This window comes from Ornithorhynchus anatinus, chromosome X5 (genome assembly GCF_004115215.2).
Source record: "Ornithorhynchus anatinus isolate Pmale09 chromosome X5, mOrnAna1.pri.v4, whole genome shotgun sequence".
NCBI lineage: Eukaryota > Metazoa > Chordata > Mammalia > Monotremata > Ornithorhynchidae > Ornithorhynchus > Ornithorhynchus anatinus.
In genome coordinates this window covers 24,071,054-24,134,049 of record NC_041753.1, presented here as the reverse complement: position 1 = coordinate 24,134,049, position 62,996 = coordinate 24,071,054, and the positions used below count along the sequence as shown (strand labels likewise).

Below are 62,996 nucleotides of genomic sequence, written 5' to 3'. Positions count from 1 at the left end.
GGGACAGCGGGCACCCCGCCGGATGAAAAACTCAGGCTCCTCACAAGGACCCTAACCCCCGCGCGGGCCAGGGAAGGTTAGGGGAGAAATGAGGAATGGCGAGAGCGGGAAAAGGGGCTGGTGCGGAGGGGCTGGGATATCTCCCCCCTCATCCTCCGTGCCGCCGGGCTTATGTTCTCCCGGGCTCTTCGTCCGTCCGGTTCTCTGCGTGCAGGGCTCGTCAGGTAGTGGCGATGGATGGGCCGATTGACTGGGACGAGGGAGGGACGGGGGAGAGGAGGGGTGGAGCGATCCTCTCTCTCGGGTTTAGCGGGGGGGGGGGGTTGGGGATGAGGAGTGGCGGGAGCTTTATTGAAGGCACAACTCCTCCATGAGGCCTTCCCCGACTAAGCCCTCCTCTCCTCTTCTTCCGCTCCCTTCTGCGTCGCCCTTGCACTCGCACCCGTTATCCACCCCTCCCTCAGCCCCGGAGCACTTAGGTAGTTTGTCCGTCTTGATCAGCGGCTGTCTCCCTCTCTAGACTCTAAGCTCGCTGCGGCCAGGGGACGTGTCTACCGACTCTGTTGTGTTGTACACTCCTAGGTGCTCCGTAGAGTGCGCGCTAAGCACTCGGTAAATACGATCCACTGACTGAGGGAGTAAAGGGGGTACGGGGTGAGCCGGGAGTCAGGCACAGGAGCGACCTCTGGGCCTGCGTACCTCAGCTCAGCCGTTACAGTGGTGTGAGGAAACTGGGGGCGTGGGTCCGCTTGTCTGCCCCGTGACCTGGGGCAAGTCACTCCACTTCTCTGGGTCTCGGGTCCTTCATCTGTAAAATGGAGATCGAGTCTGTGAGCCCCACGTGGGACAGGAGCCGTGTCCAACCTGACTAGCTTGCACCTACCCCAGCGCTTAGTACAGCCCCTGGCCCGTAGCGAGCGCTTAGCGAATACCCTAAAAAGAAAACCAGTGAGGTCCGGAGGCGAGGCACGGACCGTGACAAGCTGTCTGCCGACACGCTCGAGGTAACCCCTGTCTGGGCGTGGGGGAAGACTGTGGGATGACTCGGTTCCCGGACTGTACAGGGGATGGGATGGAGAAGCAGATGTGGTGGAAGGAGGGGGTGCTGAGGAATCCAGCCAGACTTCGAATCGAGACACCCGCCACCGAGAGTCGGGTGGAAATCGCCGGGGACGGGACCCTCGGTTGGGGAAATTGAGGGTCCCGGGGGTCTGGAGAAGAAGGGCGTCTAGAGGGAGTCGGGGAGACGGAACGAGAGGGAGCGAGGAGGAAGGGTGAGCGGAGCAGAGATGTGTGGGGGACGGGGAAGGGGCACAGACGTTCCTGGGGCCGGGGGGGGGGGCGGCGGAGGTTGGGGGGAATAGGGTACACCTGGCAAGGGGTTACAAGGGTCACGCAGGGGCCGGGAATAGAAGGGCAGGGGAGGAGACTGGGAGGGAGAACAAGAGATGGGGATTGGGAAAGAGGGAGGCAGCCAGATGGTGAGACAGAAAGAGTGAGCATGGGAGGGGACGGAGGGAGTGGGGAGGGAAGAACGAGGCATGGGAGAAACAAAAGGCAACAGACAAAGAGAAGTGAGCGAGGACGGAGAATGATAAGGGAAAGACGCAGACACAGGGAGAGAGAGAGAGAGAGAGAGAGATGGTTAGGGCAGAGAGCAAAGAGCTGAGACCCGAGACAGGAAGTCATTTCTCCACACGCAGCAGCAATGGGTCGGTCCAGGACAGAGGTGCCCCTTGCGGGTGAACGGTGGGTGGAAGGGGGATGTCGGAGGAATCGATCTAGGGTGAGGGATGCGGCCGGGGCGGCGGCGGAGGAGGAGAAAGACTTGGGGAGCCCCAGTGCGTGGGTCTGGGGACACGGAAGGACCTGGGTTCTAATCCTGGCCCCGCCATGTATCTGCTGTGTGACCCTGGGTAAGTCATTTCACTTCCTCTCTACCTCGGTTCCCTCATCTGTGAAATGGGAATTAGGACCGTGAGCCCCACGTGGGACGTGGATCGGCTCCAACCTGATTAGCTTGTCTCTACCCCCGTGCTTAGTACGGTGCCTGGCACATAGTAAGTGCTTAAATACCACAAGAAGAGTCAGAGGACGGAGATGGAAGTGGGTGGAGGAGGAGGAGGAGGAGGGGGAAGAGGGCAGGAGGAGAAGGCCAGGAGGAAACTTCTGGAGTTGCTAAAAGGTGACCCTACGTGGGGCAGGTCCCTCTCCCAGATCTTTCCAACCTCCCCCTCCTCCCGAGGCTGCAGCTGGGGAAATGTCAGCCCTCAGCAGGAGGGGAGAGAGAGCTCCAGGGGAGCCTCCTTTGTCTCCTCTCCGCCTGCCCTGCCTAGCTTCCCCGCCCCCAACTTCCTGTCCATCTCCCAACTCTCTCAACTCCCATCTCACTCCTGCTTCTCCCCGCTCGTCCATCCCTCCTCCCCCCCCCCCCCCCCCCCCGCACACATCTGGAGCCTCTGAAATGTCATGGCTCAGCAGGAGGGGGGTGTCGCTGGGAGAGACCTGCAGCTTTCTCATCCCTTTTCACCTGCCCCCTCCCGCCCTCCCTCCCCGCCTTATTACCTCCCTCCCTTCTTTATCCCCTTGCCGCCTCCGTTCTCCACCATCCGTCGTCGTCCCCCCCCCCCCCCCCCCCCGCCGCAAGACTTCTTGATGCCATTTTCCTCTCCCGCCTCCCCTTTGCTACTTTTCCAAAGTCCCAGCCCCAAATGTCAGGCCCCGGCAGGAGGGGACTGACAACTAAGAACTCTCTGGTAGCCCTCCTTCAGTCCAAGCTGCACCTTCCACCCCTCTGGGTCTTTTCTTTCCGTCTGGGGGGAGGTGGGGGGGGGGGAGGAAGAGAGCCACAGGGCTGGGAAGCAGCTCGAGGGAGGAGGGAGACCTGAGGAACGGCGTGAGTGTCCCAGGGGAGAGTTTGTGGGGAGCACGGTGATGGCCAGGCCCCTGCACCTCATATTCATTCGTATTTATTGAGCGCTTTCTGTGGGCAGAGCACTGTACTAAGCGGATTTGCACCCTTTATTCATCCGTCTCCCAGCCCCGCAGCACTTACGGACATAGCCGCGGATCCGTAGCGTATACATTTATATTAATGTCCGTCTCCTCCTCTAGGCTGTAAGCTCCTTGCGGGCAGGGAACGTGTCTACTAACTGTTGTGCTGGACTCTCCCGAGTGCTTAGTGCAGTGCTCTGCATACAGCGCTCAATAAATATGATCGATTGACTGGGGAGACTCCTTCCACCCGCTTGAGAGGGTGTGAACAGGGGCGGGGGGCGTTGGGGCAGAGGAGGGTGGAGAAGCAACTTGGGCCAGTGGATAGATCACGGGCCTGGAGGTCAAGAGGTCCTGAGTTCTAGTCCCTGCTTCCCCACTTGTCTGCTCTGTGTCCTTGGGCAAGTCTAAGTGAGGCTTCTCTGTGCCTCAGTTACCTCATCTTTATAAAGGGGATTAAGAGTGTGAGCTCCATGTGGGACATGGACTGTGTCCAACCTCATTAGCTTGTACCTATCCCAGGACTGAGTACAGTTCCTGGCACACAGTAAGCGCTTAACAGATACCATATATATCTTTTTTAAAAAGTCCAAGGGTGGGAAAGGAGTAGAGATCTTGTTGCCGAGGACACTCTGGGAAGCGAGGGGAGTGTGTATCAAAGGACGGGGGTATCGGGACTGAGATGGAAGTGCCTGGTGACTGGTCGGGGGAGGAAGGGGGAGCTTTGAGTAGAGGGTGCTTTGGAGGGAGGGAATGAGGAAATGGAGAATGGGGAAAAGAGGATGTAGGGTGATTGAGGAGAATGGAAGCCAGGGGAAGGGAGATTGCTGGTGGGAGACGATGGGAAATTAAGGGGCAGGCAATCGGGGGGGGGGGGGGAGGGAGAGAGTGTGTGTGTGTGTGTATATGCGTGTCTGTCTGAGCTTCTTGTGGGCAGGGACCATGTCTACCAACTCTGTTCTATTGTACTCTCCCAGGCGCTAAGGACAGGGCTCTGCCCACGGGAAGCACTTAATAAATACCAGTGATTGATGGAAGGGAAGAGAATTGGAGATGCAGAGGGAAGGCCTGAGATTAGGGGAGGGCTGTGTAGGGGAGAAGGGAGGGGTCAGGCATCTTTTGGAGAGAGAAGTATGGGGAGAAGATTTCTGGGGTAGGGGACTGAAGGGGATGGACAGACAGACAGGGGAAGGAGCATCTAGGTGGGAAGGACCGTGTGTCCGGGACAAAGGATGGGGTGTAGGGAAAGCATGTCTTGGGGGGAAGAAAGAGCGTGGGGTTCCGGGGAGGGGAAGGCGACGTCAGGGAATTGGGTGGGTGGGGGGGGCAGCACTCACTCTGCGCCCCCGTTGCCCTCCCCTGCTCAGTGCGACCCAGGCCAGGCCACCAAGTACCTGTACGAACTGCTCTACAACGACCCCATCAAGATCATCCTGCTCCCCGGCTGCAGCTCCGTGTCCACCCTGGTGGCCGAGGCGGCCAGGATGTGGAACCTCATTGTGGTGAGCAGGGGGAGGGGAGATGGTGGAGGGAACCAGGATCCGGAGGGGATGGCAGCTCCATGGCCGTCCTACTGGGGTCGGCGAACAGGAAGACGAGAAGATGGCGACTGGGGAGAAGAGGACAGGAGGCGTGGTGGGGAGGCCGGAGCTCTTGAGCGTTCGCTCCTCGGGGACGGGCTGGGCTCGGCTAGGATCGGGGTCCCTCCCGCCCCTTCTTGGTGTCGAAGCAACCTGGGGAGCCGAAATTGTTCGGGGGGTGGGAATGGAGGCCGGGCCTGAAACAACTTCAGGTGGAGTTTCGAGCTTTCCCACAGTGAGGAGGGTGGGAGGGAGGCCCTGGGGTGGGCAGGTGAGGGATCCTCAGAGAAATGACTAAGAAACTCCCCCCCCCCCCCCCAAGAGGCCCCGCAACCTCGCTGCACCCTCAGTCTTCCCGCCAATCTGCCTAGGGCAGCGGAGGAATTGCTCTGAGGCAGGGGGAAGAATGGGATGACCTCACGTGGTCTGGTGCCTGGGACTAATTGCCCTTATTTCCCTTCCCTCTTCCAACTCCATCTCCTTTCCTCTCCTCGTCCTCATCCGCCCCTCCTCCTCTTCCTCCTCTTCGTCCTCCTCAGCTGTCCTACGGCTCCAGCTCTCCGGCCCTGTCTAACCGCCAGCGTTTCCCCACCTTCTTCCGCACACACCCGTCGGCCACGCTGCACAACCCCACCCGGGTGAAACTCTTCGACAAGTGGGGCTGGAAAAAGATAGCCACCATCCAGCAGACCACTGAGGTCTTCACCTCTGTAAGGAGGGAGGCCCCGTGGCACCCCAGCCCCGGCCCCTGGCGTGGATGGGGAGGGCGGCACGGGGAGCGGGAGGGTGGAGAGCGGGCCGTGGGGCGGGAGGCATCTCGAGCCTGTGATGGGATCCGGGGCCTGCCCCGGAGGGCTCTAAAACACAGGAGGAGCCACGTGGCCTAGTGGATAAAGCCCGGGGCTGAGAGTCAGAAGGACCTGGGTTCTAATCTTGGCTCCGCCAAGTGTCTGTTGTTTGACCTTCACTTCTCTGGGACCAAGTTCACTCATCTGTAAAATGGGGATGAACACCGTCAGCCCCGTGTGGGACATGGACCGTGTCCAACCTGATTAACCCGTACCCCTCCCGGCGTTCATTACGGTACTTCATTATGAAGGAGATGGGTTTGGTGGGGTCCTGCCTGGAGGCTGGGGAGTGGGTGAGGTGACTTCTTGAGGTCATTTCAAGCCCAAAGGAACGTTGGTCCAATTTTGTCGAAGGAGAAGGGAAAGAGAGAGCGTGGAAGCAGAGAGGGGGGGAGAGATCCAAGCCTCCCTCCCCAACTTCCACGCACGCAGGTAGACAGACACATACACACCTACACAGAGGCAGCTAGACACAAATGATAGTGAAAGAGAGAGAGGGGTGCTGACAGAGTCTGGGGGTGGGGAAAGTGAGACAGAAATGCACAGCCCACACCTGACACAGAGAGATGGGGTGGGGGGGTGGGGGGGAAGAGAGAGAGAGAGGGAGGCGGAGGGAGAGGGAGTAATCTCCAGAGACCCCACGCCAATCCAAAGCTGTGAATCTCTTCTCTTGGGTCTGCCTGGATTCCCTCCCCGCCCCCCACCCTTTCTCCCTGATCCCCCTCCCCCACTGCCCATTTCCTCTCCTCCCAGACGCTGGACGACCTGGAGGAGCGAGTCAAGGAGGCCGGGATCGAAATCACCTTCCGGCAAAGCTTCTTCTCGGACCCAACTGTCCCCGTGAAGAACCTGAAGGTGAGGTGGCTGACCCCGAGGCATCCGAGAGGGGTCACGGCGGCAGGCGGCGGGCCGGGGGTGCTTTCCACTAGGCTTCTCTGCCTCCTGCCGGGGTCCGGCGGGGTGGGGGTGGGGGGTGGGCCTGGAAGTGGGGCGAGGAGCGAGGGACAGGCTCTGGGCTTCTGGGAGGGCAGGCTAAGGGAGGTGGAGAGGTGAGGGTCAGACCTCCTGGGTCCCTTGGGAGGTGGAGCTGGAGGTGGGACGGGCGCAAGGAACGCTGTCAGGAGGAGAGTGAAGGCCTAGAGATGGGGTTTTCAGGGGGAAGGATGGTTGGGACCGAGGGGTGTGAAGGGAGCTCCGGAAGCGGGATGCCTGGGTCCCGGCCCCGGCGGAGCCGGAGTTGTGGGGGTGGAAAGTCTCCCAGCTGAGGGACCGGCTCGCAGTGGCCCGGCCTTTTATTTTTCTCCTCAGCGCCAGGATGCCCGCATCATCGTGGGACTCTTCTATGAGACAGAAGCCCGGAAGGTTTTCTGTGAGGTGGGGGCAGGGACCTCGGTGGGGGGGGCGGGCCGAGGGCACGGCTGGCCAAGGAGGCCGGGTGGTGAGCATGATGATTACGGTATTCGCTAAGCCCTCATTAGGTGTCAGACACTGCAGTAGGTGAGAAGCAGTGTGGCCTAGTGGATAGAGCACGGACTTGGGATCAATCGGTCAATCGTATCTATTGAGCACTTAGTGTCCGCAGAGCACCGTACTAAAGCACTTGGGAGCGTGCGGTGCAACGGAGTCGGTAGACACGTCCTCTGCCCGTAATGAGCTCTGAGTCTGGAGGGGGCCACAGACATTAATATAAATAAATGAATTATGGATATGTACGTAAGTGCTGCGGGGCTGAGGGTGAGGTGAATAAAAGGCGCAGATTGAAGCGCAAAGGCGACGCAAAGGGGAGCGGGAGAAGATGAAATGAGGGCTTAGTCGGGGGAGGGCTCTTGGAGGAGATGCGCTTCTCATGAGGCTTTTGAAGTGGAGAAAGTAATTTTCTGTCGGCTATGAAGAGGGAAGGCATTCCAGGCCAGAGGCAGGATGTGGGCGAGGGGTCAGCGGTGAGGTAGACGAGATCGACGTAGTCAGAAGGACCTGGATTCTAATCTCGGCTCTGCCGCTGCTCTGCTGTGTGACCTCGGACAAGTCACTTCACTTCTCTGTGCCTCATCTGTCCGTTGGAGATTAAGACTGTGACCCCCGTGCGGGACATGGACTGTGTCCAACCTGATTAGCCGGTATCTAATCGGTGCCGAGTACAGGGCCTGGTACACGATAAGTGCTTAACAAATTCCATAAAGAAAGCACAGTTCTAAGCACCAGGGTAGGTATAATTTAATCAGGTTAGGCACAGTCCTTGTCCCCCAGGGAGAATAGGTATTTAATTCCTATTTTTCAGTAGAGGAAACTGAGCCCCAGAGAAGTTAAATGACTTGCCCAAGGTCACACAGCAGGCAAGGGGCAGAGCCAGCATTAGAAACACGCGTCCTCTGACTCCCAGGCCCGGACTCTTCCCGTTAGACCACGCCTCCGGTCCCCTCTTCACCCAGCGGCCTTCCCTGTCACGGCGGGGAGTCGCCACTTGGTTCTGCCTGGGTCCGATCACGTGAAATGCGGCCCGAGGTTGGGGTCCGGGGTCACCCTCTGCCGTTCTCCTCCGACCCGCCTCGGTCTCCCAGTCCATCTCCCCCAACCTGCCGCTCAGGGGCCAAGGTGGAGGGGGAGGCCCTCTGCGGCTTTTGTCGGGGAGCTGGCCCAGGAGCAGGGTGAATCGAGGAGGGATTTGCCAACCCTCACGCCAGCTCTCTTCAGCCCGCTGCTTCAGGGGCCCAGGGTTCACAGCCCTCCCCTGGCCCTCTCCCTCGTGCTTCTTGGCTTCTCCGGGAAGTTGAGTAGTCCTCGGGAGTGAACCGGGATGAAGGGCGGACGGGAAGTCTGGGAACTATCTGAGGTGGCGTCAAAGGGCAGGAAATGGAAAGCCAGAGAGCACCGGGCCCCCGGGAGCCCTAGGAAGATCGATCCTGGGTGACCTTGGGGTTTCGGTCTGGGACCGGGCCAGGGCTTCTTGGGAGGGTCAAGTGTTTAGTACAGTGCTCTGTACACAATAAGCGCTCAGTGAATACCGCCGAGGATGAGGGTCCCCAGCTGATGGCAGTAGCCCGAGGGAGTCCAAAGCAGCCTGGCTTCCCCCCTGGCTCGAGGCCCCTGCGGGGATGGGCCATTTGCAGGGCTCTCTCCTCCACTCCCCAAGGGTCACGGTTCCATGGTGCGTGGGTGTGTGTCTGCGTGTGACCCCGTAGTCATCTGAGTCCATCTGGAGTCTGCAGCCAATGGGAGTGGACCCTTCTGGGAGCCCCGGAGGGAGCAGGTCCCAAACCCCACCCAGTGTGGGGTAACACGGAATCGGACCGGCCTCGGGATAGCAGGGAGAGACGTGGGCGAGCCGCCAGCCGTCCGGCTCCCCACTTCCAGCCCCCGGTTGGGCCCTGGGGGCTGACCTCCTGCCTCTCCTCCCCCCCCTCCCGGCCCCCGCCAGGTGTACAAGGAGCGTCTCTTTGGCAAGAAGTACGTGTGGTTCCTCATCGGCTGGTACGCCGACAACTGGTTCAAGACCAAGGACCCGGCCATCAACTGCACCGTGGAGGAGATGACGGAGGCCGTGGAGGGCCACGTCACCACCGAGATCGTCATGCTCAACCCCGAGAACACGCGCAGCATCTCCAACATGGTGAGCGGGAAACGGGGCGGCGTGGGGCCCGAGAAAGGGCGACGCTCCAGGGGCCGTCCCGAGGACCCCTGAGCGGTCCGGTTGCCCTGGGCGGCCCTGGGTTGCCCGGGTACCCAAGGGCTTGGACGGAGAGAGAGGTTAGACCGAAGGAAGGACTTCTCTGGCCGGGCCCCAGGGAGTGAGAGGGTCTGCGTCGTCGTCTTCCCTGGTGATCTCTCGGGTTATCGATCGGTTGATGGTATCTCCGGAGCGCGTACTGTGAGCAGAGCACTGTACTAAGCGCTTGGGAGAGTACAGTATAGACACGTGCCCCGTCCACAGTGAGCTAACAGTCTGGAGACGAACTTGCAGTCTAGAGATGAGCTCAAAGCCTAGAGGCAAGCTCGCGCTCTAGAGACGGGCTTACGGAGCTTACAGTTCGGGAGCGACCTTCAAGCGTCTGAGCAGAGCAGAGGCGGGGGGAGGGATAAGATGAACCCTGGAGGGACCCTGCCAGGGTTCGGGGTGACCTAGGGGCCTGGAGGGGATTGGTGTCGCACCCACTGACTTCTATGGGCCTCAGTTAGCCCATCTGTAAAATGGAGGTTAAGACCGTGAGCCCTGTGTGGGACAGGGACTGGGTCCAACCTGATTAGCTTGTAGCTACCCCAGTACTTAGTTCAGTGCCTGACACCTAGTAAGCACTTAACAAACTGACTCTCCTCTCCCTCTCTCCCTACGCCCCGGGGCCCTGGCCTGCCTTGGATCCCTCCTTCCGCCTCCCCCACCTGCTTGGGACTCCTCCCCTGCCCCAACGCCCCCCCCCCCCCCCCCCCCCCCCGCCGTTTCCCACCTCAGACGTCACAGGAATTTGTTGAGAAGCTGACCCGGAGGCTGGGCAAGAACCCCGAGGAGACCGGCGGCTTCCAGGAGGCCCCGCTCGCCTACGACGCCATCTGGGCCCTGGCGCTGGCCCTGAACAAGACTTCGGGAGGGGGCGGGGGCCGCTGGGGCGGTGGGGTGCGGCTCGAGGACTTCAACTACAACAACCAGACCATCACGGATCAGATCTACAGGGCGATGAACTCCTCCTCCTTCGAGGGCGTCTCCGTGAGTCACCACCCCTCTCGGCCCCGGCCTCTCCCCCACTCCGCCCCCACGCACACTCACCCCCTCTCTGGCCACTGACCACCAGGGCACTCTGAAGGGTGGTTTGGGTCTTCTCGGATTCCTTGGATCGAGATGGGCCCGGTCCGGCCCAGGGCCCTCCTGCCGGTCCCCGGTCACTCGCTGCTGCCCTGCACCTCTGGGCCTAGTCTCGGTCTCCCTGGTACGAGGCCTCGGGGAAGGGGAGGTGGTTCTGGCCCCTCTTTGCGGTGGGGACGTTGTTCATTCCGGGTGGGGATGGGACAGGGGAGCTCAAACTGGCCAGACCCTCCCGGTCCTCAGGGAGGGTCCCAAATTGGCCCGGCTGCCGGGGGTGCTTGGGATCGGGGGCGGGGGCGGTCCGCAAGCCTGGTTTGTCTCCCTGAGGCTGCTGCCGGTAGGAGCCGGCCCCGGGTGGGGCGGCCCAACCCGGCTCCAGGATGCTCCCTGGCAACCATTCTGGCTGGGGACCGCAGGCAGAAAAACGGTTAAGCAATGGCCAGCCAACTCAGCTTGCTGCTGCTTTTTTTTTTTTATTATGGTTTTTGGCTAAGTGCATACTATGTGCCGGGCACTCTACTGAGCGCCGGGATAGATGCAAGCTAATCGGGTAGGACCCGGTCCATGTCCCACATCTTAATCCCCATTTTACATTTGAAGTAACTGAGGCCCAAAGAAGTTAGGTGACTTGCTCAAGGTCACACAGGAGGCAAGTGGCGGAGCTGGGATTAGAACCCAGGTCCTTTTGTCTCCCAGGCCCGGGATTTATCCACTAGGCCATGCTGCTTCTCTGCCCCCCCCCCCCCCGAGGGGCCCTCCTTCTGGAGCCTTCCACCCTGCCACCCGGAATCTCGGTCAGCCTGGCACGTCTTCTTCCAGGCGTGTGACCTGGTGGATGAAGCACGGGCCAAGGGGACAGAAGGACTCGGGTTCTAATCCCGGCCACGCCGCTTGTCTGCTGTGTAACCTTAAGCAAGTCAGTTCACTTCTCTGGGCCTCAGTTACCTCATCTGAAAATGGGGATTAGGAGTGTGAGCCCCATGTGGGACATGGACTGTGTCCAACCTGATTAGCTTGTATCTAACCCAGCGCTTAGAACAATTTCTGGCACAAAATAAGCGGTTAACAAATGCCATTTAAAAAAAAAAAAAAAAAGAGGCGTGCTCTCCGGCCTGTGACATTCTTATCACCCTTTATCTTCCCTCGCTCCCGGACCTGCCCCCCAATCCCAACACTGCCCCCGGCTCCCTGCCTCCCTCTGCCCGGGAGATTAACGTTCAGCAGCTACCCTTCCCTTCCTCCCTCTGTCCCTCCCTTTCCCACAGGAAGAGTTCCAGGGAAGCCCAACTCGGAGGGAATGGAGGGGGGAGGAGATGCCATTTCCTGTGGCGGCACTGCCCAATCTCCCCTACGCCCGCCACCTCACGTCTCTCGGCTGTGGGCCCGTGTTCGTTTTCCTAGATGATTTAGGGTCCGATGGACCAGGGTGTGGCTTCCCCAAGCCCCTTGGCTCTCTTGCCCCCGGGGGGGGGGGAGGGGGTGGCATTTCACCATTTTTCAGTCTCTTCCCTGAGGAGGGGGCACGGGGCCTTACGGGCCTGCTCGGATCCACCCTCGGGCCCGGCGGAAGTGTGACGTTGGGGTCCGTCCGTGGGTTTCATGGATCGTTCAGAGTTTAGGGGCCAGCTTCTCCGGGTCTCCTTGGATTGGATATTTTTCTGACTGCAATCCGGTTCTGTTTATCCCCGACCCTCGCCCGCCTCCCAATCCCCCTTCCCTATCCTGCCCGCCCGCGTCCCCGGCCTGTCTCCGTCTCTGTCCTCAGGGCCACGTGGTGTTCGATGCCAGCGGCTCCCGGATGGCCTGGACTCTCATTGAACAGCTGCAGGGTGAGGGAGAGAGAGAGGTTGGGGTGGGCGGGAGCGGCTCACGGACCAGGGCTCGTCTGGGGGCACCGGACTCCGGGAGAAATCACCTCGGCATGGCTGAGCCCCATGCTGCCTCAGTTCTCCCCTTCCCCATTCAGCCCCCCTCCACTCTGCCTCGGTATTTACGCATCTCCCCAAAGGTGCTGTAGTAAGCGATAACTTGATTTTCTAGCGCTCTTCTTTTCCAAAATGCATTCACCCCGATTCGTCTTCACAACGTCCCTGGGAGGGAGAAGTAGGTATCATCACCCCCATTTTCCAGATGCGGAAACAGGAACAGGGCAAGTGAGAAATGGCTGCAAATGACAGTGAGAAGGATGTAGGTTACATCTAGGGAAGAACTACCTGGAAGGGAGGGTTTAGAGAAGCTGGAGAGGGGGACGGGAAGGGTATGAAATCTCTGGAGGAGAGTTGGACTTCTCTGGGGACAGGAGGGTTAGGTGGATTTTTTTTTTTTTTTTTTTTAATGGTATTTGTCAAGGGCTTACTACGGGCTTACTGTGGGAAGCAGCGTGGCTCAGGGGAAAGAGCCCGGGCTTGGGAGTCGGAGGTCATGGGTTCTAATCCCGGCTCTGACGCTTGTCAGCTCTGTGACTTTGGGCAAGTCACTTAACTTCTCTGTGCCGCAGTTACCTCATCTGGAAAATGGGGATTAAAACTGTGAGCCCCACGTGGGACAGCCTGATCACCTTGTATACCCCCCCCCCCAGTGCTTAGTACAGTAACTATTGTTATTATTATTATTATGTGCCAGGCACTGTACTAAATCCCTGGGGATATTCAAGCTAATCAGTTAAATCAGGGTGGACAGAGTCCATGTCCCACGTGTCCCGGTCTTAGTCCCCACTTTACGGAAGTGACTCTCCCAAGGTCACACAGCGGACGCTTGGTGGAGCCAGGTTTAGAAACCAACTCCTTCCGACTCCCAGGCCGGGGCTCTGTCCCCCTGGCTGTGCTTCCGCCCCAGTGGAAGGAAAATCGACCCCATGACTACGCCGCCCCCCCCCCCCCCCCGAGGATTCTCGGACTCCAATTTTGGGGACGCCTCAGTGCCGCTGCCCCCGGCAGTGGGGAGAGTTGTCCGGGGTGGAGGGGCTGGAATGCAGGGAGGGATGGGATGGGGGCTCTCTCCTCTTTCCCCCTAGGAAACATTCGCTCTCTTCCCTCCTCTCTGCCCCAGGTGGAAGCTACAAGAAGATCGGCTACTACGACAGCACCAAAGACAACCTCTCCTGGTACAACACGGACAAGTGGATAGGTGAGCAGCAGTCTGCCGTGGGGGCGGCCGGAAGGAGCGAGGAACGGGGCGGGGAATGGAGGAAAGGGGCCCAGAGGAAGGCCCGCAGCTGCTCCGCCGTTTCACTCACGGGACCGATGGAGAGGAACTGGGTGCAGCTAATGATGATAACCATTTTTGTTAAGCGCTTACCGTGTGCCAAGCACTGTGGTAGATACAAGATAGTCAGGTCCCACGTGGGGCTCACAGCCCAAGTCAGAGGGAGAACAGGAACTGAATCCCCATTTTGCAGATAAGGGAACTCAGGCACAGAGAAGTAAGGTGACTCACTCAGGGTCACACGGCAGATAAGTGGCAGAGCTGGGAGGGAAACCCGGGTCCCCTGACTTCCAGACCCGGGCTCTTTCCACTAGGTCCAGCTTCTCATCTGGAGACCCAAGGAAGAATTTCCCTATGGCCGGGATGATTCAGGCCGGGGCAGGCTTGGGAGGGAGGTTGTGAGATTACTTGTCTGGATGGTTTAAGCATATCCCCATTTGGAGGCGGGAAGTGGGACCAGCTGACTTATTGAGGGGGCTGGGCTCTGGAGTCCTGGGATTCTGTGAGCCCCCTTCTCTCACTGCCCCCAGCCCCTCCAAGACCCCTCCTTCCCCTCTGGAGCTCTCCCTGCCCACAATTCTTTTATTGCATAATGGTATTTGTGAAGTGCTTTGTATATGCCAAGCACTGTACTAAGAGATGGTGTAGATACAAGGTAAGCAGATTGGGCACAGTCCCTGTCCCACGTGGGTCTCGCAGTCTAATCAATCTCTCTGTGGTATTTACCGAGCGCCTACTATGTGCAGAGCACTGTACTAAGTGCGTGGGAGAGTCCAGTACAACAGAGCGGGTAGAACACGTTCTCCGTCCCAAGTGGGGCTCATGCACTGCTGAACTGATGGGGAGATGGTGGCCCCAGGGTAGGGTGGAGGGCCCCAGAGGGGAGTAGGGAGGAAGTGATAACGGGAAGTGGGGGTGGGGGTGGGGGGTCTTGATGCTCCTGAGAGGGGATATTTGGCCACACCATAAGGCCCTCCAGATAGCAGAAAGCCATTTTCACAAAAGAGGGGAGCCCTGTCTTCCGGGCCAGGCACACCCTTCTCTTTCTCTCCTCCTCCTCCTCCTCCTCTTCTTCCTCCTCCTCCTCCTCCTCCTCCTCCTCCTCCCTTCCCTCTGCCGTCCCCCCCCCCCCCCCCCGGTGCAGGAGGGCCCCCTCCGGCCGACCAGACCCTGGTCATTGAGACGTTCCGATTCCTGTCCCAGAAGCTCTTTATCTCGGTCTCGGTGCTGTCCAGCTTGGGTATCGTGCTGGCCGTCGTCTGTCTGTCCTTCAACATCTATAATTCACACGTCCGGTCAGTCTCCGCCTTCCCCACACTCAGTGACCTCAGTCATTCTCCCTCTCCCTTTTTTTCTCTCTCTCTCTCACCCACCTCCCACTCCCTTCCCCTCGGCATAGAAACCTCACGCGGACCTCCAGAGGGAGCGGAGGGTTAGGGGGAAGGGTCCTTGGGCCCTGACCTGTAGGCAGCTGACGGTCAGGCTCATATAACTCGTGGCAGGAGTCAGTGTTGGATATGGGGATGGGGGCCTCTCCCAGGCCCCCGGTTCCCTGGGCAATAAGTGGTATTGAGTGCTTACTGTGTCTACGGCACTACGTTAACCACTGGGTACGAGACACTTCCCGCCCTCCCCGTCGGGGGCTGCTTCTCCGCCCCTCTAGGAGAGTCGGGGAGAGTCAGTCCATCAATAGTATTGAGAGCTTACTGTGTGTAGAGCACTGTATTAAGCCCCCGGGAAAGGACAGTAAGGGAGAGATTCCCCTCGGCCAGGGTGGGGGACCCTTCTCGGGGGAGATTGGGGATGGGGAAGGGACGACTGCGGCGGGGAGGCGGGGCTCCCTAGGCCAGCCCCCCGGGTGGCTTGGCCGGGGAGGTGGGGCGACCCTCCCTCCCATCTCCTCCCTCCTCCTCCCCCCAGGTACATTCAGAACTCGCAGCCGAACCTGAACAACCTGACCGCCGTGGGCTGCTCCCTGGCTCTGGCCGCCGTCTTCCCGCTCGGACTGGACGGCTACCACATTGGGCACGGGCAGTTCCCCTTCGTCTGCCAGGTCAGGACGGTGGGGCGTCCCCGGCTCCGCCGCATCCTCCTCTGCCCGGTGTTCCCCACCCCTACTTCTGCCCACCCCTGGTGCTGCCCGCCTCTGGGCCTTCCCTCAGGACCTCATCTCGGCCCTCTGGCTGGTCCTGGCCTGTGCCCTCTCCCCGCACACTCTCTCCCCGGTCCCTCTTCCTCCCCCGGGCCCCCTGCCTCTGTCCCCTGACCTCGGTCCACTCTCTTTCTGGGGATGGCCCCGGCCCCGCCCACCCCCCACTCCCTGTCCCCTCTACACATTATCAGTGTTCCCTTTGAGACGGGCCTCGGCCTCCAGCTTCCCCCTTTCCCTCAGTTCCCTCCTCCCTGCCCGGCTCCACCTCTGCCCCAGCACCTCCCCTCCCTCTTCTGTTGCCCCCCACCTTATCGTCCTCCTTTTGAGTCTACCCTCACTCCCAGTTCCTCCTCCTCCTAGATCGTCCCACTACAAGCCTCCCTCTGGCCCCATCCCTCCCCTCTAGGGTTAGCCCTCAGTGCATTCTCTCTCTCTCTCTCTCTTTCTCTCTCTCTCTCTCGCTCCAACCCCTCTCTCCCCGCCAGGCCCGGCTCTGGCTCCTGGGCCTCGGCTTCAGCTTGGGCTACGGCTCCATGTTCACCAAGATCTGGTGGGTCCACACGGTGTTCACCAAGAAGGAGGAGAAAAAGGAGCGGAGAAAGGCGAGTGGTGCCATCTCCTCTCAGCTCCCGTCTTCCCTGCGTCCCACGGGCCCGCTTGCTCCCGGCCCACTCCCCCTGCAGTCCCTCGCTCCTTCCCGGAGGATGGGTGACTAGGAGGCTGTTGGCTGCCTTCTGGATCGTTCAGTGGTTTTTCCCCACGGTGCCTGCGATAGGGTCATCCCCGCTCCCCCGCATCCCCCGCGCCAACCTCGTTCTCCGAAAGGCTCTTCTGTGAGCCCGGCCTCCCAAGGGAAAGCATTGGCTGGCATCCCCTGACACGGGTAGAGCGGTAACGACCCAATAATAAAAATGATGATCTTTGTTAAGTGCTTACTATGTGCCAAGCACTGTGTGAAGCGCTGGGGGAGATACAAGCCAATTAGGTCCCAGGTGAGGTTCACAGTCTAAGCAGGAGGAAGAACAGCTGTTGAATCCCCATTCTGCAGATGAGGTGAAGTGATCTGCCCAAGGTTGCGCCGCAGACAGGTGGCAGAGTCGCGACCTGAACCCAGGTCCTTCTGACTCCTGGGCCTGTGCTCTCTCCACTAGGCCATGCTGTTTCCAAGTTAAGTGCTTACTGTACGCCAGGCACTGTGCTAAGCATTGGGGTAGATACAAGATCACCACATCCCACACAGGGCTCACGGTCTAAGTAGGAGGGAATACTGGTATTGAATCCCCATTTTGCAGATGAGGTAAGTGAGGCCCAGAGAAGTGACGTGACTCACCCAAGGTGACCCAGCAGGCAAGTGGCGGAGCCGGGATTAGAACCCAGGTCCTCCGACTCCCGGGCCTGGGCTCTTTCCGATAGGCAGCGGGGATGAATCAGAAAAAGTCCAAGTCCCAACGACGGGGTTGCACACACAAGTCTTTAAAGTGGTGGAGACAAATCGCAGGAGCGGTTAGGGAGTACAGAGCCGTTTTCGGTGGGCTTCCCGGAGGAGGCGGGCTGGGTCGGAGGCGGGTTCCCTCTTTCCTCTCCTTTACTGCGATTTCCGCTCCCCTCCAGACCCTGGAACCCTGGAAGCTGTATGCCACGGTGGGGCTGCTGGTGGGATTGGACGTGCTCACCCTGGCCATATGGCAGATCGTGGACCCGCTGCATCGCACCATCGAGGTTGGGCCCAGCCCCGCCAGCGGGCCGGGGGGGGGGGGGGTGGGGCGCGGGGTGGTAGGGGGCTGGGGGCAGTGGGGCACGTGAGCGAGCCTGTGCAAGCGGAGAAGGTGCGAGCATTACCATTACAGCGACGGCGTTTGTTAAGCCCTTACTATGTGTCAAGCCCTGTACTGAGCACTGGGGCGGATAAAAGATGATCAGGTCGGACACTGTCCCTGTCCCGCATGAGGCTCACAGTCTAAGTAGGAGGGAGAACAGGCGCTGACTCCCCATTGTAAAGAGGAGGAAGCTGAGGTCCGGAGAAGTGAAGTGACTTGTCCGAGGTCACCCAGCAGGCAACTGGCGGAGCCGGGCTTAGGACCCAGGTCCTCACTAGGCCCTGCTGCTCTCGTGGGAGGAAAAGAGGAGGGAGAGCGGAAGTGTGGGGAGAGGGAAGTTGTCCACGGAGGGGAGAGGATTGGCCAGGGGAGGGGGAGGAAGAAGGCAGGACCGAGACACAACAAGGAGAAGCAGCGTGGCCTAGTGGATTGAGCACGGGCCGGGAATCAGAAGGATCTGGGCTCCAGTCTCGGCTCGACCACCTTGTTTGCCCTGTGACTTTGGGCCTCTGTGCCTCACCTGTATAACGGGGATTAAGACAGTGAGCCCCATGTGAGACGTGGACTGTGTCCAACCTGATTACCTTGTATCTACCCCAGCGCTTAGAACAGTGCCTGGCACATAGTAAGCACTTAAAAAAAAAAACAAACAAAACCCCAAAACCTTCAAAAAAGGAAGAGGAAAGTAGCCAACCCCGGCTTGTCTCCCCTAGTCCTTCACCAAGGAGGAGCCCAAGCAAGACATTGACATCTCCATCCTGCCCCAGCTTGAGCACTGCAGTTCTAAGAAGATGAATACATGGCTCGGTGAGACTGGGGGAGAGGGTTGGGAAGATGCTGAGTGGGGGAATGGGAGAGGGTCAGACAGGAAGGGCAGGTAGATAAGCTAGCCAGTTCAGAGCTTTGAGGGCCTTAGTCGGAACCCTGGAACCTACGAGACCTCTACGGTTTTACCACTTCATTACGGGGTGCCCATGATCGCACTCAGTCAATCCATCACATTTATTGTGCGCTTATTGTGTGCAGAGCACTGTAGTAAGTGTTTGGGAGAGTACACTATAACAGAGTTGGTAGACGTGTTTCCTGCCCACAAGGAGTTTAGAATCCAGGAGGGGAGACGGACATTAGAACAAACGATGGCTTATGGGCATATGTGCTGTGGGTCTGAAGGTGGGGTGACCTCAGGGTGAAAATCCAACTGCTAGGGTGACGCAGAAGGGAGTGGGAGAAGGAGAAATGAGGTGCTTAGTAGGGGAAGGCTTCTCGGAGGAGATGGGATTTGCGATGTGAGATGTAATGGAGCCTAATCACACCGAAGCGGCGTGGCCCAGTGGCCTGGGCGTCGGAAGACCCGGATTCTCACCCTAGCTCCGCTGCTTAGCTTTTGGATGATCCTGGGCGAGTTACTTCACTTCTGTGTGCCTCAGTTCCGTCATGTGCAAGATGGGCATTCAGTTCCCGTGCTCCTTCCTACTTAGAATGTGAGCCCCACGTGGGACCCGATTATCTTGAACCCCAGGATTCAGTACAGTGCAGGCACACAGTAAGTGCTTAACAAATACCGCGATTATTATTATTACGCTCCATCCGGGAAGGCTTCCTGGGGGAGAAGCGGGCTGAGCCGGACTTTGAAGTCTAGAGGGTCGCTGCTTGGCAAAGGAGAGAGGCCACTCTTCCGGAGGCAGGGCCGCCAGAAACAGAGGGGCTGAAAGAGGTTGAGGACAATGGGAGGGAGAGACAGGTGGTGGGGAGACCCAATCTAGGGGTTTCCATAATTGTAAACCCTTAGAGGACAGGGACAGGTCTCTTGCTTCCCGTGTACTCTCCTAGAACCTTAGCACACAGTAGGCACGCAGGAATACCACCGATGATGATGACGGTGTGGCAGAGGAGGATCGGTGGGTGAGATTTGAAGGGAAAGCGAGGGCTTAACCCAAGAGCAGACGTATCTACTCATCGAGCGCCCGCTGGAGGCAGTCCTCCACCTGAACCATGTGGCAAAGTGCAACACCGACAAAGAAACGTTCCCTGTCCCCAAGGAGCTTTCACTCTAAGAAGAGAGACGGACAGAGATCAAGTAGCGAAATCTGAGAGTGAATCATTGGCGGTGCATTTCGGCGCAAGTGCCGAGGACGGAAGGAGCAGGGATCGGCCGCTGGGCTCATATGACTTGGGAGTTGGGAAATCTTTGGGGCGCTGGGATTTGGGGAGGTCTTCGAACATGGGGGACACTGAGGTCTTCCAGGTTTGGGGGAGGGGAGGTTCCAGGCAAGGAGAACAGCGTGGGTGAGGGGATCGGGTTGAGCAAATTGAGAGGAAGTTACAGGTAGATGGTGGGTGTGGGGGGAAAGAGGAGGGCGAGCTGGGAGATGGCGGGGGAAGAGAGCGGATAGGAAAGTTGGGGAGCGGTAGAGTGAAGGGCTTTGTGGCATAGGATTGAGGCAGAGAGGTCAGCAGAAGTGATGGGGGGAAGAGGCATAAAAACCTTTCTCTCCTGGTGGCCCCTCTCCCCGCCCCCTCTAGGAATCTTCTATGGATATAAGGGGCTGCTGCTGCTGCTAGGGATCTTTCTCGCCTACGAGACCAAGAGCGTGTCCACCGAGAAGATCAACGACCACCGGGCCGTGGGCATGGCCATCTACAATGTGGCGGTGAGCCCCTCCCCCCGGGCCCCGAGACAAATCAAGCAGCGGGCCCAAGAGAAGTCAGACAGCGGGTCTGAGACGTCCGACCCTCCCCTTGGAAGGCAGTGGGTCAAGGGGAAATCAGGCTGGGGGCCAACAGGAAGCGGCACCCATCCCGTCTTCCCCCGTCTAGGCCCTCTGCTGAGTTTGCCCGGAGCCGGGAGGGAGGGGAACGGTCAACGAGAGTGAGTTGGTCTCAGGGGGTCCTCGAGGGAGAGAGGCGGAGACCAGCAGAAGGGGGTGGGTGGGGCCGGGCCGGGCTCTGCAGACAACCACGTCACCCGTCCCCGGGGTCCTCTCTCTCGGGGGGGGGAGCAGTGGTTCCCAGCCTTCTTCCTCCTTCCCTCACGACCTCGAGGCTGTCGGCTCTTTGGGGGCACGAATCACTTCCGTCGCCTCTGTCGTATTGGACTCTCTCAAGCGCGTAGCCCAGTGCCCCGCACGCAGTAAGCGCTCAATAAATTCCATTGATTCATTTTTTTTTTTAACGGTATTTATGGAGTGCTTACTTTGTGCCAGGCACTGTACTAAGCACTAGAGCAGATTCACGAGAATCAGGTTGGACCCAGTCCACGTCCCACGTGGGGCTCACAGTCGTAATCCCCATTTTACAGAGGAGGTAACCGAGGCACAGAGAAGTGAAGTGACTTGTCCCAGGTCGCGCGACAGACAAGTGGTGGAGCTGGGATTAGAAGCCAGGCCCAGTCTCGGACTCTGTCCACTAGGTTACACTGCTTCTCCTGATTGACTGACGGATTGATTCCCTCTCAGGTACTGTGCCTTATCACAGCGCCCGTCACCATGATCCTGTCCAGCCAACAAGACGCCGCCTTTGCTTTTGCCTCTCTTGCTGTCGTCTTCTCCTCCTACATCACGCTCGTTGTGCTCTTTGTGCCGAAGGTAGGAGACCACCACCCCATCCTCATTCCTTCTCAGGACCCAGTTCTCTCCCCTCCCTTGGAGCTCCCCCCTCCGGCTCCTCTCCCGTCTCCCTCATCGCTCGGCCTTCCCGTGCCGGTTCCTACCCTCTGCCCTCCCCTGTTCCACCCACTTCCTTCTCGTGGGCGCCCCCAGATCCGGGTGCCACCTGGCTCCCCGCCACCCCAGGGTCCCTCGCTGCCCTGGGGGCCGAGGCCTGGATCGCCCAACCAGGGGCTTCCAGCAGTCCCGTAATCCTGGCATTGGGAGCCAGGGAGGGGACTGGCAGGGACGTGGGATGAGCGGGCCGGAGGGGCCACCGGGCCGGACGTGGGTCGGGGCCGGGTCGGCCAGGGCTCGGCCGGGGCTCAGCCTTTCCTCTCGGGGCAGCCACGTGGGGCTCTTGCGAACAATCCATCGCTCAATCCATCGATCCAGGGTATTTATTGAGCACTTACTGTGTGCAGAGCACTGAACTAAGCGCTTGGAGTAGTACAATAGAACAATATCACAGAGTTGGTATCACAATGAGCAGGGTTCTGTTCTCCCCTGATCTACTGGGACTCCAGCTCTAGCAGCCTCACCCCCACCTCCGCAGGGAGTTGAAGATCACTTCCTGTTCAGGCAGGCAGGGACTCACACCCACCTCAGGCTCCGTGGCCCAGGACTCCGGGCTGGGCCAGGTCAGTCCTGGATTTTGGCTCTCCGGACCCGTTCTAGGCCACCTTCATCCATGAAGACCCGAGGGAAACAGTCGATTTGTGTGTCGTTCCCCCCCCCCCCCCCAACCTCTTCCCCCACCCCCATCCCCAGTCTTGACTAATAAGCCTGTAACTGGTCCTCAGATGCGGAGGCTGATCACCCGGGGTGAGTGGCAGTCTGAGGCCCAGGACACCATGAAGACCGGCTCCTCCACCAACAACAATGAGGAGGAGAAGGCCCGCCTGCTGGACAAGGAGAACCGGGAGCTGGAGAGAATCATCGCTGAGGTGGGGAAGGCTAGCAGGGATCCGGGGGAGGGGAGGAGGAGGAGGAGAGGGAGAAGAAGGCAAGAAGGAGAAGGGGAGGGTGAGGAGGAAGAGGAGGAGGAGGAGGAGGAGAGGGAGAAGGTTGAGAGGAGGGGAGGGGGAAGAGGAGGAGGAGGGAAAGGAGGAACGGTAGAAGGAAGAGGGGGAGAATGAGAAGAGGGAGAAAAAGGGGGAAGGGAGGTTGAGCAGAAGGAGGAGGGGGAGGAGTGGGAGTTGGAAGAGGGGGAGAATGAGGAGAGGGTGAAGGGGGAGGAGGAGGAAGGGACGGGGAGGAGGAGGGGTGTGAGGAGTAGGAGGGGGATGAGGCAGCATTGGGCGATCTGAAGGCTGTGGGAGTGAGGGACTGGCCCAGGTTGGGCTTGGGGAGGGCGTGTGTGTCCCCCCTTCCCCCCCCCCCCCCCCCCCCCCGGGGTAGCCCTCCTCTTCTCACCTCCTCTTCCTTTCTCTCCCTGCACTTCCCTGCCCCTTCTTCTCACCTGCCTGGCCCCCGGCTCCCCCGTCACCGTTCACCTCTCCGACCCCTCCCGGTCCCCGCCTCGCAGAAGGAGGAGCGCGTCTCTGAGCTCCGCCACCAGCTCCAGGCGCGGCAGCAGATCCGCTCGCGCCGTCACCCCTCGACCCCGCCAGATCCCTCGGGACCCCCCCGGGGCACAGAGCCCCCCGACCGGCTCAGCTGTGATGGGAGCCGGGTGCACCTGCTCTATAAGTGAGAGGGTTGGGGTCTGGGAGAGTGGCTGTGGGGGGAGGGAAGGGAGGCCAAGATGGGGGGGGGTCCTCCCTAGAGGAGGGTGAGGAGGGGGTCCCTTACCCTGTCACCTGTAAATATTGTCTGCGTCCGTCCGTCTGTCCGCAAGGAACTGGGGCGCCCAGCCCTCTGAGCCCCAGACCCCTCCTCTGAAACACCTGTGGCACCCCCTGCCTCCCCGCCGCCCCCTTTTAGACCGAGCCAGGCTCACACGCCTCTGAGTGGTGGGCCTGCCCCATCTCTTCACCCCACCCCATGCCTCCCGACCCCTCTGTCCCATCCCCACTCTCCTCATGAGTACCAACATGCCACTGACCTCGCCGGCCCTTCCCGACCGCATGTATGTGCTCATCCTCTCTGTGTTCACGTCCCCAGCTTTTCCCCTCTAACCCGGACTCTCACCCACGTGTTCTTACTTTTTCAGTTGTCCTGTCCCCTCTCCCCGACCTCCCTACCCAGCACACACACTCACTCTCCCCCCCCAAGCTTATGCTGTCCTTGCCCACTCACTCTTCCTGCTCACAATCCCCCCTTTCCCACACGTTTCCTATCCAGGCACTTTGTTTCTGCACCTACTCATGCACTTTCTCCCCGCACATGCTCACGCCAGCACCCTGCATCTATCTCCCCACCCCAACTCGAGCACTTTCTCCAGGTCCCTGCTTTCTGTCCACTCGCTTTCTCCTGTACACGCTTGCCCCCTTTTCCTCCCTATTCTTCCCGCACGTGCTCACCTTTTTCTCCTCCCCTCTCTTCTTGCACATGCTCGTGCACTTTCTCCCTTCCCGTGCTCATACGCGATCCCCACCATCTCGATTCTCCCTTCACGCCAGATGTCCTCTTTACGCTGACGTCCGCTGACCACTCTCGCACAGCCACCTCCTCCTCCTCCTCGCCCTGCCTCTCTCCGCAGCAGGGCCCATGTTCAGGGTGGGAGGAAGGGCCGGGTCCTGCCCCTGGGGTGGTCCCCGAGGGAGGGAGGGAAGGAGGGAGGTAGGGATGAAGGGAAGAGTGCTCCCAAAAGCTGGGACGGACGGACGGATGGACGGAGGGGCAGGAGAGTCCCCTTCACGCTGTGGCATCTCCTGGGGTGGTAGCTCTCCCCTGACCCTCAATAAAACAGTAATCAGTGTGACTCTGCCTCCTCCCGCTGAGACATCTTTGGGGTCCCTATGGGCCGGGGTGCGGAAGGAAGCCGGGGATGGGGAAGCCGGGGGAAGACTCCGTCCTTCAAAGAGGTCCTTAGAGCTGTTCAAGCCCAGAAGCGAAGGCCACCCTTTCCTCAGAGCAGGGCCAGTTATCCGGACCTCAGGCAAATGGTAGCGTATTACAGTCGATCAATCAAAGGTATTTATTGGGCGTTTACCGTGTGCAGAGCACTGGACTAAATGGTTGGGAGAATACAGTCCAACCGAGTTGGTAGCCGTGTTCCCTTCCCACCAGGAGCTTACATTCTCGAGGGGGAGACAGACATTAATATAAATAAATAGATGATGGCTTTGGACGTAAGTGCCGTGGGGCTGAGGGAGGGGCGAATACCGAGTGTCCAGAGGTCACAGATCCAGACTCCGGGTTGGGGTTGGGGACGCAGTGGGCAGCTGCCAACCCGGGCTCCGCCAGGAAAAACAAGGAGAGCTTGACTGGCCCCAGTGGGCCCTCGGAAGGTGGCCGTTTGTCCAGTTTCAGGTCAGTTTCTTGTCTGGCGTGGCACTGGACAGCTTTAAGGTCAGCATTTTAATTTTCGGCCCCCCCCCAGCCTCCCGCTGCCACAGTTCCCACCGAGTTCTGCGGCTAGGAAACGGTGCCTGTGTCCACGGGCCCCCGGGAGGGGAGCGCTGAGACTCTGGAGTGAGAGGATGGGGCGGGACTCCCCGAAAGAAATTCTAGGTCCGGGCGACCTAGGACAGACTTCTGCAAAATGGTGGGTACAGCATCATGGGATCTTGCACGACACCCGGGGCTCCTCGACCATCTCGGTGCTTCCCCGGTCTTCGTGTCCTCGGCCGGTGGCCACCCTGGGCCCCGGCAGTGACGTCGATCCCGCCGGGTCGGGGGAGCTGCGGGCCGAGGGGAGAACTTTCACTTCGTCCAGGAGAGCCAACCTCTTAGGGGCCCCCGCGTCTACTTCCCTGACCCCGGGGTCCTTGGCCCTAGCAGGACATCTGGTCCAGAGCCAGTGGGTCGTCACCCAGCCAAGCTGCAGGAGACTCGGGACACAGAAGATAGTGTGGCCTACAGGAAAGAGCCCAGGGCCTGGGAGTCTGAGGACCCGAATTCTAATCCCAGCTCATACGGCAGGGAAGTGGATTAGAACCCAGGCGGTCTGACTCCCAGGCCTGTAGCCTTTCCACGAGGCCACACCGCTTCCAAGTCAGCTCCCACTTATCTGCAGTAATGGAATAAAGTCTGCGGGGTGGACACCAGGTTATCCCAGAGCCTCTGACAAGACCGAGGGTTTCCAGTCAGGGCTGGAAAGACCCTAAATGGTGGCTTTCTGGTCCGCGTGCTCTTTGAAACGTGTCCCTCCCAGGATCTCTGTCCCCGCTAAAATCCCCACTCCTCGTCTTCTCCCACACTCGAAATGAAAAGTCATCACCTTTGGGTAGTAATGGAGGAAGGAGCTGAGGCTCTGGCTAGTTCCAGTCAAAAGACGAGGTCGTCCCAGATTCAGGGGAGCTTGGAAAAAATCACTGTCGCTGAGACTCCGTGGATCCGGGGAGCTTCCAAAAAAAATCGCTGCTGCGGAGACTCCGTGGGGGAAAAGACAGGCCCACAGCTGGAGGATTTAAAAATCTCCGACGGACCGCGGGATAATCCACGTCGGAAGTTACTCGAGACCGCGGTGACTTTTCTCTGAGGGACTCGAAGCCCCTTTCCTTTCTGATCTCATTTATCTTCAACCATCCCTGTAACGTTAGGAAGGAGTCGAGATGATCCCTACTGTACAGGTAGAGATATAGAAGCCCAAAGGATCGGACTTTAAAGGCACAAAGCATGAGTTAAATCGAATGAGCGACAGTGTGGCCTAGTGGAAAGAGCTCAGGCCTGGGAATCAGAGGACTTGGGTTCTAATCCTGGCTCTGCCACTTGCCTGCTGGGCGACCTTGGACAAGGCACTTTAATAATAATAATAATAATAATAATAATAATGTTGGTATTTAAGTGCTTACTGTGTGCAGAGCACTGTTCTAAGCACTGGAGTAGATAGAGGGTAATCAGGTTGTCCTACGTGGGGCTCACAGCCTTCATCCCCATTTTCCGGATGAGGGAACTGAGGCCCAGAGAAGTGAAATGATTTCCCCAGTCACACGGCCGACACGTGGCGGAGGCGGGATTCGAACCCACGCCCTCTGACTCCCAAGCCCGGGCTCTTTCCACCGAGCCACGCTGCCGCCACTTGTCAGCTGTGGGGCTGTGGGCACGTCACTTCACTTCTCCGGGCCTCAGTTCCCTCATCCGGAAAATGGGGATGAAGACCGTGAGCCTCACGTGGGACAACCTGATCACCCTGCATCTCCCCCAGCGCTTAGAACAGCGCTTAACAAATGCCAACATTATTATCATTCTCCGGGCCTGAATTTCCTCAACTGTTGTCGAACGGGGATTGACTCCTGCTCCCTCCTAGCCCTCGAGCCCCCTATGAAATGGACTCCCTGTCTGATCTGGTTCATGTGTATCTCCCCCAGCGTTTGGCACAGAGTAGCCCCTTTATTACTGTTATTTTGAAAGCTGGTTTCGGGCAATCAACCGAGGGGCAGGGTGGCGTGGCTCAGTGGAAAGAGCCCGGGCTTGGGAGTCAGAGGTCATGGGTTCTAATCCCGGCTCTGTCACTTATCCGCTGTGGGACCTTGGGCAAGTCACTTAATAATAATAATAATAATAATAATGTCGGTATTTGTTAAGTGCTCACTATGTGCAGAGCACTGTTCTAAGCGCTGGGGTAAGTACAGGGTAATCAGGTTGTCCCACGTGAGGCTCACAGTTAATCCCCATGTTACAGATGAGATAACTGAGGCCCAGAGAAGTGAAGTGACTCGCCCACAGTCACACAGCTGACAAGTGGCAGAGCCGGGAGTCGAACTCATGACCTCTGACTCCAAAGCCCAGGCTCCTCTGTGCCTCAGTGACCTCATCTGGAAAATGGGGATTATTCATTCATTCATTCAATAGTATTTATTGAGCGCTTACTATGTGCAGAGCACTGTACTAAGCGCTCGAAATGAACAAGTCGGCAACAGATAGAGCCGGTCCCTGCCGTTGGACGGGCTTACGGTCTGATCGGGGGAGACGGACAGACGAGAACGATGGCGATAAATAGAGTCGAGGGGAAGAACATCTCGTAGAAACCGATGGCGACTAAATAGAATCGAGGCGATGTACATCTCATTAACAAAATAAATAGGGTAATGAAAATATATACAGTTGAGCGGACGAGTACGGTGCTGAGGGGATGGGAAGGGAGAGGAGGAGGAGCAGAGGGAAATGGGGGGAAAAGAGGGTTAAGCTGCGGAGAGGTGAGGGGGGGTGGTAGAGGGAGTAGAGGGAGAAGGGGAGCTCAGTCTGGGAAGGCCTCTCGGAGGAGGTGAGTTTTAAGTAGGGTTTCGAAGAGGGGAAGAGAATCAGTTGGGCGGAGGTGAGGAGGGAGGGCGTTCCGGGACCTCGGGAGGACGCGGCCCGGGGGTCGACGGCGGGATGGGCGAGACCGGGGGACGGTGAGGAGGTGGGCGGCGGAGGAGCGGAGCGTGCGGGGTGGGTGGTAGAAAGGGAGGAGGGAGGAGAGGTAGGAAGGGGCGAGGTGATGGAGAGCCTCGAAGCCTAGAGTGAGGAGTTTTTGTTAGAGCTGTGAGCCCCAGGTGGGGCATCCTGATCACCTAGTAGCTACCCAGCGCTTAGAACAGTGCTCGGCACATAGTAAGCGCTTAACAAATACCAACATTATTATTAGTGGATAGAGCACGGGCTGCGGGGGGGGGGGGGGGGGGCGGGGGTGGAGGTTGTCCATCCCGGGGCTTGTAATCCCTCGATGTGCCCACACGATGGCAGCAGAGAACCACGTTGGAGAGTGGGAAAAACCAAGAGGCTCCGAAAATTCCAGATTAATTAATGAATGAACGTTGGTCTTTGTCAAGCGCTTCCTAGGTGCAGAGCGCTGTTCTAAGCGCTGGGGCAGATACAGGGTCATGGGGTTGTCCCACGTGAGGCTCACAGTCTTCATCCCCATTTTACAGATGAGGTCACTGAGGCCCAGAGAAGTGAACCTCCGCACGAAACAAAAACTCCTCACTCTAGGCTTCGAGGCTCTCCATCACCTCGCCCCTTCCTACCTCTCCTCCCTTCTCTCTTTCTACCGCCCACCCCGTACGGTCCGCTCCTCCGCCGCCCACCTCCTCACCGTCCCCCGTTCTCGCCTATCCCGCCGTCGACCCCCGGGCCGCGTCCTCCCGCGGTCCCGCAACGCCCTCCCTCCTCACCTCCGCCAAACTCATCCTCTTCCCCTCTTCAAAACCCTACTGAGAGCTCACCTCCTCCAAGAGGCCTTCCCAGACTGAACTTCCCCTTTTCCCTCTGCTCGCCCTCTACCCCCCCCCTTCACTTCCCCTCAGCTAAGCCCTCTTTTCCCCCCTTTCCCTCTGCTCCTCCCCCTTCTCCCTTCCCCTCCTCTCAGCACTGTGCTCGTTCGCTCAATTGTATATATTTTCGTTACCCTATTTATTTTGTTAATGAGATGTACATCACCTTGATTCTATTTATTGCTATTATTTTAATGAAATGTTCATCCCCTTGATTCTATTTATTGCTACTGTTTTTGTCTGTCTCCCCCGATTGGACTGTAAGCCCGTCAATGGGCGGGGACTGTCTCTATCTGCTGCCGATTTGTACATTCCAAGCGCTTAGTACAGTGCTCTGCACATAGTAAGCGCTCAATAAATACTAGTGAATGAATGAATGAATAGTCCGTGCTTAACATATACCACTATTATTATTATCGTTATCATTATCATCATCTCCCCCCCACCTCCGTATCTGCTCTCCCTTCACTTAAGTCCATGGCCTGACTATGTGCCAGGCGCTGTCCTGAGGACCGGGGTGGTTCCAAGCAAATCAGGTTGGACACCATCCCTTCCCCACACGGGGCTCACAGGCTCAATCCCCATTTTACGGACGAGGGAACTGAGGCCCAGAGAAGTTAAGTGACTTGCCCAGTGGCGGAGCGGGGATTAGAACCCAGGACCTTCTGACTCTCGGGCCCGGGCTCTATACTAGGCCGCAGGATGAGAGGTTAGTAAGGTAGACCCTGTCAGGGATGTTAGGGCAGGGTTCCCCAAAGACCATCTCCCGCCTCAAGGCGGGGGCCTCACCAAAACCAATGTGGACAGATGAGACTCTCTTCTACAGTTGATGCCCACCGGAGATGGGCGCTCATTACCCTCGCTTGGGTACCCTCCTATTGTCTCACCTCCACTCTCTGGACCTTCTTCCTTAGAGCTAACCCATGTCTCTCCTGCTACCATGTCTGACACTTCCTCCGTGGGGGAGGTGAACAGTACATGACGACCAGCGCCATCCCGTCCCTTCCCAGCACTGAAAGGGGGGCGGATCTGGGGAAAGAGGGGAGGGAGAAGGGACAAATGGGAGGGTCAGAGATGGCATGGAACGGGCGATGCCATATGGAGAGACTGGGCCATTCTAGGGAGAGTTTCCCACCCCTGGGGGCCAGGAATTGGCACCCTCAAGCGGAAAGGAGGGAGTAGGGAACGAAGGGCTTAGTACTGTGCTCTGCCTGTGGTCATGGCTGGTTGACTCATAACATCCCCTGGTGAGAAGAAAACAAAGTTCCATCTTCTTTGTTCACATGGCTCCAGGTCGTCAGGAAGCGGTCGATGACTTAGCTCGGACCGTTTAATTCGTTCACTGTGCTACTTGTTATGTGCTTATTCTGTGCCCGGCACATGAGGAAACCGAGGCACAGAGGAGCGAAGTGACTCGCCCAAGGTCACGCAGCCGACGAGCGGTGGAGCCGGGATTGGAACCCAGGTCCGCTGACTCCCAGTTCCGTGTACTTTTCTCTAGGCCTCCTGGCTTCCCTGTGAAAGCAGTAGCTAATATTCAATTCAAGACCGAGTCCAGTAAATCTCATAGTCTCTCCAGAACACAGGCCCAGAATCTTAAGTTTTAATAGAAACTGAAACATTCGCTCCACTCTCCTGCTTGTGCCCTTACTTGATCACCACTCTCCCCCAACTCTCACCCTTCTCCCAGGGCAGGGACTCTCTTCCCTAACTGTTATTTATTTTAGTATCTCTCCCCCACTAGATTTTAGGCTACTTAATTGTGTTATTTGTTAAGCGCTTACTCTGTGCAAAGCACTGTTCTAAGCGCTGGGGGATACAAGGTGATCAGGCTGTCCCATGTGGGGCTCACAGTTTTAATCCCCATTTGACAGATGAGGTAACTGAGGCACAGAGAAGTTAAGTGACTTGCCCAAGGTCACACAGCTGACTAGCGGCGGAGGCGGGATTAGAGCCCGTGACCTCTGACTCCCAAGCCCGCGCTCTTTCCACTGAGCCACGCTGCTACTTGAGGGCAGGGATTGGGTCTACCGGTTCTGTTGAATCGTACTCTCCCAAATGCTTCGTACAGTGCTCTGCACGCGGTAAGCGCTCAATAAATACTATCGGTTGATTGACTGATTAGACCCTAGTGAGATCCCTGATCACAAGACAGGAGGACTTGGGAGCCAATCACAGCCCTGCCTGTGGTGCTGGGCGCATAACATTAATAATGACGATCATATTTGTTAAGTGCTTACTATGTGGCAAACACTGTTCTAAACGCTGGAGTAGATACTAGTCAGTCAGGTCAGATGCAGTCCCAGTCCCACAGGCGGCTCACAGTGAGTGTAAGAGGGAGGACAGTTTTTGGATCCCCATTTTACAGATGAGGAAACAGACCCAGGGAAATGAAGGGACTTGCCCAAGGTCTCACAGCATACAAGTGGTGGAGCCAGGATTAGAAGCCAGGTCCTCTGACCCCCCAGGCCCGGTGATCTTCCCACTAGGACCCACTGCTTCTCTGCACATAGTAAGTACTTAAGAAATATCACAGGTCCATTAGAAGCCCCTTCCATTTTCCTTTCCTCCCCTCCCTTTCCCCCTCCTCTTTCGTCTTCTCCCTTTTCCCCTCCTTTCCCATCCGCGTTCAGCTTCCATTTGCTCTATTTCACACAGTCTGGTTACCTTTGTTGAGACAATTCCAAGAAATAGTTGCTCCGACCCGAATGCAGGGCAGTTAAACGGCTTTATGGCTCTGACTCACGAACTGAAAAATCTGATTCCGTTTCTCATTTCTTGCTCTCCTCACCCCATGCTCGAGTTTATTTCTTTGAGAGATTTCCCTGTGACCCAGCTTTAACCCCACTTGGGGATTTCCCATCTTCTCTTCTCACCATTGGTGGGGCGGCGGGGGCCGCACCAGGGCCAGCATCCCCGGGGGAAACCCCGGAGGGAGAGGGAGCGGGGTCGGGAGGGGATGCCCAGTCTGGTGGGGAAAGAACCGGCAGGAGGGAACTGGATCCCACTGCTCAGCCTTGGTTGGCCCGGAGTGGGGAGAGGGTGGGAAGTGGGGAGGGCTTGTAGGAACTGGTTGGGTTTCTTGGGAAATCTCCTCAGCCCCATCTGGGACTCCCCAGTCAGGTCCGCCCAGGACCACGGGCGTTTGGGCCGACCCCAACCTTAATCTGAGCTGGTTCCTGTTCCTGCTCCTCCAGATCAGTAGATCAATGGCATTTATTGAGCACTTACTGTGTGCAGAACATCGCGCTAAGCACTTGGGAGTTGGTAGATGCATTCTCTGCCCACAAGGAGCTCACAGGTCACCTGGTCCAGAGACGCTTCCGGCCGGAGGAGCAGTAATCCGAAGCTTCCAGAGGGGGTGGGACTCCCTCCCCGGCCCAAGACCCTCGGCTCCCCCTCTAGACTGGAAGCTCATCGAAGGCAGGGAATGCGTCTACCAACTCTGTTGTGTTAGACTCTCCCAAGTGCTCAGTCCAGTGCTCTGCACACAGTAAGCCCTCGATAAATACCACTGATCGACCGATTCCACCGGACTGGAGTCAACAGCAGCCTGGAACTCGTCTCCATCGGCCCTGCTCACTAGCGAGATTATTGACCTTCATTCTGCCACGCTGTCTGGGTGGAATCTGCCTGGCAACCGATGACGTGCTTGTACCTGGGTCCTCATGGGAAAACAGGACTGGGCTCCCCGGGCTCATTCCTCAATCGGCCGATTCAGGGGTTTAAAAGAAATCATCATTTACAATCTCAGCAGATAACAACACATCTTTGCATTTCTGTAGAATTTTTTGTTTTGGAAGGTTTTTGTTTTTTGTTGTTGTTGTTGTTGGAAGAGGTTTCCTTCACACCCACTCTCTCTTTTTTTAAATGGTATTCGTTAAGTACTCTACTAAGTGAGGGGATAGATAGGAGAAAGATAGATATGAGAAAGATAGATATGGGGAAGCAGCGTGGCTCAGTGGAAAGAGCCTGGGCTTCGGAGTCAGAGGTCATGGGCTCGACTCCCGGCTCTGCCAATTGTCAGCTGTGTGACTGTGGGCAAGTCACTTCACTTCTCTGGGCCTCAGTGACCTCATCTGGAAAATGGGGATGAACTGTGAGCCTCACGTGGGACAACCTGATTACCCTGTATCTACCCCAGCGCTTAGAACAGTGCTCTGCACATAGTAAGCGCTTAACAAATACCAACATTATTATATGAGATGATCAGTTTGGACGCACCCCCTCTTCCGCATGCAGCTCACAGACTAAGGGGCAGGGAGATCTGGTAGTTCATTCCCATTGTATAGATGAGGAAACTGAGGGGCAAAATGAAGTGACTCGCCCAGTGTCACACAGCACATAAAGGGCAGATCTGCGATTAGAACCCAGCTCCTCTGACTCCCGGGCCCAGGCTCTTTCCACTAGACCCTACTGGTTCCCTCTTTTGTCTTCCACCTTCATCCGTGAGAGGGTGGGATTCTGATCCCAGTTTTATAGGTCGAGGCTCGATGACGACGGGGCATCCCGGCTTTAGAGATGGGACGTCAGAAGCCCAGAAAGATCAAGGGACCGTCCCAAGTTGGCACGGCTTTAAAATTCCACGCTATCTGGTTCAGCTCTACTTTCATAGGGGGTTATAGTGGACTGTCCCAAATGCCTAACGCAATGCTCCACACACGGTGAGTCCTCAGTCGACACCGCTGCTTGGCCGATTACTTCGTTGCAGGGTCACACCGTGGAAATTCTGTGCTGGGGAGATAAAGAAGTGGGGGCGGGGAAGATGCCTAGCGAGTTGGGGAGATGAGAGACTTGGCTGTTGGTGAAAGGTGGGGGTATCCGGTGTTGGGGGGCGTCTCAGGTCATCACTCTCAGAAGGGCCTCCCCCGCCCCCCCCCCCCGTTGACTGCAGGGGATAATCAGTCAATCAGTGGTATTTACCGAGCACTCACTGCGTGCAGAGCCATGTACTCAGCGTTTGGGAGAGTACAGTACAGCAGAGTTGGTAGATGCGTTCCCTGCCCACGGTGAGCTGATGGTCTAGAGGGCAGGGATGCAGAAAAATCCAGATCCTGTCCTCCCCTCAGCCCCAGTCTAACGGGATGGGGGGGCTCTGTTCTCTAGGCCTGGGTTTCATCTCTGCCTCCTCCATCCCACCCTCCGCTCCTCCCCTACTTCCTCCCCCTCCGAAGTGTAAAATGAAAGCAAAATCCAAGAGCTGCAACGGTGATTAATTCAGCTGAGTTGAGAGCCTGGGCCAGTTTAGTTCTGGACAGCACTCACCCTTCCCTTCTCCGCTCTCCCAGGAGTTGCTGGGAGGGACAAGGTGAGAAGTAGCACCAGCCACCGCAGCTACTGACCGGAACACCCAGGTGTCACGATGCCAAGCCCGAAGGCATTCACAAAGGTAACGTGGGGCTCTGTGTGATGGTCTGGGGGCGGGGGGGGGGGGGGGCAGGGTGGTCAGGGGAGGCTACTGCCCCCGTCCCCCGAAGTAGGGACTGGAAGCCTTTTTCTCTGCTCCCATGACAGCTAGGGTTGGGTGGCAGCTGAATGGAGAAGCAGCGTGGCCTAGTGGAAAGAGCCCGGGCCTGAGCATCAGAGCACCTGGGTTCTAATGCCAGATCTGTGACGTATCTGATTTGTGACCTTGGGCAAGGCACTTCTCTGTGCCTCAGTTCCCTTGTCTGCAAAATGGGAATTCAATCCCCGTTCTCCCTCCTACTTAGACCGTGAGTCCCACGTGGGACCCGATTAGCGTTATCGATCCCGGCGCTTAGTACAGTGCTTGGCACGTAGTAAGCACAATGTGCTACATTATTAGTGAGTCCCCCACTCACTCCTTACGGTGGAATGGGAGGGTCCAAGAAGGGTCCAGTGACTCAGATCCAATTTAGGGACCACACGCTCACCTTCCGTCCCTTTCCCACATTCAGAATCCCCCGTTCTGGGTTTGGATCTCCCCATCTCTTAGCTCTGAGCCTGTCCCTCTTGGATATTGCTGGTTTTCTCTCTCTGTCTCTCCCCGTCCTCCTCTACCCCCATCTGCCCCTACTTCTCTCCCTTCCTCACCAGTTTTCACCCTTTTCTCATTCCGGCTTCGCCACTAGTCTCCTCTGTGACTTTGGGTGAGTCGCTTCACTTCTCCGTGCCTCAATTTTCTCATCTGTAAAATGGGGATTCAGCACCTGATCTCTTCCCCGCTGTGTGTCCCATGTAGGACAGGGGTGGTACCTGAAACGACTGTTTTGAATTGATCCCAGTGCTTGGTACAGCGCTTGGCACATTGCAAGCCCAGTAGATTGCAAGCTTGTGGGAAGGGAACATGTCTACCAACTCTGTTAGCCAGTCAGTGGTATCTATTGAGCATTTACATGTGCGGAGCACCGTACTACTACTACTACTAATATTATATTTTGGGAGAGTACACTGTAACAATATAACGGACACATTTCCTGCCCACAACGAGTTTACAGTCTAGCTGGTGAGACAGACATTGATATAAATATAAATACAATAGAAATATAAATACGATAGAAATATAAATCAAAATGAATGAGTAAATTACAATACAACTCTGTTGTACCGTAATCTCCCAAGGGCTTAGTACCGTGCTCTGCACACGGTAAGTGCTCAATAAATACCATTAATGATGATGATAGCAGGCGCCCCCCCCCCCCAAATTATTATTACATTTTCAACCGTCACGGGGTCCCTCTCCCCGCCTTCCCCAGGTGTGTGTGCAGGTCCCGCAGTGGGGGTCCTTGACCTTCATGGCCAAGCCGGAGGACAGGGTGAAGCAGATACATCTTTGTGTGCGGGAAAAAACCAAGATCCCCATGGAGGACCAGACACTCTTTAAAGAAGCTAAGAAACTGAAGCCCCAGAGGAGCCTGTCGGCTTACGGCATCGAGCCCCAGACCACCGTCCACCTGACCCTGAAGGTGGTGAGGCCGAGCCCCGAGCCGGTGGACGTGACCCTGGTGGATTCCAGACACGAGGGCCAGACCTACCCGCTGCAGGTCAGAAGGACCGACAGCGTGGCCGCCGTCCAGAAGATGATCCAGGAGAAGACGGAGGTGCCGCCCCAGTTCCAGGTCGTCATCTGCAACGGCAAAAGGCTGGAGGCCGGCAAGACCATGGCGGAGTATGGTACTCTGCAGAAGGCCGTCTTCTTCATCACTTCCTTCTGCCAAAGCGGGTGAGGGGCTACCCGGCCTGTGGGGCGGAGGGTGGGCGGGGCTCAGTCAGGCCATACCCAGCAAGGCCCAACCCCCTTCCCTTCTGCTTTGCATGCTGAATGTAATCAAAGCAACAGGAGAAGGCTGGAGGATTTGGAGCGCGGGGTAGAAGAATGGAATTTAAAGCGATCAGCCTCAGTAGCAGTCCTTAAGGCTCCACAGCTCCTACTCTAGTGAGTTAGTGCTCTTGCTATTAGTTCTGCTTAGCACCTCCTAATCCTCCCCCCGACCCGGGGATTTGGCTTGAAATATGCGTAACGGTGTTGGCTTACTACAGAGGGAGAATTTCTGAGGAAACGGATGAATTAAATTGGTTTTCCGCATTTTGCTGTGTCTGTCGTGGCTTTGGGTCTGCCCCCGTCTAACAGGGGGCCCAGTGGGGGATGCTGAGCGGTTAGATTGTGGGTGGAGGGATGGGGGTGTCAGTTTGAGGGGGTGGGAATGTCCACCTGTGGAGTTCAGGGTCCTGTTGTGCCATGGATGAGGGAAGTTGCGTTCTTCTTCCTTCTCCTCCTTCTCCTCTTCCTCATTAATGAATCAATCAGTGGTATTTATGGAGCCCTTACTGTGTTTATGTCACTGGGCTAACATCATCATCATCATCATTACCGTCAGCAGCAGCAGCCTCAATACCATTCATTTAGCTCCGACTCTGTGCAGAGAACTGTGGCTAAGAGCAACATGACGACTTGGTGGCTTGCAAAGTTATGACCCTCTTGAAAATGAAAGGTTTCTGGTCTACCTTGGTTTGCGATCCACCCCTCCGGGTCCCCTCTGATTGGTTTCCCTAGTCCGGATCTGATTGATGGGAAAATCCGTTTGAGTGGCCTCTTGCCCCCTCTCCTGATTTTTTCCTCCACACCAGTAACACTCCTCTTCTGATGGGTTGCACCAGGCCAGATCTGAATGGTGGGCAAATCCGCCTGTTGAGTGTCTGCCACACCCCCTACTCTCATCCGTGGTGGCGGTGGTGGTGGGGGAGTGGGGACAGGGAAGAAGGGGAAGGGAGCAGAGGGGAACACTCGTTTCCCCTTCAACTGCCGGGAAATCCCTGGGTCCTCAGCTTTCGATGACTCCATCCACCCACCGGATCCTGCTTCTCATGGCTTCCACCTCGATGAGCCTGGTGCATTGCGCTTAGATGAAGCCTACTAATCAATCAATCGATCGATCAAAAGTCACATTTGAGCACTTCCTGTGTGCAGAGCACTGTAGAAATCATTTGGTATTCTGCCAGGAGTCCCAGTAGGCTTCGATGTTCTAACTCGAGGCCGGCGGATTTTATTTACTGCGCAGCTCCAATTTCTTTTCTCCCCACCAGAAATCCCCAGAAATCCATTAGCTTCTCTAATGCCCGCCAACACACATTGAGCAGGGTTTGACATTTGTATGTGTGAGGCATTAGCGAAATTTGGCAGGCCTAATACTTGAAACCTTCTTTTCAGAAGGCCCCATCTATCGTAGATGAGCTCTCGTGGGCTGCCGTGGGCACTTGAGTTTGAGATTAATGTAAAAACCCGAAGAGCTCTTCGCTGTGTTTCCGGAGTGCCCATTGCCTCAGATAGAAAACCCAAATATCTCTCAATCCACCCCGGCTCAGAAACTTCCACCTTTCCAGCTGGCCTTCAGCGATTCACAGGGAAATTTGGGCTTTGAACTTCCAGAGTGATGAGGGGGAGGAGAGGGATGCGGAGGGAGCGTATCACTCCTTGAAGAAGCCAGAAAATAAAGCAGCCGATAATATGGGGAGGCGCCTTTCGTTTAGGAAATAATTATTATTGAGCGAAACTTGGGAGTAGATCCTTCTATTGGACTCCGTCCCTATCCCACATGGGGCTCACAATCTAAGAGAGAAGGAGGGAGAGAGAAAGTAGGTATTTGATCCCCATTTTACAGATCGGGGCACTGAGGCTCAGGAGTGAAACCGCAGGTTAGGGGCAGAGCCGGGATTAGAGGGCTCATTCCTGAAGATTTCCCAAAGTGAAATCTCTGGAAAAGGAAAATCCAAAATCTTTCATCAGGTTACATTAGAACAACTGTGAAAAGCTTGAGATATAAATTAAACTGATGATTTTTTTATGGTACCTGATAAGCACTTACGTGCCAGGAACTGTGGTGAGCACTGGGGTAGATATAAACTAATCAGGTTGGACACAGTCCCTGTCCCACGTGGGGCTCACAGTCTTAATCCCCATTTTACAGATGAGGCAATTGAGGCACAGAGACAAGAAGTGACTTGCCCAAGATCACACAACAGACCAAACAAGTCTGAGTGATGGTATTTATCTGAAACTCTGCCACTTTCCCAGCTCCTTTCTCCCTATCCACTCACCTCCTCCCATTTAATCCCTATTTTACAGCTGAGGAAACCGAGGCCCAGAGAAGTGAAGTGATTTGCCCGAGGTCACGCAGCAGGGAAATGGCAGGGCCAGGATTAGAATCCAGTTCCTCTGACTCCCAGGCCTGGTCTATTTCCACCAGGCCATGCTGCTTCTCAAGTTTGGGTATTTTATGCTCCTTCCCTCATGCTCGTGAGCTATTACTTACTTCTTTATCTTTCCCACCGCCTCCTCCCACTTATCCTCTTGCCCCACGCTGAAATCAGCACCCCTCACCCTCGGCCCCACAGGACTTACGTACATATCCGTTATTTATTCTAATGACAATCTCCCCCTCTAGACTGTAAGCTCCTTGTGGGGAGAGAATGTGTCTGCCAACTCTGTTATTTTGTCCTCTCCCAAGCACTTAGTACAGTACGATGGATTGATTGACTGATTTAACACACGGGCATCCCTCCCTTCCCAAGCACTTAGTACAGTACGATTGATTGATTGACTTGTTTAGAGGGGAAAGGACTCTGTGGGTGTGTGTGGAAAACTCATTTGAACAGAGTCTGCCAAGGTTCTAATCTCTGTGACCTCAGGTCTCTGAGCAGCCTGGAGTTTCTGTCTTCTAGGGAATGTGTCTACCAGTGCTGTTGAATAGTACTCTCCCAAGTGCTTAGTACAGTGCTCTGCACACAGTAAGTGCTCAATCCTTATAAATGATAGCGACCCAGGGAGAGGCTAGACTATTTCTGCATCAGACCACTACCCTATCCTGCCCAGGACTCGGGCCCTGACAGTCGCCCTGGGATGCTGAGTTGTTGCAGTTTGCGTCGGGGGTCCTGAGGGCGTAGGCAGCAGGGGGGCAGAGGGGAACACGTGCGTGTTGGTGTGTTCTCTGAGCCAAGTGCACTTGGGGAACTGGAGGCGGCTGGAGGTGACCGTGGCTTTTGGGTATTTGGTATTTGCTCCACCCTCAGCCCTACGTCACTTACGTACGGATCTATAAATTATTGATTTCTATTCATGTCTTTCTCCCCCTCTAGGCTGCAAGCTCATTGTGGGCAGGGAACACGTCTACTAACTCTGTTGTATTGGACCCTCTCAAACTCTCAGCTCAGTGCCCTGCACACGGTCAGGCTCAATAAATACCACTGATTGCTTGCTCAGAGGCTAGGGCAGAGTGAAAAATCAGTGGGATCAGCCACCTTGCTGGAGAACTGATGGCACCGTGGCCAAATGGCAGTACAAGAGTAGCAGGTACAGAGTCGCGACCGAAGGGTAGCGGGTGAGAATTGACGCGAGAGATGGTGTGCCAGCCGAAGAGCCTGGGATCCCGGGGGGAGAAGCCCCAGCTTGAGGCAGATGGCGACGGGTCACCCACGATGTCTTCCGGGGGCAGCCTCCGCTTCCTCCCCCGACGGGGAAGAGGCTCTAGAGGCCTCGGGCCTCCTGCCCCTTCAGCAGCCTCCCCAGGGCCCGCTTCACATCCTGGTTCCTCAGGCTGTAGATGAGGGGGTTGAGGGTGGGGGTGACCACCGTGTAGAAGAGGGTGACGAACTTACCCCGCCCCTGGGAGTAGCGGTGGACGGGCTGGAGGTAGACGCTGATGGCGGAACCGTAGAAGAGGGTGACGGCGGTCAGGTGGCACCCGCAGGTCCCCGCCGCCTTCCGCCGGCCGCCGGCCGACCGCATCCTCAGCACGGTCCGGGCGATGTGGCCGTAGGAGACCAGGATGAGGGACACGGGTACCAAGAGGACCAGCACCCGGGTCACGAACATCTTGGCCTCCGTCCCGCCCGGGTTCCGCTCGCAAGTCAGCCTGAGCAGGGCGGGCATCTCACACAGAAAGTGGTCGAGGCGACGGAGGCCACAGAGGGGCAGCGCCCCCACCAGCCCCGCCTGGACCAGGGAGCTGAAGGCGCCCCCCAGCCAAGAGACGGCCGCCAGGGCCCGGCAGAGGGCCGGAGGCACCAGGGCGGCATAGCGGAGCGGGCGGCAGACAGCGGCGTAGCGGTCGTAGGCCATGACGGCGAGGAGGAAGCACTCGGTGCAGCCCAGGGCCAGGGAGACGCAGAGCTGGACCATGCAGCCGAGGTGGCCGATGGTCTGGGCCTGGCCGCGGAGGTTGGCCAGGAGCCCGGGGGTGATGCTGGTGGCGTAGCAGAGGTCCAGGAAGGACAGGTGGCCCAGGAAGTAGTACATGGGCGTGTGGAGCCGGGGGTCCAGGCGGGACACCACGATGATGGCCGTGTTGCCCAGCATGGTCAGGAGGTAGGAGGTCAGGACGATCCCAAAGAGGACCGGCTCCAACTGGGGCCAATCGGAGAAGCCCACGAGGAAGAAGTCCCCTCTGGAGCTCTCGTTGGACAGCCGCCTCTGTCTCATGTCACCTAGACGGATGAAAGAATCAGCGCAGGAGAGGACCTCGAGAGGTCAATCGGTCCCGACCCCCGCCTCTGGGTGGCTCAGTACCCGGTCCGCCTTTGCCCCTTTCCAAAGTGCTCCTCTGATCCTCTGCATCGGGCTGTGATGCAGGCTCTCCCCTCAGTTTTCCCTTCTCTTTCGTTTTTTCTTGGTTTTATTTAATGGTGTTTGCTAAGTACTTGCTAGGTACCGGGCACTGAACTAAGCGTTGGGGTAGCTACAAGCTAATCAGGTTGGACTCAGTCCACGTCCCAATTGGGGCTCCCAGTCTTAATTCCCATTTTACAGGTGAGGGAACTGAGGCACGGAGAAGTGAAGTGACTTACCCAAGGTCACAGAGCAGGGAAAGCGGCAGAGCCGGGACGGGAACCCAGCTTCTTCTGGCTCTTTCCACTAGGCCAGACTACTTCTCCAGATGGGAATTCTCCCCAAGCCATTCATCTTTCCCTGAATCTCCCTGGCTGCCTAGAGAGAGGATCACTATTACCTCATGACCCTGCTCCCGGGTCATTTGCATATTGTCCGTAGCTCCCATCTGGCATTTGGGAGCTGGGTTTGTGTCTCCAACGCTGCTATACCGTACTCTCCCAAGCACTCAGTACAATGTTCTGCACATGTTAAGCATTCGATAACCATGAGGTGTATGCAGGCAGGGAAGGGCACCAAAGCTGAGTAGAGGCAGGGGGATGGCTGAGATGACCCCTATAGCATCCAGGGAGAGTGAATGGGCCCGGGGAGGGGTGGGGCCCGAGGAGGACCGCGGAAGCCCGGGCTCTGGCTCTGCCTTTACCTTGCGCAGGCCGGCTCAGAGATCCAGGCCGGGAAGATTTTTATGCTTGCCCGAGGTGGACGGGGATCACGGTCTCTCCCTGGAAGAGAGGTGGTGCGCCCCGGGCACGGAAGTGGGACGGGGTCTGTTTATGCCTCAGCTCCCCTCGGGGACCCGGTCAATTAGCAACCAGCTCCGAGGTGTCCAGAGAGGAGCTGTGGGGAGAAGGGGCATCCCCCAGAGCATAACTGCACCCTCGGTTGGGACCTCTCCTCCCTGGCCTCCCTCACGCCCACCACCGACCTGGCTCCTTCCCGTGGGTTGGCTGGAAGCGGCGAAGGAGACTCTAATCAGTCAATCAATGAGAGTAATTGTCCTACATATTAAGCTCTGACTGTGAGCCAAGCACTCTACTAAGCACTGGGGTAGATACAGGATAATTAGGTCGGACCCAGTCCCTGTCCCACTTGGGGCTCAGGGATTAAGGGGGAGGGAGAACAAGTATTGAATCCACAGTTGAGGAAACTTAGGACAGAGAAGTTAGGTGACTTGCTCAAAGTCACCCAGCAGGCAAGAGGTGGAGTTGGAATTATCAATCCATCAGTCTGTGCCTCAGAATGGGGATGAAGCCTGTGAGCCCCGTGAGGGACATGGACAGTGTCCAATCTGATTAGCTTAGTAATAATAATAATAATTATGGTATTGGTTAAGTGCTTCCTATGTTCCAGGCACTGTACTTGTATCCGCTGGGGTGGATACAAGCAAATTGGGTTGGACACAGTCCCTGACCTGCAGAGGGATCACAATCTTAATCCCTATTTTACAGATGAGGTAACTGAGGCACGGAGAAGTGCCTTGCACGTAGCAAGCACTTAACGGGCATCACTTTTTTAATGAAAAGTCCCTTCACCTATCTGGACCTCAGTCACCTTGTCGGTAAAATGGGGATTAAGGCTGTGAGCCCCATGTGGGACACGGACTCTCCCCAACCTGATTATCGTGTATCTATCTTAGCGCCTATTTCAGTGCCTGGGACATAGTAAGGGCTTAACCAATTCCATACATGAAAAGAGAGGATACTAAACCATTTTGTTTTGGGCTTCTGTGTCGCTGGGGGCAGAAGGGACCTCTGCAGGCCGAGAGTTAATGTGAGAGGGGGAGCAGGAAGAGGGGGCAGAAGAAGAGGGCTGGGAGACAGGTGGGGCACGGCAAATTTTCCCAGCTGGAGCAAATGCCGGGTACACAGTGATTTTAGAAAACAGGTTTGGGAGATCCAGAGAGAGGAGATCAGTTCTGGGCGTATTATGAGCTACAAGATAGCGGCAAAGTCAGGGTCACTCGGCCTGTCCTCCTGCCTCCCTCCAGGCCCCGTGGAGAGCGACTGGGGCAGTCTGTTATATTGTCCTCTCCCAAGCGCTTAGTCCAGTGCTCTGCACACAGTAAGCACTCAATAAATATGATTGACCGGCTGAAGAGACCACCCTGCCGCCACTTTTGGGAACTTCCTGGGAGCCTGTGGACTCTCCCAGGCAATTAGGACAGTATTGGGCCCTCAGGAGGTGCTCGGTAAACTCCCCTGATTGATTGATTGGCTACAGGGGCAGGTGACCTTTAAGGAGGAGGCAGTCAGCTTCTCACGGGAGCAATGGGGGTGCCTGACCTCCCCCCACAGAGGGCTCCGTACCGAGATGTCATGTGTGAGAACTACAGGCATCTGCTCTGGCTGGGTAAGGATGCGGCCCACCTACAGGGGCGAGGGGGGGATGGGACACCTCAGAGCCCTCAGCTCCAGCAGCCCTGGACATTGTTTAACTGGCCAGAATGGAGGCCAGTGGGTTAGAGGGCCTACGGTGGGGTGGGAGGGGGAACCTCAGCCCCAGACATTGTTTAACTGGCCAGAATGGAGACCGAGGTTGATGGAAGCGGCGGGGAAGCAGATGCTAGTTTGCCGTTCACCCCGGAGGCTGATTCTGGGAGGACCCGTGGCCCCAGTGACAGTGGTAGTGAGGTCCATTTCTCAGCCCTGAATTTCAATCCTTTCTCCTCCCGGGCCAGGGTTCTCACTGCCTAAACCAGAGATCATCTCTCTCTTCAAGCGTGGGGAGGAGCCTTGGATAGCCAATCTCCCAAGAAATGTGAAGGTAGAGTTTCCCAGAGAGTCCCGTCCGGGTGAGACCTCCCCCCCCCCCCCCCCCGCCCCCCGTCCCGGCCCAAACCATCAGCATCTGTCGGGACTGACTGGGAAGAGTGGAGCAGGGGTCTTATCAGGAGCTGGGGGTAGGCAGCAAGGGGGATTTGGGTTAGACCTCAGTTAGAACTTCCTGGCAAGGAGCTAGGGAGGTTGGAATGGCTCCTCGGGGAAGGTGGGTTTTTGCACGTGTTATGAAGGCAAGGAGGGGGATGTGGTGAGGAGGAGGGGCGGGGATGGAATTCTGAGCTGGGGGAATGGTTGGGGCAGGGGACTTGTGGGGCCGGGGTGGGTGGGTTTGCCCAGTAGTGGGCTTGGAAGAGGGCTCCCCTTTCACCTTGGTGTTCTTCCCTACCTGCAGAGGTTGGAAGTGTGGGAGAGGAGGAGGAGGAAGATGGCAGCGCGAGAGGGCTGCTTGTGGCCAAATCCAAGATGGTGGTCGGGGGTGGGGGTGAAAGTGGACTGACCTCCTCACCCACCAGAAGCTCCAAGGCCATGGCGAGGAGGCCTGCGTCCCCCTGCCCACCTCACCGGTCCCCGGCTTTCCCCCCCCCCCCCCCCCAAGCTTGCCATCCTCTGAGGGAAGAATTGGGCAGGGGCTGGGGGAGCACAATAATCATCCCGGCGTTCGTTAAGCGCTATGTGCTGAGCACTGGGGAGGACACAAGACAGTCACGGACATGGACGGGGACTCCCCCTGACACGGGGCTCCTGGTTTAAGTCGGAGGGAGGACCCATCTTGAATCCCCGTTTCACATTTGAGGAAACTGAGGCACAGGGAAGTGAAGTGACTCGCCTAAGTTCTCACAGCAGGCAAGTGAGGGAGCCGGGATTAGAACCCAGGTTCCCTGACTCCCAGGCCCGGGCTCTTTCCTCCAGGTCACGCTACCCGTGGGGTCCCCTCAATGGGAAATGCTTCAGGAACAGGAGCCCGCACGGAAGGGGGCAATCACAGCGCTGGCTGTTTGCTCAGCCCTGGTCATGCTGACTCACCCCTGCCCGACCCCACTGGGGTCCGGAGGACAGAGGGGGCAGGCGGGGAGAGGACTAGCCTGTGGCCAAGCGCTCGCCAGGTTTTTTCCTGTGCGGAGCCAAATGCCCAGCACAGTGCTATAATCCACGAGCCAGCGGGGTGGCCCAAATAGCCGCTATGCTCTTGGCCACCTACATTAATGAGCCACCTTATGGCATTCCCGTTAGGCCTGCCCTCCTGATGCAATGCCCGAGGTGGTTCTCTACGGTCAGAAACCTTCACCCCTGGTGACACAGCCCCAGCAGGGAGAACCGAGACCAGCACCCAGATGTCCTGTACCCCAAGTCCACGGCAGGGTCTCCTGTCACTCCTTCTGGGGGAAACAAGGAGCACAGTGGGAGGGGCTGGGAGGATGGAGGGAAGCTGGCCTGGGGAGCAGGGGAGGTAGAGTAGAGCTTTGTGTCCAACCTTTTGTGTCCCCAACACTTAATACGGTGCCTGGCACATAGTAAGTGCCTAACGAATACCATTAAAAAGGAAAAAAAAATCCTCAGAGGGCTCTTGGGTCTTGGTGTCAGTGGGCCAAACTGGGTTCGGTGGACCAAGGCTCCAGAGGGAGGAAGGGTGGGTGGGTGGGAGGCTGCTAGTCTGGGGCCGGGGGAGGGCTAAGCTGGTGGGGTTCCTGGAGGTCCCATTCCAGACTGAGGGCTGGCTCTGAGGAGAGGGAGCCGGATGATCTCTGGGGAGGTGGCTGGAGAGGTCAGCCAACCAAAAGGCTGTATGGGAACCCCATTAGATCAACCAATCAATGAACCAATGAACGGTATTTACTGGGTGCTTACTGTGTGCAGAGCACTGTAGTGTTTGGGAGAATACGATACAGTAGAGTTGGTAGTCATGATTTCTGCCTGTAAACCCCCATTCTCAAAGTACGTGGGCCTCTCCCCTATCCAGGCAGCTGGAGGTTTTGAGGCCAAGACAGGGTCGGCTCAACCGGTTCAGACTAGCCCAGATGTCCATAGCACCTTCTTAACCTGCAGTCTGTTTGGCTACTCCACCCTTTCCTGGAAGGAGGGAGGAGGAGGAGGTGGAGGGGCCTGTCAGATTCTGCCCCCGTAACATCACTCTGGACAGCATCAGTTCCCCGGAGGACCCACCCTTCTGGAATCTCCACCCGCCAGTGGGCCTAGGATTGGGGGTTTGGCTCAGCTTGCTGGTCGGAAGAGGGTGGTCCTCAACCCTATCAACTTTGGGGGCAGTTTCAAATCCTGGATTAGAGTTTACACCTCTGTGGATTTTCCAAGGCTTCCTTCCCATCCGCGTGAGAGGATCCCAAAGTGAACTGGGCCTCCGGCAGCAGGTCGGGGGGCTCAGGATCCGGTTTCTGGTCTCCAATCCAAAGGCTTCAACTCCCTGGCATTTCCACTTGCTGTAGAGAGAAATGGGCAGCCGTACCTTGTATCTACCCCAGCGCTTAGAACAGTGGTTGGCAGATAGTAAGCGCTTAACAAGTACCATAATTATTCCAAACGCTTAGTACAGTGCTTTGCACACAGTAAATGCTCAATAAATGCGATCGAATGAATTAGAGGTTTTTGCGGAGTGGGGAGCCATGTGCAAAATGACATTTTAGGAAAATGATCCAGGCAACAGAGTGAAATATGGATCGGAGAGGTGAGAGATGGGAGGCTGGGAGGTCAGCAAGGAGACTGATGCAGTAGTCGCGTCAAGAGATGACGAATAAAAGGGTAGCCTCTCAGGATTCTGAAATTGGGAGGGGGTTAGGATCTGGAAGAAACAAGGGAGCTGCAAATGAGCAGAGCTCAAGAGAGGAGATCCCAAAGGCTGTTCCTGTGATGGTAGCCCTGGAGACAGAACCTATTTATTCTGCAGTGAGAATCCCTCAGGCACAGTCCCACAAGCTCCCAGGACTTTCTCTCTCTCTCTCTTTCTCTCTCAGGACTCCAAGCTCGAACTGGGCTGATCTTTTGAGATGCTGACAGGCCCAGAGGATGGATAAAAGCATCTCAGGGTTTGGAGGTGCCTACCAGTGCCCAGCCAGATGGGCATCACTTTAGCATTAATACCCAGAAGTTACTCCTGGGCTTTGGAACTGAAGCCACAATCATGTTGGGGTGTGGAGGACACCAGAGAACAAGGGACCGTTTATGGAGGCTCCATCTCTGAAGCCGTCTTCACAAAGATGAGGCAACCGTCCGCCTCAAGCGGGTTGGGCAAACCCTTGTGTGGAGGCATGGGGCTGGACCAAATGAACCCTTGAGTTCCCTTCCAGGGTAAGGTGTCTGTGGTACTCCCAACTGTCCAGCTGTTTTCCTTCCTCTGCAAGGAAGCATTTATCTGTAACCCAGGCTGATTTTTCCCAGAATGCCGTGGTGAGCTCAGGTGAGTCCATCTTAGCCAGGACATCTGCTATATCTGTCCCAGTAACAATAATCGTATTTATTAAGTACCCACTGGGGACAATGCACTGTGCTAAGCCTTTGAGAAGCACAAAAGAAGCACCAAACTCATTCTGTGCCCACACTCTAATGGGGAAGATGGGCATAAGAATATTTTCAAGTAGTGGAAACATGAATGTGGGTGGACATTCTTGGACTCTTTGCAGTCACCCCACTGCCCAGCCCATCCTCTGCCTCCAGTCCTGCCCCCTGACCTCCCACTGACCCCACTAGACCCTCTCAGCCCTCTCACTTCCGGATCATCGTCCTCTTAAGATATGCCCTTCTCCTACGTCTCTCTCCAGTTTTCAGAGCTAACAATAATTGTGCTATTTGTTAAGAGCTTCTTGTGTGCCAAGCACTGTACTAAATGCTGAGGGAGAGACAAGTGACTTATGCTGGACAGAGTCCCTGTCCCACACAGTGTTCACAGTCTAAGGAGGAGGGAGAACATTTTACAGATGAGGAAACCGAAGCCCAGAGAAGTTGAAGTGACTTGCCCAAGGTCACTCAGCAGGCAAGTGGCACAACAGGAATTTAAACTCAGGGCCTTTGACTCCCAGGCCCAGGTTCTTTCTACTAGGTGATGGTGGCCAACTGGCTAAGAACTCATTGCTTGATGTGGGTTCTGACTTCTTTGACAGTGATGCACAACCGGACGATAGACTCCGAATTCTTCCTGCTGGGTTTGACCGATGTCCAGGGGCTGCAGACCTTCCTCTTCGCACTCCTCCTCCTCGTTTACCTCATCAACTTGGCGGGCAATGGCACCATCATGATGATCGTCGCCTCGGAGCCCCGGCTCCACTCCCCCATGTACTTCTTCCTAGGGAACCTCTCCTGCCTGGACATCTGCTTCTCCACGGTGATCCTGCCCAAACTGCTGGCCAACCTCCTGTCTGCCCGCAAGGCCATCTCCTTCCTCGGCTGCATCGCCCAGCTCCACTTCTTCCACTTCCTGGGCAGCGCCGAGGCCGCCCTGCTGGCCGTCATGGCCCTGGACCGCTTCGTGGCCATCTGCCGCCCGCTCCGCTACCCGGTCATCATGAGCCGGCGGGTGTGCGTCCTGCTGGCTGGAGCCACCTGGACCGCCGGCTTCTTCCACGCTCTGCTCCACTCGGTCCTGACGTCCCGGTTGTCCTTCTGCGGCTCCCGCCGCGTCCCCCACTTCTTCTGCGACGTCAAGCCGCTCCTGGCGTTGGCTTGCGACAGCATCGAGCTGCACCTGTGGTTGCTCAACACCGTCACGGGAAGCCTGGTCCTGGGCTCTTTCTTTCTGACGCTTCTCTCCTACCTCTACCTGATCGGCTTCCTCCTGCTCCAGAGCCGCTCCTGGGGAGTGCTGAGCAAGGCTCTGTCCACCTGTGCGGCCCACCTCTCTGTGGTGATCCTCTTCTATGTCCCCGTCACCGTCGCCTACACGAGCACCACCTTGGATGGCTCCACGGTCCAGGATCGGGCTATCACCATCATGTACAGCATCGCCACCCCGCTGTTCAACCCCCTCATCTACACTCTGAGGAACCGAGACGTCAAAGAGTCGCTGAAGATGGTCATCTTGAGGAAGCTTTGCCCTGTAAGATTCTAAGGCTATCCTCCTCCTCTTCCCCCCTTCTTCGTCCTCTGCCTTCTTCTCCGCCTTTTTTCTCCTAGTCCTCTTCTTTCTCCTCTTCCTCCTCCTCCTTTTTCTCTTTCTTCGCTTTTCTCCTCCTCCTCCTCTTCTCTCTTCTCTTATTCCTCCTTTTCCTCCTCCTTGCTCTCCTCCTTCTCTCCCTTGTTCTCCTTCCTCCTCCTCTCCTCTTTCTTCTTCCCCTTTCTTCTCAGCCTCTTCTTCCTTCTCTTCCTCCTTGTTCTCCTCCTTCTTCCTCCTCTCCACTTTTCCTATTTCTTCTCCTCATCCTCTTCTTTCACCTCTTTCTCCTCCTTGTTCTCCTCCTCCTTATTTCTCTTCTCTTCTTTCTCTTCTCCTCATCCTCTTTCTCCCTCTTCCTCCTCCTTGTACTCCCTCTTCCTCCTTCCTCCTCTCCTCTTTCTTCTTCCCCTTTCTTCTCCTCATCCTCTTCTTTCTCCTCTTCCTCCTTGTTTTCCTCTTCCTTCTTCTCTTTCTTCTCATCTTTCTCCTCTCGCTCCTACTCCTTCTTTTCCTTGTTCCCCTCCTCCTTCTCCTCCTTCTCCTGCTCCCCCTCTTTCCCTCCTCCTTCTCTTCCTTCTCTTCCTTCTCTTCCTTCTCTTCCTTCTCTTCCTTCTCTTCCTTCTCTTCCTTCTCTTCCTTCTCTTCCTTCTCTTCCTTCTCTTCCTTCTCTTCCTTCTCTTCCTTCTCTTCCTTCTCTCTTCCTCCTCTTTCTTCTCCTTTTCTCATCCTTCCCCTCTGCCCAGATGACTCCTCCATCTGGAGGGAATTAGGGATGGTAGAAGCCACAAGGGGCTAGAATCAGAGTTGGGATGAGTGTCATGAGTCCATTGAATCTTTTCCTCTGAAAGCTTTAAAATGATTGTTTCGGGATGGATCTGGGGTCACTTTATTATTATTATTATTCTTGTTATGGTACTTGTTAAGGACTTACTATGTGCCAAGCATGTTTCTAAGCATTGGAGTAGATGCAAGTTAATCAGGTGGTACACAGTCCCTGTCCCTCATGGGGCTCACACTCTTAACTTGTTTTGTTGTCTGTCTCCCAGCTTCTCGACTGTGAGCCCGTTGTTGGGTAGGGATTGTCTCTATTTGTTGCCAAATTGTACTTTCCGAGGGCTTAGTACAGTGCTCTGCACACAGTAAGCGCTTGATAAATATGATTGAATGAATGGATAATCCCCATTTTACAGATGAAATAACTGAGGCACAGAGAAATGATTTGCCCAAGGTCACATAGCAGTCAAGTGACAGAGCTGGGATTAGAACCCAGACCATTCTGACTCCTAGGCCTATGCTCTATCCATTAAGTCTTGTGGCTTCCCTGAGGCCGCACTGAGGCAAGGGGATGGATGAGATGAACTTCCAGGGCCAGTGTTATTTTCCCCTGGCTCAATTCCACAAGCTTACTATTTTTATAGATTCCCTTCTTTAGGTTGCAGTTTCTTTGAGAATAGGGAGGGACTCTGGCTTCTGCCATCTCATTGTAATCTTCTTCCTGCTTAGCACAGGGCTCTGCCTACTAGGGTGCACGTAGGAAATGGTGATTGATTGGTTGGTTGATCGATCGATCAATTCTCCTGGACTTGAATTAACCTGAATTCTGGGGCCTAGGCAATTCATATATCTGAGTATTTTTGTCCTTCAGCTGGCCTCTTCATCAAAATAACTACAATTGTACCCTGTTGTGTGTGGCTTTCTCATTTGTGGATTTGGCTTTGTTACAGTTCCCTTCACTGAGACCGACCGAAGAATCCGTTGCGTCTTATTTTATTTCAATCATACATTTCACTTGGTCAACTCCGGGGTAAAGATGTCCTCCAGTTCTGTAGTTGGAGGGGGTGGGGACTTTTTAGAGCTGGGATGAGAGAGGAGGGTGGCGGACGACCAGACCATTGTGGATACGGGAGACAGGAAGGCATCTGGGGGGGTTGGCGTCTCCTTGGAATGGGGCCTAGATACTCCCTGACAGTAGACTGTACGCTCCTCGAGGGCAGGAGTGCTGTATCCTAAATCTTCTGTACTCTCCCATGCCCCAAGTCCAGTGTTTGGCCCACAGTAGGCACTCAATCAATCGATGGGATTTATTGAACGCTTGCTGTGTGTGGACCACTGTACTAAGGGCTCGGGAGATTACGATACAACAGAGTTGATAGATACATTCCCCGTCAAATACATTTGAACATTTGGTATTCACACTATTCCTAGCCCCACAGCACTTATTTATATATCTATAAATTTTTAAATTTATATTCATGTCTCCCCTTCTAGACTGTAAGCTCTCTGTGGTCAGGGAACGTGTCTAACAACGCTTTTGTCTTGTACTCTCCCGAGCGCTTAGTACAGAGGTCTGAACAGAGTATGCACTCACTGGGTACCACTGACTGATTGACTAGAAGAGATGCAGTTTTGATAAGGCTTTGAAGGTGGGGAGAGTTGTGGTTTGGCCTCTATGGAAGTCAGAGGGAGGGCATGGACATAGGACGGGGGCGAGCCGATTGAATGCTTTAAAGCCGACGGTAAGGAGTCACTGTTTGATGCGGAGGTGGATTCAATCATTCATTCAATCGTATTTACTGCGCGCTTACTGTGTGCAGAGCACTGTACTAAGCAATTGGAATGGACAATTCGGCAACAAAAAGAGACAATCCCTGCCCAACAACGGGCTCACAGTCTAAAAGGGGGAGACAGACAGCAAAACAAAATGAGTAGTCAGGCATCAGTACCATCAAAATAAATAGAATCATAGATATATACACCTCATTAATAAAATAGAGTAATAAATAATATAATAATGTTGGTATTTGTTAAGCGCTTACTATGTGCCAAGCACTGTTCTAAGCACTGGGGTAGACATAAGGGAATCAGGTTGTCCCATGTGGGCCTCACAGTCTTAATCCCCATTTTACAGATGAGGTAACTGAGGCACAGAGAAGTTAAGTGACTTGCCCAAAGTCACACAGCTGACAAGTGGCAGAGCTGGAATTCGAACCCATGATCTCTGACTGTATATTGTGTATGAATATACACAAGTGCTGTGGGGAGGGGAAGGGGGTAGAGCAGAGGGAGGGAATGGGGGGAATGGGGAGGGGAGGAGGGGCAGAGGGAAAGGGAGGGATCAGTTTGTGAAGACCTCCTGGAGGAGGTGAGCTCTCAGTAGGGCTTTGAAGAGGGGAAGAGAGTTAGTTTGTCGGATGGGCAACCACTGAAAGTTCTTGAGGTATGAGGAGATGTGGACTGAATTTTTTTTAGAAAAATGATTCTGGCGGCAGAAGTAGAGATAATAATAGCTATAACGGTAATAGTAGTGCTGGAATTTATTGAGTGCTCACTAGGTGCCCTGCACCTCCCTAAGCTCTTGAGGAAGTGCACCCGAAGCACAGACACATTCCCTGCCCTCAAGGAGCTTCCATCGGATCCGCATCTGATTGCCTGCAGGTGGCTGCAGCAGACTCCAGATGGATGGGCCTCCCTGTTAGGCCTTCCTCCATTCGCTCTTTCATTTAAGCCAACACTTCAGATCTGTTCCCTTAGGACCTGCTGTTCAAAGGAACCTGGGTCCCTCGAGGATTTCCTCTCCATCGTCTTGTGAGCAGGACTCCTCCGAACTCTCTGCCCAACCCAGAAAGTGGCTAAGTCTGTTACTAGATTTCTGGCTCGCCCTGGATGGTATTGGTCATTGGTATTGATGATGATGATGACAATAATAACAATAATAATATTCCCACGACCCCTGTATCGGTCAAGCAGAGAATCCATGGCTCGCACGGAAGCTTCAAAGGTCATCTCATCTGGTCCCCTGCTTCCAGCCATATATCACCCCCCCCTCAAGTCACCCCAGACTTGAATCATCTCTTAAAATGTCTCCACGGGCCGAGTTTCCACCACGTTTTTGCTGTCTGGGTGTCAGGGTTCCCTGACCCTGACCTCTAGGAAGTCCTTACTTAGGGCTAGGCTCACTTTTTCTCGCTGCAATAGACACCCACTAGCTCTTGTCTTAGAGAGAAGAGATGGTCTTTAATGTGTTCCAGAAGGGACCACGTGAACCTCCAAAGAAGTTTTAATCTAGTGAAGCTGGAACTCGGTGCATGTTGAATCGGGTATATAATGTGGAATCCCAGAGCTGGGATTTCAGGAGTTCATTGGGTCCAGCCTCCTGTCTGGAGGATCCCAAGGCTAGGGGAGCACCAAAACCTGCAGGATAGATGACTGTCTAATGGGTTCTCAAGGATCTCCATATTTCCCCTGGTCGTCTTTTCCATTATTCCATCTTGCCTGGCTGTGAGAAAGTTCTTCAGTAGGTCTAATCTAAGTCTGTCTTGCTGACAGCTGACCCACTTTCCTCAGATCAGTGGCATTTGGGTCCTTTTCACCGGAACGTGATTGAGAAGAAGCAGATGATCGGGCTCCCCCTTGTCTTGTTTTCTCCCGCCCCCAACCCAGTCCCCACCGGCTACATCATCCACTATTCCCTGAGCTGTGCCCCACTCCCAAGACACTGACTGCCTCCCAGCCAGGACCTTCTCCACTGGGCCCCAGTCTGCTGAGCGTGGGGAAGAACTTGTTCATTAGTTAAGGCTGCTCTCCCCTTCTGGTCTACCTGCAGCACCCACAGGGATCTGATATCGGACCCCTCCACAATATATTGAAGGGGGGGATACAAGGTGGGCTCTGGAGATCTGGCTGAAAAAGCTTCATTCTACTTGATGACCGGGAACCAGCATTCGTTAAGTCCTTGCACTTAACTTGATTCTCCTGAGGGAGGTAAGAATAGTGAGGAAAGGCAGGGAAGGAAGGAGAGAAGAAGGCTAGGAATGCCAAGAGCGAGTCTTCACACTCTTTCAGCTCTAAGATATGCCTTTTGATTTCTTTTTTCTTTGCGGGAGGAGCAGTGGGGAGAGGGAGAAGGGGAGGAAGAGATGGGAGGGAAGGGGATGAGGAGAGGGGAAGTAAAATTAAATCGTTCGGAATCTTCAAAAAAGCATGCTTCCCCTAAGGATTCATGTGGCATTATCGACAAATGTGGGCACGTCTATTTTATCAACGCAAGGGCATTCCTTAAGTTGTTCAAGGAAGGAGTGGCAGAAGAGATGACTGTCACACTCTCTCCCTTCACATCTCCTCTAAGGTTAATGGCTATTGAGAAATAATGGTAATGTTCAGAACACAGTAGTAGTAATGATATGGGATTTGTCAAGAGCTTACTATGTGCCAAGCACTGTGCTAAGAACCAGGGCTGTTGCGAGGTATAATCAGATCTACCACAGACCCTGTCCCACATGAGGACAGTGAATGCTCAATAAATACCATCGGTTGACTGATTGAGGGGGTTCACAGCTGAAGAGGGAGGGAGAAGAAGTATTTAACCCCCCTGTTCGGTAGCTGAGGAAACAGAGGCGTTGAAAAGTAAAGTGACTTGCCCAAGGTCATCCATCAGGCAGGTGGCAGAGTCGGGATTAGAACACCCACAGGCTTGTGCTCTTTCCACTAGACCACCCTGCCTCTTAGTATAGAGCTCTGCACGAGGTAAGTTCTTAACAAATATTAAATTACCAGCCACCTGCCCATTTAGAATGAGTGTAGGGATTCAATACTTATTCTCCCTCCTTCTTAAACTGTGAGCCCTGGGTTGGACAGGGACCGAGTTTGAACTGATTAACATATGCCTCCCCCAGCGTTTAGTACAGTGATTGGCAAACAGAAAGAGCTTAACGAATGCCACAATTATTATTACTAAGCATTGGGACAGAAAGCACGTTTGGGAACTAGACCCGGCCTGTGGTCCTCAAGGGGCTCGTGATTTATGGAGCCAGGACTGCTCTTTGCAGGATCCCTGTCCCTCCGCCTGCTTTCAGAAAGGCTGCCCCCTCCCCAACTTGAGGTCCCTCATTCTGAAAGTTCTCCTGAGATTGAAATTCTCCCTTGCCCCAAATCTTCACGCCCCTCAGAAACCTAAAACACGAGTGGCCGCGACGTAAAAGTGTGCCTCACCTTCTGCAGGCAGCCAAACTCACCCCTGAAAAACTCACCACACTTTCTTGGCATCAACCCAATAGACACTCTTAGAACTTTTATTCACGTATAGACAAAAGCACAAAACTAGCAGACAGGTTTGATTGGCTGGAGTGATGAACACAGGTTGGGTGGGGAGCAGGAGATGACAGTGTGAAACAACGTTTCCACAGCAAGTCCTGTCCTGACAGTGTGAAACAACGTTTTCACATCAAGTCCTGTTCCACATTACTCTCTCATTTTCCAGAGGAGTAGTCTGAGGCAGAAGGAGGCTAATTTTAGCTCTGAAACTGGGGTCCTCTGTAAAGGATGCATTTTACTCTTTTTATTGGCTGCCATTTCAGTTATTTCTAAGCAGCATTTCCTATGAATTAACTTTATATTGTATCTTGTGGGGACTGGAGAAGCAGGGTAGGCTAGTGGAAAGTGCACAAGACTTGGAGTCAAGAGATCCGGGTTCAATTCCCTGCTCTTTCCTTGGAACTGTGCTTCAGTTTTCTCATCTGAAAAATGGGGATTGAATACCTGTTCTCCTTCTCCCTTAGACTGTGAGCCCCATGTGGGACAGGGACTGTGTCTGATCTGATTGTCTTGTATCCACTCCAGTGCTTGACACGTAATAACTGCTGAACGAACACCACAGTTATTATTGAAGGGGGGAAAAATGAACTGTTTTCTTATGTCCCACTTACCAGTCAACAAGATGCACTCTGTTTTGGAAACATCAGGAACTACCTACTGAGACTTGGCTTCACTAGCTAAGAGGGATGGCTTAAATTCCAAGTTATCAAATAGGAGTTAATTTGGTGCCTGTACAAGGGCGTGTGGTGGGGGGAAGGATGTTAGCCAAGATTGGAGAAGGGTCACTCCCGAGCTTCAGGATAGCAGGGTCGGAGAGAGGAAGGAAGTGCAGCCTTGGCTGGCTTGGGAGTAGGCAGGATTTCATTTTAAATGAGGACTGGAGAGCCCAGAGAAAGCTGTCCGGGTTTTGATTGAGCCAGACGGAGTCCACCGGCAAACTCCATTCAGTAGCAGAGATTTCTTTGTCAGGCTGCAGTCTCAAGGGCTGGGCATTGCAGGTACACAATCCTAAAGTTTTTGGAAGTTTTTGGCTCCTCTCTCTCCCTCTACCCTCTTCATGGTCCCTCCTGGTCCTCTTCAGCTCCTTCTCCGTCGTCCCGTGCCCCTCCTCTCCCCTCCCTCCTCTGGACACCCCTTCTATGCTTGGTACGTTGAGCCATTAATAAATCGATCATATTGGACACTTATGTGCAGAACACTGTACTAAGTGCTTGGGAGAGTATAATATAACAGAGTTGATAGACACGATCCCTGCCCACAATGACCTTATAGTCTAGAGGATGAGCCATAATCTGTGTCCGGTCCTGGTCACTTGTGGGTGGAGCTAAAAGCTACCTCCGTCCCATTTTCTCTACTGCGTTTTCTCAAGGTCACACAGCAGACAAGTGGTGGAGCCAAGATTAGAACCCAGGTCCTTTTGACTCCTAGGCCCGGGTTCTGTCCACTAGGCCGTTATCGCTTTATCCTAACTCAATCCCTCCATACATACCCGATCCAACCTAGCTCCCATATCTTGCTCTGCCATCATAAATGTGCCAATTTCCTCTTCTCCACCTTTCAGTTTCCCATCCCAGTGAAGGGGGTAATCCTTCCCAACTAGGGCCGTCTCGGGGTTAACCCCCCAATAAATACATGGGAAAAATTCAAGTGTGCCTTGGATTAGGTGGAGACTACTGATTTAAAGTCTTTAAATTAAAAACAAACTCTTGCATAGAGAAGCAGCATGGATTAGTGGACTAGTGGAAAGAACATCCTGTGAGTCAAGGGACTTGGGTTCTGAACCTTGGGCAAGTAATTTCAACTCTCTGTGCCTCAGTTTCCTCATCTGTACATTGGGGATTAAATAACTTCTCCCTCCCACTAAGACTTTGAGCCTCCTGTGGGACACGACTGTGTCCGACCTGATGACCTTGTATCTATCCCAGTGCTTAGTTCAGTGCTTAGCATCCAGTAAGTGCTTAATAAATACCACAATTACTTTTATTACTCCTCTTGCCTAGAAATAATGGTCTTTCTTAATAATTTATCCTTACCTTCATGGACTCGTCTTTTTCCAGATGAGCAAAACCAATCGATTCATCGATCAATGCAATTTACTGAGCAATTACTTGATGCAGAGCAATGTACTATATTCTGTACCTTAATGTGTGTGTGTATTTGTGTGTATGTGTATGTAGGCATGTATGCATGTAAACCCTCTTCTCCCTCCTTTCCCTCTCCTGCTCCCCCTCTCCCGTCCCACCCCCTCAGCACTGTACTCATCCGCTCAACTCTATATATCTTTATTTAGTTTGTTTTGTTTAATGAGATGTACATCACCTTGATTCTATTTAGTTACCATTGTTTTTATGAGTTGTTCTTCCCCTTGACTCTATTTATTGCCACTGTTCTTGTCTGCCTGTCTCCCCCGATTAGACTGTAAGCCCATCAAAGGGCAGGGACTGTCTCTATCTGTTGCCAACTTGTACATTCCAAGCGCTTAGTACAGTGCTCTGCACATAGTAAGCGCTCAATAAATACTATTGAATGAATGAATGAATATGCTGAGAGCTTGTTGTGGGCAGGGAATGGATCTGCCAACTCTGCTGTATTGTACTCTCCCAAGTGCTTAATATAGTGCTCTGAATGTAGTAAGTGCTCAATAAATATCACTGATTGAAAGAGTAACTTTCCCCCAAGAGCTAAAAAAACCTTTAATTTACACCTCGTTTTACATCCCCAAATATCTCTGAGTGATGGGGAGAGGAAAGGGAGGGAAAAAAAATAAAAATTGTAGTATTCGTTACGTGCTTACTAAGTGCCAAGACATGTACTAAGCACTTGGGCAGACACAGTATAAGGACACCGGAGAAGAAGCACGCAGGCGCTACTATAGATGGAGATTCTTAAGCCCAGAGAAGTTAGGTGACTAGTCTAAGGACACACAACATGCTAGCCTGAGGACATTTCCTCAGAGATATAATAACTGTGGTATTTATTAAGCAGTGCCCAGCACAGTTCTAAGCACTGGAGTAATCAGGTTCCACATGGTCCTCATAGTCTAACTAGGAGGGAGAACGGGTAGTGAATCCCCACTTTGCAGATGAGGGAATTGAGGCCCAGAGAAATGAAGTGACTTGCTCAAGGTCACACAGCAGACAAGTGGCGGAGCCGGGATTAGAAGCCGGGTCCTTCTGCCTCCCAGGTCTGGGCTCTTGCCCTTGGGCCACGCTGCTTCTCTGTGACACACCTCCATCCCTGGGCTTCTTTTCTCTCCTTGCAGCCTGTTACTGTAGGAGCACACGACTCCTCTCTTGCCGGTTCCTTCTGGCCAACACCCAGGAAGACATCAGGGAGAGAACACGGACATGGAGAACCAAACGGCCCCGACGGAATTCATCCTTCTGGGATTCTCCAATCTTCTGGGTCTGCAGGTCTTGTTCTTTGTCATTTTCCTGACCACTTATTTCTACACACTCGTGGGGAATGGCTTCATCCTCTGGGTGACCTTATTGGACGCCAGACTTCACGCGCCCATGTATTTTTTCCTGCGGAACCTGGCCTTTCTGGACCTCTGCTACACCACCACCATAGTCCCCCAGATGCTGGTCCATCTCCTGGCCGAGAGGAAGAACATCTCTTTTGCCCGCTGTGCCACCCAGCAGTTTGCTTTCATCTTCTTTGTGGGTGTGGAATGCCTCCTGCTGGCAGGGATGGCATTTGACCGCTATCTGGCAATCTGCCAGCCCCTGCGGTATTCCGTCGTGATGGAAAGGGGCCTCTCCATCCAGTTGGCAGCTGCGTCCTGGGCCGGGGGGCTGTTGAACTCGATGGTGCACACGGCCCTGACCTTCCGCCTGCCCTTCTGCGGCAACAACCTGATCGACTATTTCTTCTGCGACATCCTCCCTCTGCTCCTCCTCTCCTGCGGGGACACCTCTGTCAACGAAGTGGTGCTCCTGTCTGTCGGGGTCCTCATTGGCTGGACTCCTTTCATGGGGATCATCTTCTCCTACCTGTACATCCTCATCGCCATCTTGAAGATCCACTCCTCTGAGGGGAGGCGCAAGGCCTTCTCCACCTGCGCTTCCCATTTGACTGTCGTCTTGCTCTACTACGGGAGTGCCATCTTCACCTATGTCCGCCCCATCTCTGCCTACTCCCTGGATCATGCCAGGCTGATCTCTGTGGTCTACAGCATGGTCACCCCCATGCTCAACCCCATCATCTACACCCTGAGGAACAAGGACATCAAAATGGCTCTGAGAGCCTTGGGGAAGAGATGGATTCTGCCCCACGCTGCCTCTCCTGCCGTGTGACTCTTCCCCTCTCACATGGCCCAGGCTCCCCAGGGGCCTGGAGTGAGAGGTGGCAGGACCAAATGACCTTTTGTTTGCCCAGATTTAAGATTTTGGGATCTGGGCATTTTTAAAATGGGAAATTTCATTAGAGGTGGAAAGATGTCTTCATCGCATGGTCAGGTCATGTCCTGGGCCCATGCTTGGAGCCTGGGGGATCAGGGGTCCCTCAAGGTTCAGTTCTGGGTCCCCTTCTATTCTCTTTCTATACCCACTCCTTTGGAGAACTCATTTGCTCCCATGGCTTCATCTACCACCTCCGTGTGGATGATAGACAAATTTACATCTCCAGCCCTCATCTCTCTCCTTCTCTGCAGTCTTACATTTCCTTCTGCCTTCAAATCATCTCTACTTGGATGTCCTCCCATCACCTCAAGCTTAATATGTCCAAAACAGAACTCCTTATCTTCCCTCCCAAACCCTGTCCTCTCCTTGACTTTCCCATCACTGTAGATGGCACCACCATCCTTCCTGTCTCACAAGCCCGTAACCTTAGCATTATCCTTGAGTCTTATAATAATAATAATGTTGGTATTTGTTAAGCACTTACTATGTGCCAAGCACTGTTCTAAGTGCTGGGGTAGATACAGGGTAATCAGGTTGTCCCACTTGGGGTTTACAGTCTTAATCCCCATTTTACAGATGAGGTAACTGAGGCACCGAGAAGTCAAGTGACTTGTCCAAAGCCACACAGCTGACAGGTGGCGGAGCCGGGATTAGAACCCATGACCTCAGCCTCCTAAGCCCGTGCTCTTTCCACTGAGCCACGCTGCTTCTCCAAGATAAGATAGCATGTCTTATCTCTCTCTATCAACCCACACATTCAATCCATCACTAAATCCTGTCAGTCCCACCTTCACAACATCGCTAAAATCCACCTTATCCTCTCCATCTAAACTGCTACCATGTTATTACAACACTCGTCCTACCCAGCCTGGATTACTGCATTAGCCTCCTTGCTGCCCTCCCAGCCTCCCGTCTCTCCCCACTTCAATCCATACTTAGCTCTGCTGCCCAGATCATTTTTCTACAGAAACGCTCATGACACCTTTCCCCACTCCTCAAGAAACTCCAGTGGTTGCCCATCCACTTCCACACCCAACAAAAACTCCTCACCATTGGCTTTAAAGCACTCAATCACCCTGCCCCCTTCTACCTCACCTCACTATTCTCCTGCTACAACCCAACCAGCACAACTTTGCTCCTCTAATGCTAACCTTCTCATTGTGCCTCCATCTCATCTATCTCTCTGCTGACCTCTTGCCCACATCCTCCCTCTGGCCTAGAACGCCCTCCCTCCTCAAATCCATCGGAGGATTACTCGTCCCCACTTCAAAGTGAGGGCACATCTTTTCCAAGAGGCCTTCTCTGACTAAGCCCTCCTTTCTTCTTCTCCCACTCCCTTCTGCATCATCCTAACTTGCTTCCTTTGTTCATCCTCCCTTCCAGCCCCACAGCACTTATGTACATATCTGTAATTTATTTATTTATATGCTTGCTGTGGGCAGTTTACGTGTCTGTTTACTGTTGTATTATACTCTCCCAAGTGCTTAGTCCAGTGCTCTGCACCCAGTAAGCACTCAATAAATACGACTGAATGAATGAAAGGGTCACCGGCATCCACCTCTTGCCTCCATCCTGAAAACCCAGACCACCTGCGTCTCTGATTTTTTTTAATGGAAGAGGATATTCCTTAATGAGGAGCTTGGCCTCAAACCTCCATTGAGGGGACACTCAAAGACCCTTGTCTGGGTAGTTCTGGTAGTAGGAGTTATGGGATTTATTATTTTTTAAATAAGTGTATAAATAAATGTATAATAACTCTGTTGTACTCGCCCAAGAACTTAGTAGAGTGCTCTGCACATGGTAAGCACTCAGTAAATACCACTGATTGATTGATGGGTCTCCTACAACAACCCAGCCTGCTACTTCACTCCTCTAATGCCCACCTATTCACCCTACCTCCATCTCGTCTATCTCACCGCTGACGGCTTGCCCATGTCCCATTGTCCGACCTGGGATTCCCTCCCCATTCATATCTGACAGACCACCACTCTCCCCAACTTCACCTCCTAAAATCACATCTCCTCCAAGAGGCCTTCTTTGACTAATCCCTCATTTCCTCTATTCATCTTCCTTTCTGAGTCGGCTAAGCACTTATATCCCTTAAGCACCTGATATTCACCCCATCCTCAGTTCCACAACACTTAGGTACCTATTCTTATAGCCTGCTGTTTCCCCACCTATAATTTTAAAATTATTATTATTGTAATTATTATCATTAATAATAACAACAACATAGACGATAATAGTACTTATTAATTGCTTTCTATCTGTCCGGCACTGCTCGAAGTACTGGGGTAGATACAAGTTAGATACTTGTAGATACTTAGATACTTGGGAGCGTACAGTACAGGTAGATACTTGTCCCCTTTGGGGCTCACAGTCTAATTAGGAGAGAGAACAGGTATTTTCATCCCCATTTTATAGATGAGGAAATTGTGACATAGAGAAGTTAAGTGACTTGTCCAAGGTCACACAGCAGGCACGTGTCGGAGCCCAGGTTCAGCCTATTTCAATGTGTGCGTCCCTCTCTATACTGTAAGCCCCTTGTGGGCAGGGATCATGTCTACCTACTCTATTGTTTTGTACTCTCCCAAGGGCCTAGGACTAGGCTCTACACACGGGAAGCGCTCAATAAATACCACTGATTGATTGAGAGGTTTGAAGGATCAAAGCTCTTCCAGGATTGAAACTCTTCCCTATCCAAAATTTATTTTAGTGTCTGTCTCCCTCTGTAGACTGTAACTCCTTGTGGGTAGGGATTATTTCTATCGATTCTGTTGTTTTGTATGTTGCCAAGTGCTTAATAAAGTGTTCTGCGCACAGAAAGTGGAGGAGCAGAATGGCCTAATGGAAAGAGCATGGGCCTGAGAGAGGCCCTGAGTTCTAATCCCAGACCCATCACTTGTCTGCTGTGTGAGCTTGGGGAAGTCACTTCACTTGTCTGTGCCTCAGTTACTTCATCTATAAATTGGCATTAAGACTGAGAGCCCTATATGAAACAGAAACTGTGTCCAACCTTATTATCTTATATTTACTGTAAGCTCATTTAGGGCAGAGAACGTATTTAACAACTCTGTTGTATTGTACTCTCCCAAGTACTTAGTACAGTACTCTGCACGCAGGAAGTCCTCAGTAAATACCACTGATGATGATGATGATGCTTAGTATAGTACCTGGAACATAGTAAGTGGTTAAGAAATAACACTTAAGTAATAAAGGAAGCTCTCATTAAATACTGTTGATTAATTTATTGATTGATTATTTAATTCCAAGGAAGACTGAGAGGTCAGAGTGTGAGGAGTTGAGGGCCCTCAGCCGGTGGAGCCCCTCCACCGGCCGGGAGCCAGACCTAACGGCAAAAGACCCTGTGACCCCGAGGCCCGACTTCACTGCCGAAGGAAACTTCTCTGCCTTCACCGCTTGCCACTTTGCAACTATGAAACTTTTTTTCCTCAGAATTTGCTAATGAGCTGCAGCTGCCCAATTCCACCTCATTAGTGTGGTCCCCCCACAGGAGCTCGTTAGCAGAGCAGACAATTAGCCCATCAGAAAGTTATTAATAAGCTGCCATGTTGGCGAACTCTGCTTTGCTCCTCGAATTCCCAGGGCACCCGGTCTCCGAAGAGTCCCAAGAGTGGCCGTCTCCCCGGGCTTCAAGCTGAGACTCCGTTTGACGGCTGAAAGGTGACTCTAGCGGCGTGGCCCCGGTGGGGGATGAGGTCCATAATGAGCTCATCATAGAAAAACTTTCAGGAAAGTTTCAGGCGTCTTCCAAACCTCTGGAGAAGGGTGCGTGGAGGTGAGCTGTGTTGTTGAAGAAAAAAAATAGAAGGGAAAGAAGCTGCGTGGCCTACTAGAAAGAGCCTGGGCCTGGGAGTCAGAGCAGCTGGGTTCTAATCCTGGCTCTCCCAACTGCTTGCTGTATGACCTTTGGCAAGTCACTTCACTTCTCTGCCTGTTACCTCATCTGCAAAATGGGGTTTAAATCCTCCTCCGTTCAATTTAGACTACAAGCCCCTTATGGGAGAGGGACTGTTTCTAACCTGATAAACATGTATCTACCCCAGTACTTAGAACAGTGCTTGACACATAGTAAGTGCTTAACAAATACCATTAAAAAAAAAAAGAACGAAAGCGTGAGCTGTAATTTGGTGCCTCAATTATCCATCCACTCT

At 54.8% G+C, this 62,996-nt stretch overlaps 5 protein-coding genes across 5 annotated transcripts; 4 read left to right on the top strand and 1 right to left on the bottom strand.

Moving 5' to 3' along the window:
* Positions 1-4,244: 4,244 nt before the first annotated feature.
* Positions 4,245-23,897, top strand: GABBR1 (gamma-aminobutyric acid type B receptor subunit 1). The gene is made up of 17 exons (XM_029054647.1): positions 4,245-4,496; positions 5,114-5,284; positions 6,176-6,277; positions 6,731-6,796; positions 8,838-9,029; positions 9,867-10,118; positions 11,980-12,043; positions 13,263-13,340; positions 14,563-14,713; positions 15,339-15,471; positions 16,056-16,172; positions 17,182-17,289; positions 18,101-18,194; positions 19,911-20,038; positions 20,843-20,971; positions 21,835-21,978; positions 22,560-23,897. The coding sequence occupies exons 1-17, from the start codon at positions 4,245-4,247 to the stop codon at positions 22,725-22,727; spliced, it is 2,349 nt and encodes a 782-aa protein (XP_028910480.1). The 3' UTR covers positions 22,728-23,897.
* Positions 23,898-33,496: 9,599 nt separating this feature from the next.
* Positions 33,497-35,878, top strand: UBD (ubiquitin D). The gene is made up of 2 exons (XM_001507493.5): positions 33,497-33,721; positions 35,049-35,878. Exons 1-2 carry the CDS (start codon positions 33,695-33,697, stop codon positions 35,517-35,519), a joined length of 498 nt encoding a protein of 165 aa, XP_001507543.3. The 5' UTR covers positions 33,497-33,694; the 3' UTR covers positions 35,520-35,878.
* Positions 35,879-39,313: 3,435 nt separating this feature from the next.
* On the bottom strand, positions 39,314-43,760 carry LOC100076166 (olfactory receptor 10-like). The gene is made up of 2 exons (XM_029054646.2): positions 43,619-43,760; positions 39,314-40,272 (listed from the first exon to the last, which is right to left on the bottom strand). The coding sequence occupies exons 1-2, from the start codon at positions 43,758-43,760 to the stop codon at positions 39,314-39,316; spliced, it is 1,101 nt and encodes a 366-aa protein (XP_028910479.2).
* Positions 43,761-47,341: 3,581 nt separating this feature from the next.
* LOC100088358 (olfactory receptor 12D3-like) lies at positions 47,342-48,283 on the top strand. Its single transcript, XM_029054908.2, has one exon. The coding sequence runs from the start codon at positions 47,342-47,344 to the stop codon at positions 48,281-48,283; it is 942 nt and encodes a 313-aa protein (XP_028910741.2).
* Positions 48,284-57,691: 9,408 nt separating this feature from the next.
* On the top strand, positions 57,692-58,716 carry LOC100088365 (olfactory receptor 5V1). The gene has a single exon (XM_001518011.4). The coding sequence runs from the start codon at positions 57,766-57,768 to the stop codon at positions 58,714-58,716; it is 951 nt and encodes a 316-aa protein (XP_001518061.4). The 5' UTR covers positions 57,692-57,765.
* Positions 58,717-62,996: the final 4,280 nt, after the last annotated feature.

Bases quoted from the DNA above. Each gene is read 5' to 3' on its own strand.
- GABBR1 (XM_029054647.1), top strand. From the start codon at position 4,245: ATGTCTTGGGGGGAAGAAAGAGCGTGGGGTTCCGGGGAGGGGAAGGCG. The intron at 4,497-5,113 runs GTGAGCAGGGGG...CGTCCTCCTCAG, and splicing joins GGATGTGGAACCTCATTGTG to CTGTCCTACGGCTCCAGCTC. The intron at 9,030-9,866 runs GTGAGCGGGAAA...TTCCCACCTCAG, and splicing joins CGCGCAGCATCTCCAACATG to ACGTCACAGGAATTTGTTGA.
- LOC100088358 (XM_029054908.2), top strand. From the start codon at position 47,342: ATGCACAACCGGACGATAGACTCCGAATTCTTCCTGCTGGGTTTGACC.
- UBD (XM_001507493.5), top strand. From the start codon at position 33,695: ATGCCAAGCCCGAAGGCATTCACAAAG. The intron at 33,722-35,048 runs GTAACGTGGGGC...CGCCTTCCCCAG, and splicing joins GCCCGAAGGCATTCACAAAG to GTGTGTGTGCAGGTCCCGCA.
- LOC100076166 (XM_029054646.2), bottom strand. From the start codon at position 43,760: ATGGCCTTGGAGCTTCTGGTGGGTGAGGAGGTCAGTCCACTTTCACCC. The intron at 40,273-43,618 runs GTAGGGAAGAAC...TCATCCGTCTAG, and splicing joins CACACTTCCAACCTCTGCAG to GTGACATGAGACAGAGGCGG.
- LOC100088365 (XM_001518011.4), top strand. From the start codon at position 57,766: ATGGAGAACCAAACGGCCCCGACGGAATTCATCCTTCTGGGATTCTCC.